This window comes from Urtica dioica, chromosome 3 (assembly GCF_054948205.1).
Source record: "Urtica dioica subsp. dioica isolate 48M chromosome 3, U.dioica_male_clone48M_v1_H2, whole genome shotgun sequence".
Taxonomy (NCBI): Eukaryota; Viridiplantae; Streptophyta; class Magnoliopsida; order Rosales; family Urticaceae; genus Urtica; species Urtica dioica.
This window is the reverse complement of record NC_142758.1, coordinates 45,022,111-45,094,199: the sequence shown is the minus strand read 5'-3', so window position 1 is coordinate 45,094,199 and position 72,089 is coordinate 45,022,111. Positions and strand designations below refer to the sequence as shown.

The 72,089-nt window shown below is 36.1% G+C and overlaps 4 protein-coding genes and 1 long non-coding RNA gene across 6 annotated transcripts; 3 read left to right on the top strand and 2 right to left on the bottom strand.

Annotated features, from left to right (window-relative positions):
- Nucleotides 1-17,461: 17,461 nt before the first annotated feature.
- LOC149403073 (putative serine/threonine-protein kinase PBL3) lies at nt 17,462-20,629 on the bottom strand. The gene is made up of 6 exons (XM_089608973.1): nt 20,303-20,629; nt 19,233-19,576; nt 18,969-19,104; nt 18,748-18,884; nt 18,508-18,631; nt 17,462-18,179 (listed from the first exon to the last, which is right to left on the bottom strand). Exons 1-6 carry the CDS (start codon nt 20,364-20,366, stop codon nt 17,719-17,721), a joined length of 1,266 nt encoding a protein of 421 aa, XP_089465099.1. The 5' UTR covers nt 20,367-20,629; the 3' UTR covers nt 17,462-17,718.
- A 9,798-nt stretch (nt 20,630-30,427) lies between these two features.
- LOC149403072 (uncharacterized) lies at nt 30,428-33,630 on the top strand. Its single transcript, XM_089608617.1, has 6 exons — nt 30,428-30,634; nt 31,038-31,375; nt 31,446-31,681; nt 32,015-32,124; nt 32,205-32,262; nt 33,385-33,630. Exons 1-6 carry the CDS (start codon nt 30,428-30,430, stop codon nt 33,540-33,542), a joined length of 1,107 nt encoding a protein of 368 aa, XP_089464743.1. The 3' UTR covers nt 33,543-33,630.
- An 18,661-nt stretch (nt 33,631-52,291) lies between these two features.
- LOC149403071 (UDP-galactose/UDP-glucose transporter 3) lies at nt 52,292-54,909 on the top strand. The gene is made up of 7 exons (XM_089610126.1): nt 52,292-52,478; nt 52,686-52,783; nt 52,888-53,021; nt 53,240-53,270; nt 53,673-53,776; nt 53,906-54,027; nt 54,257-54,909. The coding sequence occupies exons 1-7, from the start codon at nt 52,375-52,377 to the stop codon at nt 54,663-54,665; spliced, it is 1,002 nt and encodes a 333-aa protein (XP_089466252.1). The 5' UTR covers nt 52,292-52,374; the 3' UTR covers nt 54,666-54,909.
- Nucleotides 54,910-55,530: 621 nt separating this feature from the next.
- LOC149403070 (uncharacterized) lies at nt 55,531-56,214 on the top strand. The gene is made up of 2 exons (XR_016296078.1): nt 55,531-55,655; nt 55,755-56,214. It is a non-coding gene; the product is annotated as an uncharacterized LOC149403070 (long non-coding RNA).
- On the bottom strand, nt 55,951-60,114 carry FLP (Duplicated homeodomain-like superfamily protein). 2 transcript variants are annotated; one of them, XM_089609178.1, is made up of 13 exons: nt 59,929-60,114; nt 59,091-59,308; nt 58,919-58,965; nt 58,702-58,758; nt 58,483-58,555; nt 58,250-58,305; nt 57,990-58,154; nt 57,748-57,905; nt 57,502-57,647; nt 57,282-57,424; nt 57,035-57,204; nt 56,740-56,870; nt 55,951-56,603 (listed from the first exon to the last, which is right to left on the bottom strand). In XM_089609178.1, exons 2-13 carry the CDS (start codon nt 59,217-59,219, stop codon nt 56,493-56,495), a joined length of 1,386 nt encoding a protein of 461 aa, XP_089465304.1. In that variant the 5' UTR covers nt 59,220-59,308; nt 59,929-60,114; the 3' UTR covers nt 55,951-56,492. The 2 variants fall into 2 exon arrangements, with proteins under 2 accessions (XP_089465304.1, XP_089465303.1); XM_089609177.1 differs by lacking the exon at nt 59,929-60,114 and having other exon boundaries at nt 59,091-59,427.
- Between the last annotated feature and the right edge of the window lie 11,975 nt (nt 60,115-72,089).

The window sequence follows — 72,089 nt, the reverse complement described above, 5'->3', positions numbered from 1 at the left end:
TTTAAGTAGACACCGACGAGTTTCGTGATGAACGGTATCAAGTTGTTATATATGACATTTCTAAGAAGAAGAAGGAAGGATATGTGAAGCATAGTTAGAACTTATGAACTTGGTGAAGACGTTAGTCATAGTTGGAACTTTTTATTGATTTTTGGTGAGCTTGTGAATCTTAGTTAGAATTTTTTTTTTTCTAGCTTAGACACTTAGAATAAGTTATGGTATTATGAATGCTAGAACATAATGGTTTTTTTTTCTTTTTTTTTTTTTTGTTAATACTATATTTTACTGCTATGTATTAGTGCAGATTGGTACTGTATTTTTCCTCTATTTTGTGTGTAGGCAATCGTCTAGAAATTTTTGGGTGAACATATTTCAAATTAAAAAAAATAGCATTTAATGGCGTCCAATTAAAAATTGCCATGATTGTTTGAATAACGGGCGAATCTAAGAGCGCCATTAAAAGTTTGAATGTCCCACGTTTCCGATGTAGCAAGTTTTTTAATGGCGCTCAGAAAATGAAGGCCACTAAAGATCTTCACTGCACTCTGCCAACGTGTGACACACGTCTTCATATTTAATGGCGTTTTTTTCTTCTTTCTAAAACGCTATTATACACCATTAGTGGCGCATGTTTACATGGCGCTCAAGAGGCGACATTAAATCTCTATAACGGCGGATTTGAACGCCATTAAAAATCATTTTTTTACTAGTAATTTATATGAAGCTGCTAATTAACTTGCGGGCTAAGCGATATGACACAACAAAGAGTAACCTAATCTCCTATAATTCAAAATAAAACTAGAAAATTGAATAAAGATCTAATTAAAATCTCAGCATGGAATTCGAAACAAACTGAACGAATCATCATTCATACGGGTTTGCATTCGTTGTCCTATGTAGCACATGTAGTTTTTCTATTCTATTTTATTTGAGTTTTTGAGTTCTGCCATTCAATTGATTTTTGGATGCGACATTAGATGCGACTTGTCGGATCAAAGAATGCGACTAAAGTCGCATGCAAATAACTTTTGGATGCGACTTTTAGACATTTGGATGCGACAAAAGTCATATCCAAAGACCCATTTTTTCCTAGTGTTTTTGTCGCATCAAAAGGCCCTTTTTGTCCTAGTGTTTGACAATTGCTTAGTTCCTATTTGAAAGGAAACCCTTTGGGCACATTTGGTTGGGTGCATGGAATGAGCTATAAAGCGAAACAGACGTACAAAACAATAATTTTGGTTGACATATAATGATAAGGCTTAATTAAATAATAATTCTGACATGTTCAGCTTATTTAACAAGAAGATTAAACTCAGTTGGTAAATGTACTCACCTTTCAAATATCGTGAATATATATATATATATATATATATATATATATATATATATATATATATCTCCAAATTAAATTGGGGTGCAAAACGGCCTAGAGAACCACGGTTCGGCCGGCGTTCTCTGACGAAGGAGGAGACCTCGACGTCGACCAGGAACAATGGATCTTATTTTAGCACCAACAAAGGCACTAAATCATCTTCGTCAGAGAAGGGTAAAAGTGTCAGTTACACCGAGCCGTTCAAGTATCCACTGCATGTGGGTTATTGGGATCGGGAGGAGGAGAGGATGAGGCGACTTCAAAGTTAATGACAAGTTGCGGTTCATTTTATTGTTCTTCAAAGTTGAAAGAGAGTAAAAGAGTAACTTTCCGAAGCAGCATAGAATATTCAAATATTTAATGTCAATGATACACGAAGACTAGATCTGATAATTTCATGGTTGGTCTCTTATTGGAATAGATTAATATTTTCAAACTTTATTAATTTTTTTTGACACGGTTATAATGGGTTTCTACTTTAAATTTCGTTTATAAAAAAATTAATGTTGGACACGATGTGCTTGTATTTCATTCCCATTATATTGTGTTCTAATTGTACAAAGTTGGTATATGTAGTCTATGTGGGATTTTTATAGTTGATTTGGCTGTAAGTTGTAACTCATGACAAATGGGTTTTTTTTTTTTTTTTTTTTTTTTTTTTTTTTTTTTTTTAAAAGCAAAATGCACACACATTAATGAGTCAAGCTTGTACGAGTGAAAATAACTATACCCTGATTTCGTTTTTTTTTCCTTAAAATTATGTTTACATTGGTTTGTTTTAGAAAGATATATACATATATATGCATTTTTTTTTTGGAATATATATGTGTATGCACTTTAACCCTACTGTTAATACGCAATTCCATATCGCCATCATATTAGCAAATAAGAAAAAAACACGCACATAGAACAAACAGTGAAATTCTACATTCTCTTGTATGTCCGGTATTATCTCTCCCTTTTTTTCTCAAAATTATCTTTGTCAACTCAAAAAGAGTACTGGTGTTCATGCTATTATGGAACAAGGTAGATTTTATGTAATTAAATTTATTTTTGAATTTTTATTATGAAATACATAGTGGGATTAATTTTTTTTTTACTTGTTTGAAATATTTATGAATGTAAGATTTTGTTAATTACTGAAAGAATTCATCATAATTATATATATATTATCACACACACACACACACACACACATATATATATATATATATATATATATATATATATATATATATATATATATATATATATATATATATGAAAATGTGTGAATTATAATGTTCTTAGTTGTTTAATTTATTTGGTTGATTTCAAATTTATATGTTGAGAATTATGTCTATGGATGAAAACTCATTTAAATTTTTGACGTAGAGTTTTCGTATATAGACACAGTTCTCAACATATAAATTTGAAATCAACCAAATAAATAAACAACCAAGAACAATATAATTAACACATTTTCATAAATATATGTATATATATATATATATATATATATATATATATATATATATATATATATATATATCCCAATAGGCTGCTTTATTGCTGAATTTTTGTGGCTGATGGAAATTTTTGGCCTTTTCCAATCAATGAGCTTTATCTCATTGTTGTAGATGAGATCACGTTGCCTTATATCATTTCCATAGTCAGAAAAGTTTTTATTTTTTATTTATTTATATAAACTAATAAAAAAATTTAAAAATGGGCCACCCTTGGGAGGGGGCTTGGGCCGTTGCCCCATTCCCCCCCCCCCCCCCCCCCCCCCCCCCCCCCGGACAGGGCTTGTCATCAAGTCATTCCGACGATCTTCTACGCTATAAATCCGGCGTTCAAGGTTGTCCAAGATCTCATTCGTGGTTGAAGGTTCCATAGCTCAAAATGACGAAAAAGGTTAGATTTTTATCTTTATTTCATATAATACATTATTGGAGTGATTATTAGATGATTTGTATTGGATTTAGAAGCTTTTATAGGAGTTAGGGTTTTGAAAATTTGGGAAAAAAGTCAATGAATCTCATCGGATTTTTCTGATGGGTTCCGTCAAAATCTGATTGTATATGATGGTTTGAGTTTGTCTGATGGTCTCCAATATTGACTCCGATGGTTTCGGTCAAAATCCGATGACTTCAGTCAAAATCCGATGGTTTCGGTCAACCGATGACTTTAGATAAAATCTGATGGTTTCAGAAATAATTGATTTACTATTATTATTATTTTTTTAATATTTTAGGATAAATATACTAATAAATTGGTATTTTTTTATGATAAATTTACTAATAAATTGTTGGTTTTTTATATTATATTTTAGTAACAATATACAAATAAATTGTTATGTTTTTATATTTTAGGAAAAATATACTATTAAGTTGGTTTTTTGTATAATTATACTAATATTTTAGGATAATTATATGTTATTGGTGTATTTTTTTTTAGGACAAATTGACATTCATATGCGAGCATAACTTTGCAGGACAAATCACATATGGTGGTTCAGGTTACTTGAAGATGGTGAATGAAAAATTCACCGATCTTGGTGTAATTGATCGGCTCGCGGAGACTTTGTTCGAGCAATTTTTTGAAGGGACCACGCTCAACTTTTCCCTGGTACTCATACATGATTTTCTTCTCTGTAAGATTGACCCAACGAAAAAAGGAGAGATACATTTCGAGTTGGGAAATAAGCGCGTGAGATTTGAACGGCTCGAATATGAGTTGATAAGCGGCTTGACTATGGAAGATGGTCCGACGGCGGATGAGCAGGACGAGCGTAAAAGCGATAGGCTCGTAACTGATTACTTTAACGGCGTGTCAAATGCCAAGTTCGACGTCTTGATAGATGCGTTCAAGATTTGTCAAGATCGAACGATGCTTACAAGCTTGGTTTATGTGTGTTTGTCATGTGGTATCTCGTCAGACTAGAACACAACAAAACCATCAATGACAAATACCTCTATATGGTTGAAGACTTGTCGTTCTTCTATAGTCTTCCTTAGGGAACATCAATTGGGCCGAGACTCTATCATCGTTGTCGGTGAATTTATCGCGCTACTACGACAGATTTCGGGAGAAATGCGGGAAAGAGAATGTTGTCCAAAAGGATGTCAATTATTCGTTGTCGGAAAATTTGCGTACCGTGCAGTACTGGACGTACGAGGCTATCCCAGAGATTGGTCAACAGTTCGGTTAAAATGCCGGTGTTCAAGTACCGAGGATGCATTCCTAGTCCAGAACCCGTGTTGTCACCTACAAGGACGTCGAGAAGATTCTAGTTAAAAAATGGTAATTACTTTGAATATAAATTCCTTAACGTCTCTAACTTTATGTATTTATAACTGGTTGTTGTCTTGTAGGTTGGCGTTCTTCAGATGTTGAGACCACGGACCAGAGAGCGCCAATTTTTCGAGCCTCTAGAGATGCAACTCAGTAAATCTTTCTATCCAACATAAGGCGAGGACGTGATTGAGCCACGTAATATTGAGGATGATTTTAACTTAGTAGAGTCAACGGAGAAAGAAGCCGGCGTACCAAGACAAGCCGAAGAAGACGAAGATGAGGACTAGTGGGGTGAGGAAGACGATGATGAAGAACATGTTTTGGATACTCCGCGATTACCTCGTCAGGTAAATTTTATTAATTATTTATTACTTTATTTATTAATCAAAATATCGGTTTATTTACTAATGAATTAGTAGTTTATTTATTAATCAATTATTTCTTTTTTTACTAATCATTTCAGTCCGAATGTCCCGCTCGTCCTAAGCGTGCTCACGCTTGTCTTGAAGCTCCAGCTCATCCCACTCTGTGGGTTTTGACGGAGGATATGTAGAATCAAATGGTACATTCTCAGGCGATCGTCTTGAAAGCTCTAAGTACGAACGGCTGTAGACTAGAGAGAATTAGGTGGGACCAGGTATAAATACTTCGACTATAAATTAAGTTCTAAATCATTTGTTTCTATAATACATTAGTTTCTTATTAAAACATTTGGTGTCATCAACAGCTTGCCATGTTTAAAATGATTAACCTCATGTTCGAAGATGTGACGGGTTTACCTCCAGAGCCGTTACCAACTACACAAGCTGGCGTACGTCGATTGCGTAGTCCTCCTCATAGTCCTCATCCTCATAATCATTCTCATCCTTCACAGCTGTCATCTTCCTACTATTGTCCATATCAACACATTTTCCACATTTGTGGTGAATAACAACTTTTTTCGCCTTGAGAGGGGTATCGATTGACCATTCGCCTTCCTTATTTACTTTTCTTCGGACGACCGGCTTGTTTCTTTTCAACTGCTACAACAACCGTTATATTTTTTTATCTCATCCGGAGCGTTTCACTGGTTTTCATTCCCAACAGGATATATAGATTCCTTGTACATCTCAATCCATGTCTCCTTCAAATAGAAAGGACTGCACAAGGAATAAACACTACGATGTTATGCAGATACGATGACATGCTCGCACATGATTCCAAGTAGTTGTGGTAGTCCACAAGTGCATGTCTTTTCCAACAAATCTACATCAAAGTCACCTCTCGTGTATTTGACATGACATTCATACAGACAAAGTTCGTACGCTGTGACGTACTGTGCCTTTTCGTTTAGATGATCGAGATCCTCTTGAAACTTCTTGGCCAATTTTGTATCGCATTTTCTAGCCATTTTTTCTCGATCGAAAAACCTCGTTTAAAGTGTGAATCGAATGAACTCAAGCAACGTGGTAATTGGAAACGTTCTAGCATTCTTCTTCTTATTGTTGAAGCATTTTGCATTATTGCTTGTCATTATATCGTACCTAGTACAAAACAATAACATATTAACAACGTTATAAAATTATCAAAAAAAATTATGATGACAAAGGTAGAGTTTTAGTTTTATCGTTTCCCAGGAAAAAATGCTCTGGCCCACTGATCAAAACCGACTTCCACGAGATACTTTGCCATCTTGACATATTTTCGTCTCAATTACCGAAAATGGGCTTCGAAAGCTATCTTATTGAAGGCATAAGCGGCGACATTCAATTCAATTCCATAATGTTCAGTCTTGAATTTATGTAGGATATTAAGTTTTAGATGATGTAGCATGCTCCGTGAGGGATACCAGGGAACACCACTTTGACACCATGTATGATGCTAACATTTCGATCGGATATGAATGCCAAATCTTGTACGTCTTCACTGATAGCTTCTCTCAACTTTCTCACCAAATCCACGAAGCATGACACTCGCTGTCTACGACCCCGAATGCAAGTGGATATCACTGCAAATTCGAATCCATAGCAATTGTGTAAAGCAAATGTTCACCATATTTTGTCTTCAAGAATGATCCGTCTAATGATATGACCGGTCGACATGACTTGAACCCTCTACGACACGCCTCAATAAAAAAGAACGCGTACTTGAATTTATCACCATCTTTCACAAACTCAGTCATAGTCCCAGGACTTTTCTACTTCAACATGTATAACCAAGATGGTAACTTCTGATAAGAATCTTCTGGCGTACCCCTTACGTACGAAATAACTTTCTCCCTGGTTCTCGAAGCCTTCAAGTACGAAATGCCAACACCTTACCTTGTCTTGACTTCCTCTCTAATGTTATGCGCCAAATACTCGGTCATAGAACTAATAGTATACTTATCTTTAAAGACATGCCCAATAACCCAAGGTGCAGCTCCTCCATGGCCGTTTGTTCGAAGCACACGCGAGCAAGAGTGTCTACTCTCGTAAGATGTAATCTGCACATATCAGACCATTGCACAACACCCTTCATCTTTCAAGTTCACATATAATTTTTTGCATATGATATACCATATCTTTTTCGAAGAAGATTTCAGTCTAAATTCGAAATTATTTTTAAGAGCATAAATGTGGATCTCTCGCTTCAATTGTTTCTTAGACTCAAACTCCTTCCCATTATATATATCTTCTGTGCTACCTATTACATTCAATGATTATAATGAAGATAACGCAATATTTTTCATTTGCGAATTTAAGTACATCTTATTTATATTACCTTTGGAAGAAGTTGGATACAGACTTGGACCTTCACTAAGTTCTTCCTTGACAACATCATTGGCTGTGACTTGAGGGCTTTTCGCAAACGACACGCAATCCGTTGGTGATATTACTAGATGAGGTTCATGTAACGGTTGATAGTGTATCGAGGGTACTGTAAAATGTTCAACAAAATCTTCATATTTTCAGGGTTCGCGAATTCTTCAAATTCTTCACCTTTGTCACTGTTGTGTCCATCATCTCTGTCACCATTGCCTTCATCACCTCCGTCACTTTTTTAGTTCATCATCCTTGGCTTTGTTGTAGTAATCATCTTTGTCACGCTTGTATACTTCATCACCTTTATACGACTCATCTTCGATACCATTGTGTTGATGGATGATAAGAACATCTTCTCGATTGTTGAACATATGAATATCTTGTTGGTTGTTGATGATAGGAACATTGTGTCGGTCGTTGATAATCAAATTATTTTGTCTCTTGTTGAGTTGAACTCGAGGCAATTCTTCATTCATCACATTTTTCCCTTTATCAACTCCTCGATTTGCACTTAACGCTATGACTTCTTTCGATACGAAGCTTACACAAAGTGGAAATCTTTTACGAATTTTGTGCTTCGTATAATATATAACGTCAACATCATCCTTCAACAAATCAGGCTCCAACGGAATCGTACCCACTGCATATGGAACTTCAATTTTTAAGTCATACTTGAATCTGTCTATATCGATTCTCTTGTAGACCTTATCCACTAACTCAATGTATGTCATGTCTTTCAAAAATTCGATAGGAAATGTTCTCGTATTTTTGAACACCCATAAGTGTTCTTTATCTCCCACGTGCCGTTAAACAACACATAAACTTTAAAAATTTCCAAAAAAAATACATTAAAATAAGGGTCTTTTAGCTATATAGCCATCTAACTTTAGTGTTTTGTATAATAGCTAACCTTTTGTTAATTTTCTGTAAATAACCACCTCAACTTATTTAGGACACTCAAAAAGATTAAAAAAAAAACCCAAAATAGGCAGAAATTTTTTTTGGGTATTTTTATCTTTTTGAGTGATGTAAATGAGTTGAGGTGGCTATTTACAAAAAATTTACAAAAAGTTGGCTATCTAGCAATTCTTAGAATTTCAGTGGCTTATTTTTTGGCTAATTTTTTGTTAAAATAAGAAGATAATCTCATTCAAACCGAACCTATCGGAACTGGTCAGATTTCATCGGAACTGGTCGGAAATCATCGGAACTGGTCGGATTTCATCGGATTTGATCGGATTCCATCGGATCTGGTCGGATTTCATCAGAAATTGTCATTCCATTGGAATCCATCGGATCCTATCGGAAATTAGCTGCCTATTTTTTCTTGAATTTCATTGGAAAATGTTGTTGCATTTCATCCTAAATAATTGAATTTCATCGGAAATAATGTAAAATTCCATAAATTTTAACCTAAATGTACCTACTTTTTTTTTCCTCAAAATATATCAACAAGTCTATAAAAGATAAATAAAGAAGCAAACTTATCCATTTTTGACCGAATTCAATCAACAGGAGACACGAAATGATGAGAAAATGAGAGAGAATGAGAGATTTGATAATATAATGAGAGAGAATGAATGAAATAGGGGTTATATGGAATGCAAATGTATTTTTGTCCAAAATTTGCTCAAAAGTCTAATTACAGATATTTTCGAACTAGTAGGTTAAACCTTGATATTTTTACAACTATGAGGTCTACAAAATGAAATTTATCTTTGATAATTTCTTGGTTCCTAGTTGAACGGAAACTCTTTGAGCATTTTTTCTTGGTTCCAAAATTGTTTGAGTACATCGTTAGGTCAAAGATTATGGGTGGTGAATGTCGTAGAGAAGTTGGAGAATATCAATTTGATTTCAGGAAAGGAACAATGACATGATACTCAGCTACGGTAGAAGATTGAGCAATAGTTCGTTGTTTTCTAGAACTTCAAAAAAGTAGGTTTGCACCAAAGAACATAACATACGCACTAGCTGATGTGCAATTATCGGGATGTCCTGCCCAATCGGCATCAAAATACCCACGAAGCGAGAGAGGTAACGATGCAAGACATTTAATGCCAAGATATCGAGTGCCATTTAGATATCGAAAAAAGTGCCCCAACGATGTTTAAAGTGTGCATGCATAACATGTGTGAGATATATTAACGGCATACTAGATATTCGTGGGCCGATGACATGGCGATACGTGGTGGCATTGGTAAAGGGCTCTCCATCATGAATAATGAGAGATATACCAACTTCAAGAGATGTTGAGATTGGTTTGACATCAAGCATATTGTACTCGCTAAGTAGATTGACAATAGGTTTATGTTGAGTACTTGTGGGAGTGAAAGTTACCTCAACACCATAGAGCTAAGAGTGCAAGCCAAGGTCTTTGGTGAGAATGCAGCGTCGAGTCAACTAACAATCTAAGCAACCACACGTGTCACTCAAAATAGTCATAAGAACATTTTAATATACTTTCAAATAAATTAGGCTCTCGGAGCATCGATAATATGAAAGTGGACGATCAGTGCAAGAGGTAACACACTAGTACAATTGATAGCATCAGGTGCGACAAAAGTCGCACCTGAAAGCACCAATGTCGCACCTGAAAGTATCATCAGGTGCGACTTTAGATGCGACAAAGTCGCATCCGAAAGTCCGCACCTGATGATTTTAGGTGCGACTTGTCGCACTTGAAAGTCATCACTATCAGGTGCGACATTTTAGGTGCGACTTGTCGCACCAAACGTCGCACCTAAATATCCTACAAAATAAGATATTAAAGCGGGAATTATAATATCAGATGCGACTAGTCGCATCTGATACCTTCGCGGGAAAAGTATCAGATGCGACTAGTCGCATCTGATAGTAATTCCCCGCTTAATATTTTGACGGGTTACAGTACAATCAGATGCGACTAGTCGGATCTGATACTTTTCCCGCGAAGGTATCAGATGCGACAAGTCGCATCTGATTGTCTGTAGCTTTTTTTTTAAATGCTGATTCTAATAGAATCAACCTATTAATTATTTAAAAATTATAATTTAAAAAATTATTTAAAAATTAATTAAATAATTTTTTTGTTAAATTAAATAAATAATTTGAATAATATTAATTAGAATAATTATATAAATAATTTAATAGAAATACCGGTGCTGAGGGGCTCGAGGCCAAGAGTGACGCAGAGAGAGAGCTGGAGAGTGAGAGTGAGAGTGGTCGGAGGGGCTCAAGGCCAAGAGAGAGAGAGAGAGAGAGAGAGAGAGAGAGAGAGAGAGAGAGAGAGAGAGAGAGAGAAATACCGGTGCTGAGCCGGAGCTGTGGTCGGAGGGGCTCGTGGCTCAGTGAGGCAGAGAAAGAGAGCTTAGTTTTAAAAAAACTGTCGGCGAAGTGGGGAAGACGAAGTGCAGAAGATTCGGGTTTATACAAAAACCTAAATTACAGGTGCGACTTTGTCGCATCTGATGGATCTTTCCGGTGCGACTAGTCGCACCTGATACGTTATCGGGTGCGACTAGTCGCATCTGATTAATATTAAAAAAATTAATTAATTTCGGAAGCCACGTCATAACTGAATGAAAAAAGATGGGGGAGAATTGGCCCGCTTAAAATTTAAAACAATCAGGTGCGACTCTGCCGCACCTAAAAGTTTCTTTAACTATCAGGTGCGACTATGCGACTAGTCGCACCTGATACTCAAAATATCAGCGAAATTTTTTGGACTTCTGGGTGCTAATTGGGTGCGACTAGTCGCACCCGAAAGTCATTTAGATGCGACAATTAGGTGCGACTCATGCGCATCATAAAACTAAATTTGTAGTAGTGACAAGACCAAAAGTCCGCTTCATACCATGCTCTAGGAACTTGCTTCAGACCATATAGAGAGTCTTTTGGAAGCGACACACGTGACTGAGAAGTCGAGGGTCAACCTTGATCATGCATAGCAATACTGAGCACAACACGTTTCGTAACATGATCAATTATCAGAATAAAATTCTTGTAGAAGTCAAGACCAGGTCGTTGAAGAGATACATCAGGTAAATGTTTTACTCGATATACCCATCTGTTCTCAAGATTTTGGTGTGGTTCACGCGGAACAAGTGTCCATATGATGGCCTGCCTTTGGGGATTGTCAAAGAGCTTAAACCACATTTGTCAGTTTGGTGGCCTCAAAGACAACTACGCTAAGTCCATATCTGAGTCAACTTACCAGCCCCAAAATATTGAGATATCAATCATTGAAATGCCATTATAGCCTCAAGATAATAGATCAGGTTTCATGAAAATTGGTTGCTTATTAAAACAGAACCTTTTTTCATAATTAAGAATCCGTTTCACATAAATATGCATCAAAACTCCATACGTGCCCCCAAGAAAAAAGCAAGCTAAATCTAAAGAAAAGAAGAAGAAAAAAATGTACAGATTCGAAAATATCTCGAATAGTCGAATTCAACGCACCAGAGGAGATTGCCGGTAGGACTTATATGGGGAAGCGCATTGAGAGGGGTTCATCGGCGAACGGTAGTTCTGCTGCCTCATCGACGATCTCCTCGGAAGCATCTCCGTCTGAGGAACAGAGTGGTGGTGAGCGGCGGCGCTGCTTTTCGGGGCTTCGAGTTGTTCAAGCGCAGACAAGACGTCAATCATTTTGGGCCTCGACTTGGCTGAAAGCCTTTGGGCTTGTGCTTCTTAACTGCGAAAACCATTCCCTGAACGAAGTGATCAGCGACGAAGGAGCCGAAGAACGGCTTTTGCTCGATGATTTAGAAGCCGTAGATCCTGTAAAAAAAAGTAGATAATGTAGAATTAATTGATGAACATTCAAACCTCAAAAAAGCCTAGAACCAAATTTTTCTTGACTTTCTATGAGTTAAGAAACTAAAATCCTCAAAGTTGATCTTTTTGTTTTTTTTAATAAATATGATGAATAGCTCCAAGAGGGGGTTGAAATTTTAGTTGAGATTCACTGAAGGTGCAAAGTTGGACACACTACTACAAATATAGTTTTCTGATGCGCATGACTATCAGGTGCGACTAGTCGCACCTAAAAGTCGCATCTAAATGACTTTCTGGTGCGACTAGTCGCATCAGATTGTCAACCAGAAGTCCAAAAAATTTCGTTAATTTTTTTTTTTGAGTATCAGGTGCGACTTTGTCGCACCTGATTGTTTAAAATTTTAAGCGGGCCAATTATCCCCCTCATTTTTTCATTCAGTTTTAGAATGGGAAAGAATTTAAAAGAAAAGAAACTGCTCGGGAAAGAGAAAGAGAAGAAAGGAGAGAGAAAGGGAAAGAGAGAGAGGGAGCCGAGAAAGAACGCCGGAGCAAGAGCGACCACCGAGCAGCTCCACCGCGCGCGCGTCCCAGCCGAGCAGAGCGCCACCGCCGCGAGCTCGCCATGGCCGCCGCGACCCATCCTCCACCGCGTGCTTCAAGCCGAGGAAAAGAGACGTCGCCGGGAGTCGCGAGGACGCCGGAGCCTCATCATCACCACTCGACCTAGCCTCTCTTCTTCTTCCTTTCTTCTTGTCGCGCGCTGTCCCGCCCGAGTCTCCATCGCCGCGCGCTCCAGCTGAGGAAGAACAACGCCGCCGCGAGCCACGGTGACGCCGGAGCAAGAGAAACCACCGGGAAAGAAGTGAGAACCCTCCAAAGAAGCTTGAATTCGTGGATTGAGGTAAGAATTCCTCTCGTTGGATTGAAATTCGAAGCTAGGGTTCTTGGTTCCATATTTGGGGGTTTTTGGTTCCGGGTTGAAATTAGTAAAATTGGTTGGTTTTGTGTGTTGATTGGGATCAATTATTGATGTTGATGATTTGAAATTGAGGATTGAACTCGGAATTTCTTGGTTGTGGTTTGAATTTGGCCGAATTTTTGTAAAAGAAAAACTGTTTGAACAGCCTTTGTAAATCGACGTGGACAGACCTGTATGACCTGAGTTCTTATTTTTGGATATTTTTCATGGATAGTAGACTGTATGAGCTTTCTAAAATGACCAAGAACATGTAAATCCATTGAGTATTGAATGAGTTATGAATTTCCAAAGTTTGTGTTTCGCAGCAGTAAAACGGGATTTCCAGAATTGTAACAGCGAATTACGGGCTGTTTTTGAGATAGCTATTCTTGTCGTATATATGTTTGTAATATCTCGTTAGAAATCTACATGAGTCTACTTTCATTTGCCGCTAGAATCAATCGATTTCAAGTTTTGTAGCTCGAGTTATGATGGCTTAAGCGCTAGTGGGTCAGGCTGTCAGGAATTCTTTTGACTTGGCTGAAATGAGTTTGTGATTTTGCTGTGATTCATTGGCCATGACACTTGTTTTGGCTATGTGATTCATTTTGACTGTTTGTGATGTTGAAATTATAGGAGTGGCCTTGTTCGATTTGAATCGGTTTTGAGACGTGAATATGAGAATCGCTTGTCTAATTTCTAGAAATTTATTTGGATGAAGTGGGTTATGAGAAATTAACGTGTGTGTGTGAGTGTCTCTTGGTGTGCATGTTGTTTTGTTGAGGCCGAGGTGCCGAGGCTGCGATGGGATGGCTGAATGGCTGTCCACGCCGCAAGGGTTGGTAAGCTTTGGTTCGTCGAGGAGACGCTAGTATGCGCTGTACGGGGGCTACGAGGACGCTGCTGTTTCGGCAGCGGGACGGCACGAAGGTTTTGGCCTCGATTCGGACCTCGCCGTGCGCTCAGCCCCGGCCCTGCTGCCTCCGAGTCCCAGCCACCGAGCCGCTGTCCCCGAGTCCCCGGCCGGCTGTCCTAGGTTAGTGTATATATTAGTTTTTTTTTTATATAATCATATATTAGTTAGTTAGCTAGGTTAAAATTAAGTTTAGGTTATTTGTATGAATATTAATGTGATTAGTTTATGTTAAAATTAAGTTTAGGTTATTTGTATGATTAGTTTAAGTTTAAATTTCCCTGAAAAATGAATGAATATTTTTTTTCCTTTTTTTTGTAAGTAATTTATTGGATAATTTAATAGTTAAAATCTTTAAATCTAATAAATATGAACATTTGTATTATTCATATTTATGTAATATAACTTTTAAATTTTAGTTTTTAAATCATAGAATAACTCCCTATATGGAACCCGATATGGTTCTTCAAATTTTAGTTTTAATATGCTGATTATAGACTTTCAGGTGCGACTAGTCGCACCTGATAGTATAAGACTTTCAGGTGCGACTTGTCGCACCTGATAATCAAGAGGATTATCAGGTGCGGACTTTCGGGTGCGACTTTGTCGCATCTAAAGTCGCACCTGAAAGTACTTTCAGGTGCGACTTTTGCACTTTCAGGTACGAAAAAAGTCGCACCTGATGCTATATTTTGTACTAGTGACACTTGCTTCATCTCTTGGTTGAAACTGCTTCCTTCTGCTACATTCGCTTGAGTTTTTTTCTTTGGTTTGTATCTAATTGGATATCCGTGTAGCTTGTAGCACTTGTCAGTTGTATGACCTGTCATCTTGCAATGAGTGCAAACAAGATGATCTTTCTTGTTTGCTTTCTTCTGGTCGTTCAGTGCCATAGCCATCAGATTTGACTGTTCTTGGTTGATGAAGACATCTCCACTGACGGATCTTTGCTTCTCGTCTTGGCTAATCTTCAATCGTGCAATTCTTGGTTTCTCGGTATTCTTGTTATGAAAAGCGTCACATCTATTAAATTCGAGTCTGGATACAACTCTGATTATATATCACCATTGAGAAAACCTTGTTGATAGGCGGCAAATGCTCTATGAGAAGGATTTGACCTCTTACAGTGTTGAAGGAGTCATTCAGCCACATCAAGAACTTCATCACATACTTATTATGCATGAAATTGAGTAATTCTTTGGATCCTCCACAGGTACAAGCGCAAATTGGTCTCTAATTGCTAAGCTCTTCCCATAGAGTCTTGAGTTTGGTGTAGTAGACACTTACAGATTTCTGATCTTGAACTAGGCTCATGATCTCTCTTCTCAGCTCGAAGATCCTTGATCCATTGCCTTGTTCGTAACGCTCCTGTAAATCTTTCCAGATATCCATCGCGGAGTCTCCATAGGCCACGCTCGATGAAATTTCCTTTGTGCAAGAGTTCAGAATCCAAGCGATGACGATATTGTTCTTTCTCATCCATAAATTGAGGAGATTGAGATCCGAATCGTTTGGATTCTTATTGGATCCATCTATGAACCCTAGCTTATTCTTGATTTGGAGAGCCATCTTTATTGATCGGCTCCACGAGTGGTAGTTCTCTTCATTCATGTGCTGAGTCACCAAACCATTCTCGGCGAGTCAATATGATGCAGAAAGACATGATCGATCGGCTCATTGGACAGAGCTTTTCGAGATGCGACACCAGTCGCCGAGAAATCGCCGCTTAAAGCTTCTTCACCAGACATCGTGAAAGATTGAAGAAGGAAAAAGAAACGGAGAAGAGAAAGATTTTGAATGAATGAGATCACAAATAATTTTGCGGAATAAACCGCTCTGATACCATTTCACGTTTCAGCTTCGATGAGCTCGTAATCTCATATGAGAGCACAAACGAAGAAGACGAAGACAAAAAGAAAATTCTCATTAATTGAATTTGGGGAAAGTACAAATTCAAATATATACATGCTCACATCAACAATGTATATCGAAAGACATAAAAGCCCCTAAGCATTAAGTGATTTACCAAGGACATATTGGTAAACTACTAAAACCGGAAAAGAAACAAATAGAATACATAATACAAGGATTACGTAAACTACACGAAAAAACTAAACAACTAAACTCTCTACCAAATTTCTCTATGAATCTAATATTGGCTAAGGAACCAACTATCTATTAGGGAAAATACTTACCATTAATGAATAATACCAATACAAGTACATAAATGAAATAACATAGCAACAGTGAAATGTCAATTATAGTCTAATATGCCCACTCAAGATGGTGTGGTGGACAAGACACACCAATCTGGTCACAAATGTCTAAGCAACAAGGATGCGAGATGGCCTTCGTGAGAGCATCGGAAATTTTATTTGTAGAGATACAGCCGAAACCGGCCAAATCGAATGAGATAACCACACGAAAAATTGTTAATTAATGGCTAAGTGCTTTATTCGAGAGTGCAACACCAGATTGGTACGCGGCACCAAGGGCGAAGCCAGAAATCTAAATTAGTGACAACTAATATGCGGGAAAAAAAAGGTCAAGAGTGACTAATTTATACAAGAGTGAGCAACAATTCGTTGTTTTCTAGAACTTCAATAAATTAGGTTTGCACCAAAGAACATAACATACACACTAGCTGATGTGCGATTATCGGGATGTCCTGCCTAGTCGGCATCAAAATACCCACGAAGCGAGAGAGGTAACGATGCAAGAAATTGAACGCCAAGTTATCGAAAAAGTGCCCCAAAGATGTTTAAACAGTGCTTGCATACCATGTGTGAGATATTTAATGGCAAACTAGATATTCCTGGGCCGATGACATGGCGATACGTGGTGGCATTGGCAAGGGGCTCTCCCATGAACAATGAGAGATATACCAACTTCAAGCGATGTTGAGATTGGTTTGGCATCAAGCATGTTGTACTCGCTAAGTAGATTGACAATAAGTTTATGTTGAGTACTTGTGGTGGGAGTGAAAGTTACCTCAACACCATAGAGCTAAGAGTGCAAGCCAAGGTCTTTGGTGAGAATGCAGCGTCGAGTCAACTACAATCTAAGCAACCACGTGGTCATTGCCAATAATCATAAGATCATTTTCATATACCTAAAAATAAATTAGGCTCTCGGAGCGTCGATAATATGAAAAATGGAGGATCAGTGCAAGAGGTAATTTGGGTTTTAGTGAAAATCTACAGCGATAAAGTGGACGTAATTTTCGCATTGAAAATGAACCACTATAAATCTCAATGTGCTATTTTTGTTCTTTGTGAATTTTGTTTTCTGATTTTAGGTCGGATTTGTGTGTCGAATCGTAAGGGAGATTGTCAAAGAGCTTCAACCACATTCGTCGGTTTGTTGGCCTCAAAGACAACCACGCTAAGTCCATATTTGAGTTAACTTACCAGCCCCAAAATATTATGATATTAATCATTGAAATGACATTACAGCCTCAAGATAATAGACGGGTTTCATGAAAATTGGTTGCTTATTAAAAAAGAACCCTTTTTTCATAATTAAGAATCTGCTCCACATAAGTATGCATCAAAACCCCATACGTGCCCCAAAAAACAAAAAGCAAGCCAAATCTAAAGAAAAGAAGAAGAAAAAAAATGTACAGATTCGAAAATATCTCGAATAGTCGAACTCAATGATCCAGCGGAGATTTCCGGTGGGACTTATACGGGGAAGCGCATTGAGAGGGGTTCATCGGGGAACGGTGGTTCTGCTGCCTCATCGGCGATCTCCTCGGAAGCATCTCCGGCTGGGGAACAGAGTGGTGGTGAGCGGCGGCGCTGCTTTTCGGGGCTTCGAGTTGCTCGAGCGCAGCCAAGACGTCGGCCATTTTGGGCCTCGACTTGGCTTCGGAGCTAAGGCACTGAATCGCAAGGCCGGCCGCGGTGACCGCGGCTTTCTGAGGGTACTGACCCTCCAATTTCGTGTCCATTATCCGGAAAAGCTTTCGCTTGTCGCTCATGTACGGCTTCGCCCAGTCAACAAGGTTTTGCTCGATCCCCACTTTCGTCTTGTCCACGGCTCGCCGACCCGACAAGAGCTCGAGCAACACGACCCCGAAGCTGTATACGTCGCTTTTCGCCGTGAGACGACCTGTTTTACGGAAGAAAAAAAAAAAAAATTAAAAAGTGAGCGACAAAACGGGGAAAAAATTGATGAATCAAATAATTGTCTTGAAAGCTGTCGCATTCTTTCGGGGGATAGTTTTATCTTAAAATGAAATTTAAGAAGAAGAAAAAAAATAATAAAAATTCTATTTGGTGAGGGGTGTTTTTGAGAATCTCGAAAGAATTTGCAATTTTATTTGAATTTTTAAGTTAGAAAAATTTGTGTAAGGCTTATGCTATAAGCGAATATCAAATGAATTTTTTTGGTTGAATTAATATTTTAAAAAAATTGCTGATTTAGAGCCCGGACGTACCAGTGGCGACATATTCAGGAGCGGCGTAGCCTTGAGTTCCCATGACCTGTGTCGAGACGTGGGTTCTGTCACCGGTTGGGCCCGCCTTTGCCAAACCGAAGTCGGAGAGCTTCGAGTTAAAGTCCTGAAATATTCACCGACGTAAGAAACGACACACAATCGCGGAAAGTAACAAAATGTACTCTAACAAAATATTTATAAAAAAAAGTAACAAAATGTACGTGGATTCGATTGACATACCGCGTCCAAAAGGATGTTCGAAGCCTTGAAATCTCGGTATATGACTTGCGATTTTGCGTCGTGAAGGAAAGTAAGGCCTCTTGCGGCGCCAATCGCCACTTTCATCCTCACCGACCACGAAAGTGGCTGCGGACCTCCTGAAAAAAATATAAAAATAAAAATCAGGACATAAGTTCACTTCACGAGTTTAAAAAAAAATGTATATTCGGTTCACTACTTACTTCTAAATAGATGGTTTTCAAGGCTTCCCTTGGGCATGAACTCGTACACCAAAAGCCTATTCTCGCCCTCTAAGCAGTACCCGATCAGCTTGACCAAGTTCGGATGATGAAGCTGGCTGAGATAATTCACTTCCGTCTGAAATCGAACCATCCATATTAGATATTTTGAAATTAATGAATTGGCTATTTTGTAGAATTTTTCCTAATTAGATATCAAAGGGACACATTTAAATAACGAAGGAAAAAAAAAAGAGTGAAACTTACCAGCCACTCTTTGTGGCCCTGAAAGCCTTCGGGCTTGAGCTTCTTAACGGCGACAACCATTCCCGAGCCGGGCTTGGCGGCCGTGAGTGTGTGCTCGTCGATCCATCCCTTGAAGACGTACCCAAACCCTCCTTCCCCGAGAAGGCTGTCGGGCCGGAAGTTTCGGGTCGCGTTTTTGAGCTCGTTGAACGAGAAGGGCTTTAGGTTCGGGGACGACAGTATTTCTCCTTCGGTCCTCGGTGTTGGGAGGCTCGAAGAAGAATTGCTCACTTCGCTGAACGAAGTGATCAGCGACGAAGGAGCCGAAGAACGGCTTGTGCTCGATGATTTAGAAGCCGCAGATCCTGTGAAAAAAAATTAAAAATTAAAATTAGATAATGTAGAGTTAATTGATGAACATTCAAACCTCAAAAAAGCCTAGAACCAGATTTTTCTTAACTTTCTATGAGTTAAGAAACTAAAATCCTCAAAGTTGATCTTTTTGTTTTTTTAACCAATATGATGGATAGGTCCAAGAGGGGGTTGAAATTTTTGAACGTCTTAGGAATTAAAATTATTAAATTAAATTTTTGTCTATAACCAACCAAACCAGGGTGTATCTATAATCTATCGCCTATGTTAAAATTAGGAAACGAGGAAAATTAAATCTTTACGTGACAACCATAATTGCAAATAGTGATATTAGCTCAAGGTCCAAAAAAAATCATCACCTTCCCAATTCAAAACTAGGGGAAGGAAAAAAAAATCTTTATAAACATGTTCTATAAATAGAAAATTGAAGTACTCAGCATCTATCAGTAACTATAGAGCCAAAAGAATTCAACTTTTTCAATAATTTTTCTAAAACTCTTTTGAATTATTTAAACCAATCAGTCATAAGAAGAACCCAGAATTAACCATATGAAGAATTCATTTTAATAGCTCAAAGTCAAAATCTCATCTTCATATATAACAAACTTAAAGAACCCAAGATAATTAAAACAGACAATCTATAAATTTCCCAAGGAAAAAAAAAAAAAAAAAAAAAAAAAAAAGTAACCAGAAATTAAGAAGAAAAAGCAAAGAGTTACCTGAAGTAACATGAGAGTTCTGCGAGGTATTGACTTTTGCAGAAGAACCTAGACAATTGCCCATCGAACCCCAAAAGGCCAAGAAAAAAAAATCTTTATACAAGCTCTGCTTATAGAAAACTTTGCAGATATATTGTGTTTGAGCTCGCTGAAGAAATGAAATCCGATAAAAGAAAAAAAAAAGGTGATCTTGATCTGTGGGCCTTTGTGTTGGGAGAGAGAGAGAGAGAGAGAGAGAGAGAGAGAGAGAGAGAGAGATTGGTGAGGTTCGAAGAAGTGAACAAAAGAATTTTGGGTTAAATCGAACAACACAACGACCAAACAGTTGAGGGAAGCTGAGGAAACAGAGATGAAACACGCACGTCCTATCTTCAGAAAAGTCTCTCTCTCTCTCTCTCTCTCTCTCTCTCTCTCTCTCTCTCTCTCACTTTATGTCGTCGTTTTCTGGTGAAGTGAGAAGAAACGACAAAAAGTTAACCAAAACGCGTGGCAAATTCTATCACAAGCAATTGACCTGTCTAATTTGTGTTCACACTACCTAATAACCTTAGATTAGTACACCACTATTTTTCATTATTTCTGACTAAAATACCCCTGTAGTACTGTACTGAGTACTAAACAATTTTCGAATGATTGCATCAGGAAGATTTGTCGGATTATATTGTTTTATTTTTCTTCTTCTGCTTAATGTTTTTTTTCTTCTTCCATCAAATTGAACTGTAGAGTTGTCACACCTAAACATTCATCCAGTTTTTATAACTTCGTATTAGAACGATTGACAATTTCACATGGTAGATCATGATCATTTTTAATTACTAAAAAATAAAATTATAATATTTGCAAATATGTTCTCCATATTTGGGATCACGCATATTAAATTTGTCAATTTGCATGAGCTTTATTTTTAGGATGTATATAATAATGAATCAACTCATGTTCAAAACTTCAAATACATATCGGCACTTAAAAAAAAACAAAAAAAATACATATAGGTAAGCCTGATATTCAAGCAGACAATTGTGAACTTGGTTGGAATTAATTAAGCTATAATCATTACGTAGCCAAATTCCTTTCCATAGTCAAATTTAATTGACAAAAAAGAAACATAAAGAACTTTATTTGACAATAACTTTATTTAGCCAATTTCAAATTAAGACAGTTCATATTTCTCCTTAATTAAATTTTAATAAGGATTAAAAAAAGAAGCACGGGTCTAAGTCTAACAATAAAATTAAAAGGGATATAATAGGAAGGAAAATTCTAACGTCATGTTTGAGTCAGCAAAGAACGTCAAACATGTCTTAACTCTATTGCGAAGGAATTTTGGGTCGCAAAATATTTTATTAATTTTTAATACATATATTTAACAAACTTTCAGCACTTTGCCAAATTTTAATGCAAGTAAACGAATTTTATAATATGATGTAATTGACCCTCTTCCTTGGTTACGCAAACTGATATACATTGATATTTGAAAAGTCAAAAGAAATTGTTATACAGAAGAACAAGGTTCTCTCTTTTCTTTTTTCTCTCAAATTCAGAACAAGGTTCTCACATCCCATTCATATTCTATCCGGATATAGGTCCAATAGGCTGGTGAAAAATGTTTGGGTATGTTTGGTTATGAACTCAAAAACTGTTTTTGACTTTTCAAGAAGTGAAAATAAGAAGCAAAACTGAAAAATGTGTTTGGTAAGGTGTTTTCGGAAAAAAAAATTTAAAAAATTTTGAAGTTGTTTTGTAAAAAAGTAAAGAAAACTGAAAACAAATAAAATGTGTTTTTGGAAATTTTTTTCTTCTCTCCTCCTTCTCCTCATCTTCTCTTTTCATTCTTTCAAAAACAAAAATGAAAACTATACCAAACACTTTTTTCAGTTTTTTCACTTTCTCAAAAACAAAAATGAAAACTGTACCAAACAGCTTTTTGAAAACAACTGAAAAATAATTTCTCAGTACAACTAAAAAAATTAGAAAATAGAAAACAAAAACTTTTTGAGTTAACTACCACTATATTTATTGTAACAGGTGCTAGTGTAAATTTACTTATTTAATACACACTATATTTACTGTAACAGCCTCTGGATTTTGTAGATTGTCACAATTTGTTTATTAAATTAATATAATTACATTATATTTTTAGCGTTTTCCTATTTTCTTGTAGGGAATAATACCCCACTATTTTTACAGGAAAAAGTACATGAATAATATTATGAAGGTTAATATTTTTAAATAATAGATTTTTAAATCTCTTAGAAAATAGTATATTTTAAAACTATAAACAATTTTTTGGGGTTAGTCATATAAATAAAACTTAAAACAATAAACAAAGTTATAAAAAGCTAAAAATAATAATAAGCTCAAAATATAATATATTTTATAAAAAAAAATTTGTAAACATCAAGATCAAGAAAATTAATTATTCTAATTTGAAAAATATTTCTTTTGTAATAAAAACTTTAGACAATTTGTTCAAAAAAGCATTGTCACATAAAATTTCTCCACTTTTATAATTATGTAAAATAACCTTCGCTTTTTATTGTTTAAAAAATATCCCAATATTATAATACTTAAATATTTATTATCAAGTAGTTCCTAGCATAGCGTAGCTAGTAATTCCACATTACCTCCAAAATAGAGGTCGTGAGTTCAATCTCATTTGCGGCTAACCTGCCTTAATATATATATATGGACAAAACTAACAATCTTCGACATATGACTCTCCTGAGAGAGGATGAGATTCGACTTAGTGTAGGAGACGACCCATCTCAAGATCCCGGGACTCAACGATTTTTAGGGTGCTTTTTTATCAATGATGCTCAACCATAGTGGGTGTGTAGGAGGTGACTTCGGTTCGGTAAGTGTTCATCAAATATTGGTCGATTAGCTCATGCAATTTTAGTTGGAGATAGCCCCCATTGGTCATCGTTCTTCTTCAAGAGTGTCTACCAAGGATTATTTGTCCATTCCAACTTTGTTCTTAGTGTCCGTTTGGAACTCGGGAAATAGGAGGAGAAGTGAAAACACAAGAGAAAATTAAATTTCTAGGTTGTATTTAAAAGTCATGGTAAATAGAAGAGAAAATTGAGAGGAAATTGAGAAAGATACAAACAAACGTGGTCCTCGCATGGACAAATTTGGAGAGATTATCATTTTTCATCCGATTTTTCTGTGAAAATGGAATCATCGCTATAGTTATACACGCTCCCTCATATTTTCCCTCATATTTTACTTTTCCTCCAATTTTCCCTTCATCAAAACAATAAAAGGAAAATATGATGGATTTCATTTTCCTTTAACTCCAATTTTTCAGGTTCCGAACGGACCTTTAGACTTTTGAATAGTAGAGAATGGTTGTTTGGCCTATGATTTATTACATACCTTGGAGAAGAAACGAGAAAATGGAGGATTTATGGGTATCGATATTTGACATGAACAAGGCGTATGATTGCCTCAAGTGGGATTTTATTTTGAAGACTTTGACCGTCTTCGGATTCGGTGAGTCCTTCATCGACCTAATACAACATTGTATCTCCACCACGGAGTTCTCCGTTCTCATTTTCTTTAATTCAAACAGGAAAAAGGAATTTCTTCAAGGAACCATATGTCCGTTATTTATGAATATTGCATTCAGACTCAATGATAGACTAAGTGGCATGGACTACAAGCCATATCATTGCGTTTAGGATTCATACAGCCGTTATATTTCAGTGGATTTTTATTATTAAGTGTTATTATGCCCTGTATATAAAGGTGGATTGTAACAAAAAAAAAAAATTGAGATTGAGGATTTAGAACACATTAGGGTAGGAAAACACGAATGAATTGGTGATGAATTAATTGAGAACAAGATTGATTGATCATTGATAGATTCTCTGTTTTTTTTAGAGCGATGCAGTGTATTCAAACACCGTGATGCATTGTAAAAAATAGTGATTCGTGAAGAAGATATAATTAGGTCATTTTTAGTTGAACCTAGGTAATCTCGTGTTTGTCTTCTATCAGATTAATTTGTCGTTTTAGTCAAGATTCATCTTTATAAGTCTTTCCGCAACATATCGAAGGCGTTTTACGTATAATCCTTTATTCATAATAGAAAACTATGCTCATGGTGATATAACTAAATAGCCAATTTAAAGTTGGGCAGTATAGCAAAATAGCCAAAATGAAACTATGAAATTTATTTTTAACCTACGTTTCACAACTTTTAGGGAAATAGCCAACAGGTTTATGTGGCAATAATTAAGGTCTGATTTGACATTATTTATTAACAAATTCGTCATTTTCTCTCTCCTACTTTTTTCCTACACTTTTTTTTACATAAAAACTTCAAAAAATCATATCTATCTCATATGAACTCGAAATTGAGTGATTCCAAATCCTACGGATTCGTGACGCCGAGATCTTCAAAAATAGATCTATTATGTTTGATGAAAAATCATGTTTAATACCATAAATGTAGAAAAATCACGTTACTACCTTAAATATGTAAATAATTGATTTTTTTTAAATTATCGACATAAATATAATTTTTCATCAAACACAATGGATCTATTTTTGAAGATCTCAACGACATGAATTTGTAGGATCTGAAATCACTCAATTTCGAGTTCGTATGAGAAATATACAAATTTTTGAAGTTTTGATGCAAAAAAAAATATTTGAAAAAAAAAGAGAGATAGTGACGAATTTGTTAATAAATAAGGGCAAATCAGACTTAAATTATTGCCACATAAGCCATTTGGATATATCCCTAAAACTTGTCAAATATAGGCTAGATCCAAAATTACATGTTTAAAATGGACTAGTTACTTACAAATCTCTTTAAAGTTATTAATTTGCAAAATAGCCGAGGTTTGTCTGAATTGAGTGAAATAACCAAAATGTGCAACAAGTTGGTTTCAAAAAAATTTTGAACCCAAGATTAATTTTTTTGGAAGTGATAAATGGCGCTTATAATAATCGTCAAAAAATTTAATCCTGCCTGTCAAAAAAATTTTGAAAACGTAAATTTGGCTATTTTGCTGAAAAGTTGAAACCTTGACTATTTTGCTAATCAATAAGTTTCAAATGGCTATTTTGTACAATTTTCAAATAAAGAAGAATTTGTGGTAACTAACCAATCTTTTAATTTCTTTTAAGATTTTAACCAAAATTTCATTTGATTAAGAAAATAACTATTATGTCGAATTAAATTAAATTAACTAAAATAGTTAATTTAATTTACTTCGACAAGGTGAGATATTTTTTTTTTAAGGGAAAAAAAAAAATATCTCACCTTGTCGACATAATAGTTAAATTTTAGTTATTTTTTAAAATAATTGAGTTATTGACCTAATCGTCCATAAAATAAAATATATAAAAAGAAATTGATCACATTCACACCGCAAGAAGCAATTAGCAAATGACTTTATGCCTACTTATGAATTCGTTGCCCCGAGAGTATGACGGTAATTGTTTTTTTTTATTTTTAACTTTTGTCTAAAATCTAGACTTTGGTATACCAATACTATGATCTTTTATAGATTAAATACGTTTATTATATATTAGGTTAAAAAAAATTAAACTATTAAAAAATTCGTCATCAGCTAATTAAATAGCACAGTTATAAAATGCATATGTATACTCTATTGTTGGCGATTGTTGCACCGTGTAAACGTGTAAATTTGATTTCTCGTATCACGGTACATTATTAATTTTGTTATTGGAAAATCGTAGAATATAAATACTACCTTGAACTTTGCTCTTTAGATTATTTTTTTGGAAAATATCAAAAGTATCCCTCGTGTTTAATCGAAATGCGAGATTTATCAATTCGATTTCTAGAAATATCATACATATCCTTTCAATTTAATATAAATGACATATACATCCCCTAAAAAATGTTATATTACAAATATCACCCGTTTTGATTATTTTTTACAAAAAAAAATAATTTGAACTCCCCAAAATACCCCTAATAGAATAAATATTTATTTATTATTTTATTAAAAAAAAATCAAAATCTCTCTTTATAAAAAAAATCCTTAACTTTTTATAAAGAAATTTTTTAATCTAATTTTTTTTGTATATAGAATATAAAATAAAAAATTATTTCATTAAGTTTATTTTGGGGAGTTCATTTTTTTTTTTTGTAAAAAATAAACGAAAATGGTGATATTTGTAATATAACATTTTTTATGGGAAGTATATGTCATTTATATTAAACTGAAGCGATATGTCTGATATTTTTATAAATCGAAGAGATAAATCTCGCATTTCCATTAAACACAGTGGATACTGTTGATATTTTCCTATTTTTTTTTCGGAAAATTGAACCATATAAAATATAAATTATTAGACTACGGACGGTGGCCGTGGCAAAGCTAAAATTTATAGTAAGGGGGCAAATTTCATTTTTTTTTAAATTTTTTTAAGGAGCGTGTAAGAGAAAAAAAAATTATTCAAGAGTGATAAATAGGAAAAATTATATAATTTTTTACTAAAAATCTACGGTTGTGTAATTGTGGACCGTGATCATGATTGATGTTCTTTGGGATCTCAAAGAATGCACGAACGACGCCCTACTCTTATACAGCTTTAGTTGTCTTAAATAGCTTTTGGTCCCAACCCATCGACGATCTTGACATATTCTCATCTTCGTATATCCACAAATTAATTGTATCTCTGGGAATTTGTTTGTGACTTGGGGTTTGTATTTTGGCTACGGCCTTCCAAATTGATTTTTTAAGTTTCGAACTGAGTTATTCAGCTCTGAATAGATTATAAACCATATCCGAATCCATTTGGATGAAAACTCGATTGGAAAATCAAAAGAAAAACTCGGTGAGGTATGTTTGTTGTTTCGATTTAAAAATCAATTATATATAACTTTATAAAACGAAACTATAACAACGTTTAATTTTAGAGGTTTACAGAGTTTGCAAACAATATTTTCAGCAGCTATTTTGTGCTTGATTTTTATGTGAACCAAATGTGCTAGGGCTTCTAAGGTAACAATTCTTTGTAAAACATTGAATGAGTTTTTGTTAGTGAGACTCTTTAAGTAAATTCTAAGTACATATTAAAAAAAAAAATCCCAACCCATTGATTTATACTGCTGAACTTGGTAATATTTGCATGCTGTTAGTTTAAATAAATGTAGTAAACAAACATTTTAAATAAATATGATGCTTCGAGTCGTTATGAAAAAGTTATAATCTTTAAATTTTTATTTGAGTTTGATTTTTTGTATTTTAAACTTTTTTACTTCTATCCATATATTTTTATGAAAAAGTTAATAATTTGGAAAAAAAAAATGTTATCGTTATTTTATTATCCGTACTTTACCATTCTTCAATTCAAAATTTTAGTTATATATGCTTCGATAAGATATTAAAATAAATTATTTTTCTATCTGGTATTTGGAAAGCTTAATTCTTTTTATTTATAAGTTCTAACCCTCTTGTCCCGTTTGTATGACTTAATTTGGAAAAATATATCTTACTAAAGTGTAGATCGGTTTGGAATATGATGATGACAAATTAATTCAATTAATTATGAATGTAATATGTATATGTATATAGTGGACTGATTCCTGCCATAGACTTTGTCACTTTAAAATATCTCAATATCAATGAAGGGCATTGAAAAGTGGCCCATGATAAAGTGGTTGTATTTAATGATCACGTTAAATTATATCCACATGGAAAACGCTCAATCCTTGTTTGACTTGTTACAAAGATACCATGTCATTTAGTCCATCTTCTTCTCAATCTTAAGAGATTTGGAGTTTCGTGCCATGTGTAGATAATTGAATTTCAAGGAACGCTTTAGCTTTAGGGTTTTAGCGAGTGAACGGAATTATAAATAATTATAAAAAAATAGATAAGGACGAAAAGTTATACGCTGAATAATATTGTTAGCTGATAGTTTGAGTTTGAATTGTTATTTATTTGATGCAAGTTAGGTTTGAAATATTTGTTGCTGATTAAAATGTCAACTTGACATTTTATAATTAAAATAGTTACTGATAAAATAATTTAGAATAATTGAAGTTGACGATAGCTAAATATTTACAAAATTTCTTAATTACGGATTAAATTAACATTGTATTGAAAATAAATTACCGAATTTTAGTTTTGATATTATTGACAATCATACACAAAATAAAAACATATATATATATATATATATATAGTAATAACGATTTTTATACATCATTTCCTCGTTCCCCTTTCTTTACGCAAATTTTATAAATCCGTGAACAAGGGAATGTGTGATATAAATAGGGACTTGAGAACCCCACGAGAATTTTCAATCAACAAAACATGTTGCGTAGAGAAACTTGCCTTTGTTTTTTCTCTCTATAGAAATTTGGTTTCTAGTTTTTATTTAGGGCAATTAGGATAATTAGACTAGTAGTTTAGTAACCCACCTTTTAAAAAAAATAGTCAAAATTTCATTTTATTAAAAAAAAATAACTCACCAAGTCGAAATTAATTTAATTAACTTCGACCTGATGAATTATTTTCTTAATAAAATAAAATTTCTGCTAAAATTTTAAAAGAAATTAATGAATTGACTAGTTGCAACAAATTCTTTTTTATACCTAAGACCACCTTCACCACGTGTTCCACCAAAAGTCAATGTGTCAGCTCATCAATCAGCCGACAGTAAAATTAAAATTAAAATTGGTAAAAAAAAAACAACATTAATATTTTTCCGTTATTTATTAAAAATACAGGTAAATATTTTGGTAAATCAAAATCAGTCTACAAAAACTTTTAATAAAAATGGTATACAAAAACTGTTTCTTAGCCAAGTTTTGCAAAAAAAAAAAAAAAAAAAAAAAAGGTTATCGTATGCTAATAAAAAAATTCTACAGTCAAACGAATTCAATCAACGATCACATTGGCTCGACTAACGACCAACTTGTGCGGTTAAAATTTGTTAGGCCATAAGTGATTAGGTAAATAACTCTCTTTATTAAGCTGATAGTGATTAATCACATTTTCTGTAATGATGCTATAGTTTGTACTACTGTATCTATCTCTACATCTGTCTTTTTTTTTCTTTTTTTTAATGAAAAACAAAATTAGCTCAAATGTTGACGTGCGTGCGTGTTCAGAATATAGAGGAATATATCTGCTAAAAAAAGATTAATCAAACTACATATTTTGGTTCGCCAAAACCAACGTTATATTTACTAGTGTCCTAAACTCAAAATATATTTTTTTTAATAATAAAAGTTGAATTATACTTTTCTACCTGAGGAAAATATGTTAGTTCGCTTTCCAATATTATCTAACTAATTAATCGATTAGATCCACCAAATTCAAACCCACAGTGGACTAATTATTGGCGATATATACCAGTGAGATTGCGTAAGACTTAAGTGGTAACAATAAATAATTATATGGGATTTAGTGGAGTTAGCTTAGTCAAACAAACAACTAATATATCCTCCTTTTTTTTTCGCCGCCGGATATAAAACGTGAACGTGGCTTTGATTCTTGAGCAAGTAACAGCCTAGAAGCTAATTAAAAAGTCCATCCGATAAAAATAAAAAAAAAAAAAAAAAAAAAAAAAAAAAAAAAAAAGAAAAAGAAAAAAAAAGGTCCATCGATGAAGTTTTCAAGTGTACAAAAGTCAGCTAATGAATTAGTGTTATGTGGTGTTAAAATTGACATTAAAAGAGTAGATTTGGGATGCATATATATATATATATATTATATAAGTATGTATATGAATAATATACATAGCTCAATAATCTTGTAAACAACGAGCTTTCTCGTCTATGCAAATGACATTGATATTAAATTTTATAATGTTGCTAGAATTTTAATCCCGGTCAAGAGGACTTGCTAAATTAGATGTTGCAAGATACACTGACCGTACACATCTTTTTTTTGGTTATATAGGTATATAATCACACTGTTATAATGATTTTAGTTTTAGCTAACCTTCTGCTAATTTCCTGTTAATAACCACAACAATCTATTTACAGCATGTTAAAAGACGTGAATGACCTCAAATAACTCTAGCCAAATTCCCGCTCATTATTTACAGCCCATTAATTCAAATAGAAATCAAAATATTCGGCCATAACTACTCGTACAAATTGAGAGAGCATTTAAAACTCCATTAATGCAGATTTCTATACTCTTTCTTTATCTCTACACAACCGATAAAAACAAAATCAACGCTCTGCAACATCGGCCGACGCTCCACCCTCTGCAACATCGGCTCCGACACTCGCCCGCCCTCTGCAACATCGGCCGGCGCTCGTCGATGGTGACGGAAAACGGGCTGTGCCTATCGGATTGGATTGGTGGAGGGATTATAGGATTTCTTGTATTATGATGATCCTTCATTTTTTTTCTCTCTTCTTCTTCTTCTTTTTCATTGGAATTGCTGGTGGTTTTGACACTACTACAAATACAGTTTTCCGGTGCGGATCACTTTTGGGTGCGACTATTCGCACCTAAAAGTCGCACCAAAAAGACTTTTAGGTGCGACTAGTCGGACCCAAAACTCAATTAAGCGCTTGAAAATTTTCGCGAATTTTTTTGAATTTGGGTGCGACTAGTCGCACCCAAAAGTGTGTTAAGACTATTGGGTGCGACTAGTCGCACCCAATACTTTCTCCAGAGTAATAGGTGCGACAAAGTCGCACCCAAAAGTCCAAAACATTTGTCTAAAAAATTAGCGGGATTTTGTTCCCTCCTATGTCACTTCTAAAATTTCTGCGTGAAAGGAAAAAAAAAGAAGAAAAGAAAAGAAAGAAGAGAGAAGGGAAAAAAAAGAAAGAAAGAGAGAGAGAGAGAGCCGAGAGAAGGAGAGAGAGGAAGAGAGAGCGAGAGAGCGAGATAGAGGAAGAGAGCGAGAGAGTGAGACGGATTCGAGCTCGCGGAGGAAGAGGATTGCCTCGGACACTCAGTTCGAAACTCTCGAAACAGTCCGAACGAACGTGCCATCTCCTCCGCCTCCGCGCGACCCAAACGAGCCTCTCCTCCGCGCCATCTCCTCCGAGCACCGCACTCCGCAGCACAGAGCGTCCGAGTCCGACCGGCGACCGAGCCCTACTAAATCAAGGTGAGGAAAGTTAGGGATTTGAAATATTCAGTGGATTTGAAAATTAGGGATTTCAAGATTTGAAAATTAGCTCCTTGTGCGTGCGCTCCGACCGAGATGAGCCACGACGGCCACGAGTCACCGGAGCACGCCAACCACGAGTCACCCCCGGGAAAAGGACGAGAGAGCACCGGGAGGCGGCGGCTCCGAAGCCAGCGGTGACGGTCGATGTCTCTGCATCAAGAGTCGAAACAGCACCGCTCGCTGATACTACCAAGTACGAGAGTCAAGAGAAGAAAGAGGTGAAGAGAGAGGCCAATCAATTTTGTAAGCGCTGCCATTCGTTTGTGTTCTAACTTACCTACTGATTAAGAGTTTTTTGATGCGTAGGGAATGGAAGTTACTAGCTTGAATCTATGGTGTTTGTGAGCTTTGTCTTCGGTTGTTAGGTTTATATTTTTGTTATTTTATTTCTGTTAGGCCTGAAATCGCTAATCTGTGCACTGGGGCTTCTATACGTTTTTTTTAGCAACTTTCGTTGTTTTAGAAGAAATACAAATTTTATCAATGATATTGATATATTGTTTTGGAGAAACTACTATCAATTTTCCTTTTAAGTATACTCTTCCCCTTTAAATTTTCAACTTTTTTTTATTGCAGCTTTTGTCGATGTTTCGCCAGAAGAAACGAAAGAAGAGAGTCCTTTCGCGAGCAGTGTAAATGATGCCGAGGAGACTAGTTCATCCTCAAGTGGCCAACCTTCAGAAGGAGTAAGAAATTGCGACGTGGATATTTATTTCATTTTTGGTTTTTTAGATTACTTCAACCAAATTGTATGTGCATTTACTAGGCCTCTCAGAATGGAGCTACCCAGGGTGTTAATTCTTTTACTGGATCACAAACTACTAGTAAGTACAGCTTTGTTTTCTTCTTATGGCTCATACTTATCTTCTTTCAATTAAGTTCTGTGTGTTGGGAAAAATAATAATAATAAAAAATCTGACAATTGGGTTTAGGGTAAATCTAGCTATCCCTGGAAATTTTAATCTTTCGAATAGCGGGTTCTTACATGTATATTGATTATTGTGAGTGCTATGTCATATTTTAGGGTAGATGCTTATTTTTCAGTTCTAATTTTATTTATTTATCATTAATGATCAAATAAAACCAAGAAATCGCAGGTGTTCAATGTACAACTAAATATCGGGAAAATTATAGATCTTTAGAGAATCTGTTAAACGAATAAATCTTTAGAGAACTTATTTCTAGTTTAGAGCCATAAGGTATAGGGTACATTCTTATATATTTTTTGTTCTCTTTTGGTTCTGTGGGCTTTCGTCCCTTAGTAGTCGGGCCGGTTGTTGGTTTAGCGTTCTGTCTCCTTTTCTTAGGGTTTTTTTTGCTCCACTGGTGATGTAAAAAGCACTTGTAACATGGCTTATGCCATTTTTATTTTGATATAAAATACATATTTAGTTATCTTTAATTTATTTTATTTTATTTATCACCTTGGTGTCCGGGTAAAACCCGGCTAAATCCGACGGGAGACTACCCCGGTGGCGCAAATTGTTGCGTCTAAGGGGTATCAAACTAGGTACTGATAAGGTACCAAGAATTGCCCTTAATACTTAATCAACCCCTTGGAATTGAGGGTACATTCATACTTTAAAGCCAAAGGTGTCTTTTTCATACATTATCATTACTCCAGTATTGACATCATTGATTATTGGTCAGTTTGATATTGATGATGGATTCCTGCTTTTAGATTCCGCTCTGATCCTTTGCAGGCTTGATGTTGGCTAGATTAAGCTTATAATCCACTTTGCTTGTAGTTTTAAGTTATGGAGCTGAAATGCAATGCAATCCAGAGTCCAGATCACATGAAGTTTTTTTTTTTTTTTTTTTTTGTTAAGCATTGCTATTTTCCAGAATAAGAAATTGTCACTTGTATTCTTTTTTGGCCCCTTTTGATTTTCCTTTCATAGTATCAAACTGTGATTCTAAAGATAACCATCTTTATTTCTGTGTAGGTAAAGGAAGTGGCATGTCAGTAGAAGCTTTGGAGAAGATGATGGAAGATCCAACTGTACAAAAGATCCAACTGTACAAAAGATGGTTTACCCGTAATATTTCTTTGGATTTGTTTCTGTGTGTTTTAATAGAATCACTTCATTCGTCTGTAGTATAAAAATTATATTTGTAGACGCTTTTGCTTCTTCAATCAGAGTAATTATATGTATAGACTTGTTGCTTGGACTTTTACTTATTTATTTTCTGATGAGGCTTTCATTTTAATAAATATATCTCGAATTATATGCTTTGTGTGTTTAATTACTCAAAGTTTGAGGCTGAATGTATTAAATTGCTTTTATAAATAAATTAAGAATTGAAGTCACTTTTAAATCAGGTGACAACTAAAGTATGTTTTTCCAAAGATTTAAAGTCACTTTATAAAAGAGTGACGTCTAAAGCACTATTTTTTTGTCATGGAGGGAAAGTATTGGGTGCGACAAAGTCGCACCGAATGCTATTTTACCCGCCTTTTCCACGGATTTTGGTGACATTTTAGGTGCGACTTTAGGTGCGGAAAGTCGCACCTAAATGTCGCACCCGAAAATCATGACTTTTGGGTGCGACTTTTCGCACCCAAGACTTTTAGGTACGGACTATCGGGTGCGGAAAAGTCGCACCCAAAGTCGCACCTAATGATATCTTTGGGTGCGAAAATTGACTTTTGGGTGCGAAAAAAGTCGCACCCAAAGGTCTTTTTTGTACTAGTGTGAGTGTATGAGATTTGTTTCAGTGATTGTGAATTTGCTGAGATTTTGGTTTTGGTGAATTCTTATCCAGTATTGTAAATACGACGTTGATTTACAGTTAATACCAATTATTTCATCGTAATGCATTGTAAATACAAAGATGATTTACAGTATATTCGTGTAAATAAACTGAAAAAAATTCTAGAAATATTTTGGACGTTCTAAAATTATGAAAACAAATAATATCAATAAATGAAGAATATATTAACAGATTTTATCCATAATGAATTGCCACGAAAATAAAAACTAATTAGCTGAAGTCAACGCTGAAAATTTCCAAATACACGTTAACAATCGTTCCAAATCGGTTAGATTTAAAATTAAAAAAAAACTGCCTAGTTATTAGCGGGCGTAATAAATAAGGGCAAAAGTGTAAAACTAATTCTATTAATAAGATGCCATGTAAGCAAGATGGCTATTTAACGGAAATTAACGAAAGGTTGGCTAAAATCAAATTGCTAGTGTTTAAGATGGCTACGTAGCCAATTATTATTTTTTTTTTATATAATTTAATATCCATAGACTTATATACTATAGTAGCTTTTTTTAAGGGAAAACTTTGTTAGCAATATTATGAAAATATTGACGAGATACAAAGATAATTTGTCAAAAATTAAATGAAATTATTTTTGAAAATTAATAAAATTAAATTAAAGAATACAACTAGATAAAACGCAAATAACCGGATAAATCTTAACCAGTATGAACACAAAAAAAAATTGATTTAAAAAAAGCGTCGAGTCCCGTTGGATGATTTCCTTGAAACTTTTTATTGTCCCCCCATAGGTGTCGGATTATTTGAGCGAAAGCCTCCCGGGATACAACGACGAAACAAGACAAGTTCTGCACCACAAGGCTTGATTTCGGCGAACTAGAACCAAGATCTAGAAGCTACCACCAGACTACAAAAAAATAGCTTAATTTCTGGAGGGAGAGAAGAAAGCAAGAACACTTGATTGCGGATTCTGTTGGTGTATTATGAATGAGAGGTATGGTATGCCTTATATAAGCAATGCATGGAGCTGTTAAAAACGTCCATCATTAACATCCGACCAAGCAATAAATGCGTGTTGAAGGTTACAGGCCGTTAAACGTTTCAAACGTTCAACCTTTACACGAGCCATTAAGACTCGGTTACAAATAATAAACAGATGTACTGAGTGCACAGTTACAACACTAATTAATTATAATTATTTTATTTTATTCATAAATAAATAAAATAAAATCGGGAAGGAAAAAATTAGTGGGAAGGCCCTAGCCCAGCCAACCCGACCCGCTCGACGGCGGCACACGTGTAGTGGACATGGGCTTCCCTAAGCCCTTGCCCATCTACGAAACGGGTCACCCTTGGGAACCCAAACCCTTTTAACCAAAATTGGTATATAAGGTCTTATAAAATCCATATATCTCTTCCATGTGAGACTCTTATAAGAGCACTCTCAACCACAACACTTTCATGATTCTTTTACAATTATTTGTGTTTTTCAACACACTTTGAGGATCAATTTCTCATTCAATATAACATTGGTTTTCGCAAATAAATATTCAATCTCATACCCGTAGCAGCGAGGAATAAGAATATGTTGAAATTAATCAATTCCGATGAGTGGACCTCACTCAAAATCCTAGCCACAAATCAGCCACTTACAAGGTATTAAATGCTTTTTAATACTTTTCTTCCAACAATCCCTCACATGAATGAAATTGAGCGATGAAAACAAAGAGATACGACACGACTCAATGTGGTGATAGATCCTACGGTCAATACCAGTATAGGATAGATAGGCAGAGCCTTTGAACTTTCTCTCGGAAGGATACGCCATCTTTACTGACTACTTAGTAGAACGATGTCCTTGAACTATTAGTCATTTTGTATAAACGATAAACATATCCCCCACTGATATCTTCCTGAGGTTCAGTTCTCATGGTTATGTTCATTTTGGCCATGAACATTCGCTTGGTTCTGTAAGAGTTTCTAGAGAATTAAGCCAAATTTATTCTTTCGAAACAGCCATATTTCTCTCTCACATAAGTGATTCTTTTACCAAGGAGTAGTCCTGCATTACTCATCGGAATCTCAGAAATCTGATTTCATAGAGTCATTAAAAGCTCAAGGCTTATCCTCGTACAAATGTCACTGTTTTAACACAGGAATAGGACCGGGGTCTTCCCCTACAGTGGCACACTTCGCCTTTGACAATTAGGTTGTCCCTTTGAACCAAGATCTTGGGATTTCTAGTCATCATGGTTGGGTTTCCTTTGCCTTGAATCTATTTGCCATGAACTTTAGCCCCATTCTTTTAGATGTCTTCTCTACTTGGTCTTTATTTAACCACTTGGTTCGCGGATCCGCAATATCTCTTTGGACCTAACATAGTCAATACTCATGACTCCAGATGAAAGAAGTTATCTAATGGTATTTTGTCGTTGATGAATATGTCTAGACTTACCATTGTACATCACATTATGTGCTCTACTAATAGCAGATTGGTTATCACAATATACACATATTGCAGACACAAGTTTTGTCCATCAGGAATTTCCACCATGAAGTTCCTTAGTCGCTCGGTTTCTTATCCACATTTATCCAATGCAACAAACTCATATTCCATTGTGGATATTGTTATCACAGTTTATTTGGAGGATTTCGATTACACAACCGCACCTCCCAGAGTGAATACATATCCACTAGTGACCTTCGAATCTTGAATATCGGATATCTAACTTGCATCAGTGAAACCTTCAGTGACTTCAAGATATCTCATGTAGTTTACTCACAAGGATCAAGTCTGTACAACGCATCAAGTACATGAGACTGCATATCACTCTTGCATATTCAATTTGAGGGATGCTTTCACCTTTATTCTTAGACAAGTGTTGACTATTGTCTATAGGAGTTCTATAAACTCCAGAATCGTCATTTCCAAACTTGTCTGTGTAATCTTGATCCCCAAAATTACATCAGCAAGTCTCAGATCTTTCATATCAAACATTTTCAATATATCTTTTGTGGAGTGCACTATACAATCATTTCTTCCCACAATAAGCATGTCATCTACGTATAAACACAGAATCACATACCCATGTTCAGTGTTTTTAATGAACACATATTTGTCACACTCGTTGATCTTAATCCATTTGACATCATAACAGTGTCATATTTTTCATGCCATTGCTTTGGGACTTATTTAAGGTCATAAAGTGATTTGACTAACTTACACATTTTTCCGTTTCTTGCCTAGGCGCAATACAACCCTTGGATTAATCCATATAGATCTCTTTTTGATATCTCCATCAAGGAAAACAGTTTTTACATCCATTCGATGAATTTCAAGATTGCGTAATGCAACAATTGCAACTATCAATCTAATAGATGTTATTCTCGTCACGGGAGAATAAGATCAAAGTAGTCTAGACCCTCTTGTCGTCTATATGATTTGATTACAAGTCTAGTTTTGTACTTATCAATAGTGTCATCGACTTTAATCTTAATCGTGAAGATCCACTTTAAATCAAGTATTTTACTTCCAAGAGGAAGATTAACCAACTCCCAATTGTGATTTTGCATGATAGAGTCTATTTCACTCCTTATGACTTCTTTCCATAAGTGACCATCAACGGAGTTCTAAGCCTCTTTGTATGTTAGAGGTGGAGCATCTAGCATATAGGTTAGAAAATCAGACCCAAATGACTTTTCTACCATTGCTCGTTTGCTTCGTCTTAATCTTTCAGACTCTATCTCTTCTTCGTACTCTTCATCATTTTCTTGAGTTATTTCCTCAATATCCTCAAGAAATTGATTTGAGGAACTCGGTTCATCTTCCTTAGACTTATAAGGAAAAATATATTCAAAGAACGAATAATTTTTAGATTCCATAATTGAATCATTGTGTATATCGGGGTTGTCCTCTTCGACACGGAGACGAAGAACCAAGTCTTTCAAAACTCATCTATTTTCGCTTGTTCCTAAGATAGTTCTTGAAGTTCTTCCACCCTGCGAGTAGTTTCTAGATGACCGAAGAACTTGGAACGACTCGCTAATGATCATCCCTTCGGCATGAACTTCATGGATGATAAGTTGCAGCTCCTGCACTTGACTCACCACGGTCTTCAAATCCACCATTTACAACTCAAGGAAGCGGCCCACAATATACTTCTTTGAGTCCGCGTCTTCGGCCTTGTATATCTGATCTATGAATCCCAAAGCTCATTGGAGGAGCATTGAAGCTATCCATGTTGTATAGCGAGTCATTAAGATAATTCATCATGGAATTCAAACATAAGTAGTCGGAATCTTTCCACGCGCTAATCACCATTAGCACTTGTAGAACGGTTTCCTCCTCGTGAGGAGTCGGTAGATCTTCGGTCAAGAACTGCGCAAGACCGATTGTTGTCAAGTAGAACAACATCTTTTGTTACCAACGTTTGAAGTTCAACCTTGTAAACTTCTCGAGTTTCTCGGCCGGAATCACGGTGGGCACGCGTGCCACAAAACCGCTTGGAGCGAGACCCATGGGTCCGTTCACGCACATAGCCGCCATCGAATGAACAAGACCCGCGGGTCCATTCCTGGCCATAGCCGTCACAACAATCGGGGTGTTCACCATGTCGGGAGTCACATTGACGTTCACGTTCGTCACGTTGTTGTTCATATTAGTAATGTTTTCCATTTCTACAAAAGAAATCAACAAAATTAGTATTCTTCAACAAATTAAATCCGAAAAATAATGAAACTAAATTCAATATTTTTTTCTTTCTCGCACACTGTCTAAACAATAAAAAGGCTTCAAGATTTTAGCAATATTATGGAAATATTGACGGGATGAAAAGACAATTTGCCAGAAATTAAATAAAATGATTTATTCAAATTAATAAAATTAATTTGAAGAATACAACTACATATGAACGAACATAAGAAGAGTTGATCGCAAAGAACGCGTCGAGGCCTGTTGGACGGTTTCCTTGAAACTTTTTATCTCCCTCCCACGAATGCCGAATTACTTGAGCGCCTCCCGGGATACAATGATGAAACAAGACAAGTTTTACACCACAAGGTTTGACTTCGGCGAACTAGAACCAAGAGCTAAGAGCTACCACCGGACTACAAAAAAAAGTACAATTTTTGGAGGGAGAGAAGAAAGCAAGAACACTTGATTTCATATTCTGTTGGTGTATTTTGAATGAGAGCTATGGTTAGTCTTATATAGGCTATGTATAGAGCTGTTAAAAACACCCATAATAAACATCCGACCAAGCAATAAATATGTGTTGAAAGTTACAGGCCGTTAAACTTTTTCAAACGTTGAGCCTTTACACTTTACACGAGCCATTGAGACTCCATTACGAACAATAAACTGTTGCACTAAGTGCACAGTTACAACACCAATTAATCTTAGGGAGACCGTGAGCTCTCATATGAGATCTAAAACTTATTCTCTCCGAACATGAGAAAAAAAGGTGGGGCTCCGGTGTCGAGGGGCACGTTCAATATTATTACACTACTACAAATTCACATTTCTGGTGCGGAAGGGTATTAGGTGCGACATGTCGCACTTAAACACATATTAGGTGCTACATGTCGCACCGGATACTCATCCAGATGACTAAAAATTTCGCTAATGTTTAATGGTATTCGGTGCGACAGTGTCGCACCTAATATTAAATCGTTGCAGCAAAAACCTTCCGGTGCGACTTTGTCGCACCTAATACCTTTAGGTGCGACGGATGTCTCACCTAAAAGTTTTAAAATTCAAAGTTTTCAGGGAAATCCCTCCGAAATTTTTTGGATCTGTGATTTCATATTCGGTGCGACATTAGGTGCGACATTTCGCACCGAATATGATTATTGGGTGCGACATTGTCGCACCCAATAGTTTTAGGGGTTATAAAACCCGAGCCTTCTTCATCTTCCTCGCCCGAGCCTTTACTATCTTTACCTCTTTGCCCAGCCCTGCCCGGTCTCTCTTTGCAACTCCGGCGAGCTCGACCTCAGCCCAGCCCCTCACGCCGCCGTCCTCCTCCTCATCTCTCTCTCTCTCTCTCTCTCTCTCTCTCTCTCTTTCTCTCTCTTTCTCTCTCTGGCGACCAGCCCCCCTCCGGTACGTCCCCCTCTATCTCTCTCTCTGTCTAACCCTCTATCTCAATTAATCTCACTCCCTCTCTCTGCTCCGACCAGCGCTCCGATCAGCGAGGCCGTCCCCCTCGCCCGCGTACCGTCCTCTCCTCCGCGTCGCCGCCAAGAACCGCGTCGGCGCCTCCTTCCCGACCGCCCAGATTTCCGGCCGCCGCCGCCCAACCCGCCCTACCTGTTCAACCTGCCCGGCCCACTAACCCGCCTCGGCCCGCCCAACCGCCATATGCCTCCTGCCCTCGCCCCCCGCACGTCAACCCGCCCGGCCCGACCCGCTCAACCCGTCATACGCCTCCTGCCCTCGCCCCCTGCCGCCGTCCCACCTGCCCCGGCCCGACATCGGCCCAGCCCCGACGTGATCAGCCTTAACCCCGACATCGTTATCTCGCCGTTGAAGGTTAGTGAAATTTTTTATATAATTGTTATTTAGTAGTTTAGTTGAATTGAAATGTTTAAATTAGTTTAGTTTTAGATTATTGTAATTATTTAAATTGAAATTAAAATTGAATTTGAAATTGGAATGTTTATTTGATTTAATTAGTTAAGTTAATTTACTACTTTTCGTCTGCTAATTAGTTTTATGGATATATGTTTAGTTAAATTGTTCATTAAATTTGATTGCAATTTGTTGAAAATTTCGTTAATTAGTTAATTAGTAACATATTTAGTTAGATTAATTAGTAACATATATGAATATATTTTAAAATGAATTAGTAACATGTTAAATTTAATGTAAACATATTGAAAATTTATTGAGACCGAGCCACGGAGGCTCAGTTTAGTATTTAGTATGTTAATAGGATAGTCCTGGTTGGTTATATATGTGTTTTTTTAATTGCATATTTTGGTTAGTCAGTATTTTAGGGGAAACTCTGCCAAATTTTCGGTAGAATAAAACATATATGTCAAAAAAATTAACTCTTTCAATAATATATTTTAACGAATTAACTAATTTGTCTAACTCTTTCAAATATTAACGATTCTCTCTCAATTTCCTAACAATTCATCACTCTCAATTTCCTAACAATTCACTCTAAATTTCAAATATTAACGATTCACTCTCAATTTCCTAACCATTCATTTTTACCTCTCAATTTCCTAACAATTCACTTTTACAAAATGAATTCTAACGATTCATTTTTATCTCTCAATTTCCCCTCTCATTCAGCCGAATGTCAAAACCAAGTAGAGATTGGATTATCGAGAACAATCGGTTGAGTTTGCAATATAAAACAAGGGTCAACGAGTTTATCCGCCTTGCGAGCAGACTCCCGAACGAAAACGGTCAATATCGTTGACCTTGTAAGTCTTGCAATAACGTGAGATGGCAGGACATCGGGGTCGTAAAGAATCACCTTTTGAACAAGGGGTTTACCCCGGGATACACCGAATGGTATCATAGCGGTGAACGTCATGTGCTTACCCAAGTAGAAGATTCCAGCGAGACTAACCAGAGAGGAGTCGGTGGATTGCACGATGCTCTTCATGATGTAATGGATCACGAGGACTTCAACGACTTTACGAATCCGACTCCGAGTGAAGTGCGTGCAGAAGAGCAAAAAGAAGACTTATTCATCGAGTTGGAAGCAGAATTGTACCCTGGATGCAAAGAGTTTTCATCTTTGTCGTTCCTGGTTTCGTTGATGCACATCAAAGTCACGAACCATTGGAAGAACAAGTCGTTTACAGAATTGTTGCAGCTCTTGAGGAAGTCTCATCCAATTGATAACCGAATTCCGGAAAAACACTACGAGGCCAAGGCGAAGCTGAAGCGTTTCGGCATGGGATACGATATGATCGACGCGTGCATCAACGATTGTGTGTTATTTCGAAAAGATCTCAAGAAAGCTGAAGTGTGCCCAATTTGCAATGAGAGCAGATGGAAATCAACAGGGAAGAATGTATCACAAAAGATATTACGATACTAACATTACATCAAGTGACGACGATGAATGACTAACACCATGTAATAACCACAGTCGTCGAATACTAATTAAATAATAAAAACTAACTATAATTCATTTTGCAGGATGTCGACTTCAGGTCATGACCCATCAGGAGGAGATCGTGATCCCCTGCAGATGCTGAGGAAGAAGCGGGGATCAACGACTGACCTCGTTTCCGCGAGAGCTGGTGTTGGGACTCCTGGAGCGAACATAGTTCGTTACGATCAGACACATCAGGCGTTCTACCAAGACGTCAGGGAGCAAAATCCATTGATCGGGACGTTCCAAAACCGAATAGGAAACCTGATCATGAGTACCATTCCAGTCGACCTCCCTGACTTGAATCACGTGCCTGCTCAGAGTGTGGCTGCTCTTATGAGCTCGATTCATAACGAGTACCGCTTCATTTATGCGCATCCTGAAACTGACGAGCTTGTGTCAGAAGATCCTATTCGCAACGAGATATATATGGCTATCATTTGCGATGCAAAGAGGATTCGCCATGGCTAGAACTCGAGATTGTCACAGCTCTTCTTGAAGACGTTTTGCGGGAGTAAGGATCTCGATAAAAAAGAAACTCCCGAAAGCTATAACCAGGAAGCCTAGTTGAAGGTAATAGAGACGTTCTCCTCGCCGGAGCATAAGGTATGAGTTGAACTTCAGAGGGTTATTTGAATTTCTTAATATTGAACTTAACGAATTTATGTCTCGCAGACGAAGTCTGTCCGCAACCGGGAAAATTCGAAGAAGAAGAAAACGAAGGCGAGACAAGGGTCGCTTAGTTTTTTTGGTCATCGCTCGAGGAACGTAAATCGCTTAACATTAAGATGCAATATATATGTGATTCATATTTTAACGTTGAAAAATTACAACGAAAGGAAGATGAGAGTATGAGCTCGGCTTTAGCGATATGGTCAGAAAAACACCATGACGCTAAGGGATCGTGGACGACGGACTTCGCGAAGTCGCAATTTGTAAGTTATTTGTTTTATTTACTATATTTGATTACTTAAATTATTCTTATCTGATAAGTTTTTGTGGTTTTTTTGTGAAGGATCAAATCACCGTCCAGACGATAGATATTTTGCGATAAGCGGAGGAGCAAAACACTGTGATCTCCCAGGAAGATGCAGAGATGTACGCGATGCGCGACGTTTTGGGAGTACGCAGAGACTGGGAAGTCGGGATAAGGCCTTCGATCTCAAGGTCATCGCTGGGTGTGGCCAAAGCGCTAGATAGAGGCTCGTCAAGTTTGTCATCTCAGACCGATCCATTGGTTACCGAGATGCGAGCTCATATAGATGCCCAACAAGCCGAGCTGCAGGAGATGCGGCAACAGATCGCCTTTATCACCCAGATGCACAACCAGCCTCCGCCTGCACCGCAACCAGGTGGCACAAATAAGCAAACGCCATGTTCTACGCCTAGTTCTATGGATTTCTTGCGAGACCGTCCTTACGGAAACGGCGGAACGAGCCGAAGTGCATCAGGCAGTGGCGAACGAGGACGAGGAAGCGGTTCCTGAAGTTCTGCCAACTTATTCGGTAGAGGGAATTCTACCATCGATAAGTTGTATAGGAAAAAAAAATTAGGAATTAACTTTTTCATTTTTTTTAGACTGTATTTGTATTTTTAATTAAGAATTCTATTTTTATAATATTATTTCTAATTTAAAATTTTGTTAATTAATTTTTATTTAATTATAGATGAATTTTGATTTAGTTTTTTTAATTTATAATTTTGTAAATTTTTTTTTTATTAAAATAACATATTCGGTGCGACTTTGTCGTACTGAATATAATGGCGGGAAGATTATTAGGTGCGACAAAGTCGCACCCGATATGAAATCATCCGCCAATTTCAAGATTTTTGGCAGCAAAATAGATTGTGCATTAGGTGCGACATGTCGCACCCGAAAGTGTCGCACCTAATATGGATACCTTTAGGTGCGACATGTCGCATCTAATACCTTTAGCGATGGACTTTTAGGTGCGACTTCGTCGCACCTAATAAACTATTAGGTGTGAATTTTGAGGCATTTGGTGCGACAATCGTCGCACCAGATGCCTTTATTTGTTCTAGTGTTAAGAGATGGGACTCCATTGGCATTGACTTAGGAGCCACATGGAGCTCTTTCACATGGTGGAATTGTCAACCATACGAGAATGTAATTTTTGAGAGGCTTGATTGAGTTATCGCCAACAGAAAAATGGTTGAGAAGATTTGGAAAAGCGGGTGTGAAACATTTTTCGATTGTGGAATCGTACCATGCACCCATACTCTTAGATTGTTTCATGTTCGATAAAAAAAAGGCTCTAAACCCTTTCAGTTTTATGAGGCGATAAACCCCTCTAGTTTTGTTAGTCTTTGTAATGTGAACTTCAAGGTGATCACAAAGATCTTTACGGTAAGGCTTCGGGGTTAGTTGTAGAAGATGATCTTGCATTTCCAATCAGCCTTTGTCCCGGGAAGATGGATCGCGGAGAATACGATATTGGCTAGGGAAGTTCTAACTAATAGGAAGAGGAATAAAGGGAAAGAAAGCTTCGTGGGGATCAAGATAGATATGAGAAAAGCCTATGATAGGCTTGAATGCAGTCTCATACTCCAAGTGTCAAAAGTATTTTGGGGCCTCGAAGAAGACTCTTAACATATTCCGGCAATGCATCACCACGGTGTCCGGGCTATCTCCCTCAACGGGAGCCCCTTAAGAGCTTCAAACCGTATCGGGGTATTCGACAAGGTGATCCATTATCTCCTTATCTCTTCATAATAGCGTATGAATTCTTGAGTATGATGCTTGTGCGGGAGGAAGCCTTGGTTTTTTCAAGGGCATCGACGTCGGCCGCAACATTTAGATTGTTTTCCATTTAATTTTTGTGGATGGCACTATGTTTTTTTGCAAAGTAGAGATACCGAAATTTTGAGCTATTATGAGATGTCATTAGACTTACCAAAAATGGTCGGGGCAAAAGGTTAATGTGAACAAGTAATCTCATTATTAGAGAGTTGGGCATGAGAAGACACGAGGAAGACATTATCCTCTCTTCATTGGGAGGAACCGGTCGTCGTGTTTCAAGTCTTTAAAATAAAGGACACATGATAGGCTTGAAGGCTAGATAGCCAAATCAATCTGGAAGGCCGCCCGAGCAACTCTCATCGAATCGGTGATCCAAAGTATACTCTCATATGCCATGCCCACTTTCCAACTTTGAAATCTTTTTGGCTTGCTATAGAGAAACTCACGAGACAATTTTGGTGGACCGAGAGAGTCACCGATGATCGGTATATGGCATTAATGAGTTGTGAATCGATTTCTAAACCTAAAAATAGGGGGGGTCTTGGTTTTCGGAAGATGGGTGATTTTAACAATGCGTTTATGGAAAACTAACTTGGTTTATGGTGGCCATAAGGTTTACTGGGTAAAACTTTTGTAGTAAAAAATATTGTAGAGAGGTAAGTTTCTTCCAGGTTCAAGAGAAGTCAACATGGTCAACAGGATGGAAAGAAATCATACAGAACAAAGATTTGATACAGGCCAACTCGATAATCTTCATCAGCGATGGTGAATTGGAGATTTTTTAAGAAAACTGGATGGATGTGGCTCCCATCCAGAGGCACAGCCAAACAAACGTTCTAAAGAGAGCCAAAGTGAAAGACTTGATTCTCTCAGACGAGGCAATAGGAAAGGGATCAAGTTCTCGACTGGGTAAGGGGTGGAAAGGTATGGGGCTATTCTCAGATAAAAAAAAAACTCTTCTAATGCCTCACAAGGAATGCCGGATCTGGACAAAAGCTGGAGATGACGACTTTAGCATTAAATCAACTTATGAGACGCTGACAAGAACTCCCTTCATTCCTAATCCTCATTGGCGTGAGATCTGAAAGCTTCAAATCCACAAACGGCATGGTCTATTCTTGTGGCGAATCGATCGAGTCAGTATTCCGATAGCTACGAGACTGGCGGCGTGCATTCCAAGCTTCGAGAGTAGTTGTCAGGTGTATGGTAATTTGGTTGAATCTCTTTGTCATTTGTTCTTCAACTGTAATTTTGTGATTACTGTCTGATTCTCTGGTGCATTTGGTCGGAGATGGGATATTCTCGAGGGCGACTCCGGGGTGACTTTGATCCAAAAGGTTCTTGATGTCAACTTCGAGGTCAAAGAAAGCCTAAAGAGCGATATATTCTTGTATCATGCGGTGGCCATTCTGGAAGCGATCTGGTCTCATCGAAACATTATAATATTGTGAAACGCTAAGAAGTTGACAGATTCGATGATTGATTAGGTTTTGAGGAAAACTGAAGACATCCGATAAGGAGCTTCGGTGAGGACAGTCCACAACTGTGGTCCGAGCACACGTTGGCCTAAGAGATGGGAGAGACCCAAAGAAGCTTGGATCAAGGTCAATATTGATGCAAGTTTCATGGAGGGCGTTGCAACATTTGGGATAATGACGCGCAACTCTAAGGCGGTGGTCAAATGGATTTGGTGCAGGCAGAGCAGAGGCCACTCCGATATTTGAAGATGAGCTTATTGGGGTTCTGATGGCGCTTAATCTGTGCAGATTTAGGAATGCCCGATAAGTCATTATCGAGGGGGATAATAAGGTAATTATAGAGGGTATATAGGTACGGAGAAACTGTCTGAATTGGCCTAGTATTCCCACTTTTGACATGATTTTATCTTTAGTTGGGGATTTCAGTAAGTAATTGTATGTTTGTTTGGGTTCCAAGATAAGGTAGCAAGGTGACACATTTACATTGTCAATGGGTAAGACTATCCAGGGTTAATGAGTTTTCCAATCTAAGGGATGTCCCACCCCTTGTGTGAGACCAATTTGAGGCGGAAGCCACATTCAATGAGAGAACCAGATATTCCTTAAAAAAAATATTTCCAAGTGAAAAGTACAAACACTATAGGGAACATTAACACCAAGATTCAAAGTCAAAGGGGTCAAGCGACGAGTAGCTAGGTCCCTGGGACACTCACACCAAGCTTCAACATCCGAGGTTTCAATTACACGCACTTGTGATGGCGTGTTTGTATGTAAGGTTGACATAAAGATGGTAGGAACCAACATGATATACAAAAATAACTATTATTATTATTATCGATCCAATAGTACCTAGACTCGATCTTAAAACAGAACTATAAAATAAAATAAAACTACAAGCAAACATCCCATATACAATCACTGTTTATAGTTGACCTTGTTTGGGCTAAAGTATCAATACCCCAAAAAATACATGAAAATGACCTATGACTATGACTGGAGATGCAAGACGATGACACACAAAACCCACTCAACTTGCCACCACGCAAAGAGCCACAAGGACTCAGGCTGAACTCGACTCAATCTACACGTAAGCCACACCATACGAGCATACCTTGTTGCGCCACCACCCTCATTGTGTGCACTACATCAACAAGGCGTGGGCCTTGGACGGGGACAAATCCCCATGCTTATGCATACACCACACCGACACCAACGAGCTATTGGGCTCCAAAGGAGACAAGCACCACCTATCTATCTTTATATGCCTTACACCGAGGAGGTGAGAGCCTCTGATAGTAACAAATATTCTCTCCCCCCAACGGAAGACAAGACAAATGAAACACAAAGCTCGCTATAACACTCGGCCTTATGGAGAAACTAATCTATCCCTGATAGTATATCCTTATCCGGGGCCGGTGGGATACCCCCTCAATTTTTCAAAATTGTTATTGCTACTCCAATTTTCATATTTTATTAGTTATCAATTTAAATTTTCATTCCATGATATATACCCCCTTTCCCCCTTCAATTTTTTTTTTTTTTTTTTTTTTTGTAAGTACTAGTCCAAATTTTTATATTTTTAACCTCAAATTATATATCTTTTCGTAAATTTGTCCAGCCATATATATTACTTTGTAAATATATAACTATGAATATCTTTATTTTTTTTTCTTTCTTTCTATTTCTATTCATGAAATTTAGGTGATGTGAATGTTTTTAATCACTATCACTTGTAAACGATATGCTATTTGTATGTTTTTGGTATGGTTATAATTGTCTAAGTAATTTTTTCAATGTTCATGTGCATAAGAGGATTATATTATGAAAAATGAAAAAAAAAGAAACCAAGGATAATCTAAAGACATTAAAATTATACTTTGTAGTATGGGCGTCGTAGCTATCTAACCAATTTTAAACTTGATTTTAAGGAATTAGCCACAGTTTCGTTTATTTTAGTAACTAAACATTTACAAAAAAAATATATCACAATTAACGTATAGAAATACTATGGACAAACATGTAAAATGCTATTTGATTACCGAGGGCACGTCACCAAATGTGACTAGATTTTAATTATGTTTAAGGCATTGGTTAGATTGAATCCCAACGTTTCAAGTGTCCTAGTCCGTAATATTTTTCTTGTAGTTTTTTATTACATTTTTTGAAATGTGAGTATTATGCCGTAATTTTTACAATGGCACCGCGAGAGCAAAAAATGATACATCAAGCACGCACGCAAAGGCCGAGCCCAAAAATTAAACGCTCAAGTCAAATCTCGAGTCAAACTCTAGAAATAAGATCCACGAAACAAACTCGAGTCATAGAAATCGTTTAGAGAGTTGACAAAGCGACTGAAGACGAGGACGAGACGATCTCTCGAGTCCACGAGAAGACTCTTTAGTCTTCATAACATCTCAAGACCATATCAACGAGTCACGACTCGAGACCACGTCGACGAGCCATTTTTCAAGTGTACTAGAAAACTGAAGATCACATCTAAAAAGATATCTCTCAAGACCAACAGTCGAGTTCACAAGTCCTTAAAGCGACTCAAAATCAAGTTCACAAGCTCACGTGTCAAGCTCTGAATTAAAACTCACAAAAAATCTCTCGAACAAGCTCTTAAAATGAAGTTCTCAAGATTATTTCCTTGAAAACATTGTCATGACAAAGTCAAAAGGAAAATAGTTTGAACAAGCTCAATAATGACCCTACAAAGAGTCACAAAACCTCATATTTTTCTTCACTAGTATAGGACTTATTTAGAAGACGACATGCCGCCACTCGGACTCGAACCGAGATGCTTTAGTTGGCCGCCAACCCATATCCTGCCAAGCCCCACCTTGCCGCCAACCATCGTGCCGCCAACTACCTGGCCGCCAACCCCAACTCACCATGCCGCCATCTCTTTGCCGCCAACTCCCTCTGGTGGCCGTAAACTCCTCCACACCTCCAGCCATCAAGTTGCCACCAACTAGGCACCCTCCAAGAGAGCTTGTGCGCCAACCTTCTGCCTACCACAAGGAAAATATCGCCTCCGACCTTCCTTGCCTCCAACCGATAAACAAACCAAGTCTCTAACCCCTATAAATACCCATCCCATTCTCATCCAACAGTAAGTTCACTTGACTTATCAAAACTCTAGCAAATTCACACCACAACTCCCCCTCTTTATCTCTCTAGAAAATATAGAGACGAAGACAAATTCATTTACGAAAACACATCACAACACGACTAATATTGAGTGTCGTAGCACGCGACGAGGGAAAACCCTTTCCGTCCCTCTAGATTCACGTTTCTTATGCATTAGGTGGAAATACGAAGATTCGAAGGCTCGGCGATTAATACGAAGAACTAAAATATCTAAGAACAACTTGAAGATACAAAGAATCGAATAAGAACACAAAGAACTCGAATATCAAGGAAGTAAAGACTCAAGAACTCGACGAAGAATGCAAAGAGCGTGAAGAACGCGGAAAACCCAAAGAAATGTAGACTCGAAGATCTGAAAGACATGAGGAACGTAACGAGAACGACGAGCACGACGAACGCGAAAAGCACAAAGGAGATTCATTGGCGTGACAAAGACGACGAGAAGAATAGAACTTCACCACACCCAACCTATGTGCGATCATAGGGTCTGACCCTAGATCGAACCAAGGACGGTTCGAAGTGTCAACCAAAAAACGCGTTTAATAGTGAACATGATAAGTAAAATTAGTCTTTAAATGCTAAATTCATATATAACGGAAAAAAATTATTAACAACAATAAATTTTGAGTAAAAAAATCATCATTAACATTAAATGTTGAGTAAAACAATTCATCTCTACATAATCATCCTTGCTTACATCTTAGAATTATTTTTCAAGAATTTGTTACAATTAGCCATTCCACTAGCTCTTTTTAATATTTTAGCCCAAGTTTCATTTTATTACAAAATATTCCACCAGCCCGCAATAAATTAAATTAACTAACTAGTTAATTATACTTCACTCTTAAGTTAATATAATTTACTGTGGGCTGGTGGACTATTTTTTTTTTAATAAAATGAAATTTTGATTATTTTTTACAAAGATGATGTAAATTAACTAAAGAGTTAATTATACTTCACTCTTTAGTTAATTTAATTTACAGCGGACTGGTGGACTATTTTTTTAATAAGATAAATTTTGGTTACTTTTTACAAAGACGATGAGTTATTGAGCTATTGATTTAATTGACATATTATTATTATTATAGTTATTTTAAAAATAGGTGAAAGGTATTGAAAGTGTTCTGAAAAAAAGAAAAGAAAAAAAAGAAGAAGAAGCTATTGAAAGTGTTGACTAATTAGGTACCCCGGTCTTCTTGTGATACCTTCAATAACACAATTCCACCTTATAGCATTTTGGAGAAATGATTCGAATTGCATTATTACAAAAAATTCTTATAATACTCTGATTTTCATTCTTATTCTGAGAATACTCGATTCCTTATATACATCACAATGTGTTTATGTAAAGACTTTTTTTTCGTCTAAACACATGAGTTCATTTTCAGACTCGTCTAGAGGGAAGATATTATTCATTTTAGTGAAGCGGAGTTTAGTATTATGTATTAAGCATTAAGTGTAATATCGTTTTTGTCCGGATATTTAGCTCTCCAGTCAGTTAAAAAATGATTTCAAATGTAAGAGTTTTTTGGGTATTCTGTATCTTATTTGAGTTAGATACATAATTCAGTATTATTTTCAAATTTTAATAAATTGGGCTTAATGACTATGAACAGAGAAGCCCACAACTCTGGTTCAGTACGGAAGGAATCATTGTAATAAGAGGGGAAAAAAATTCAACTTTTGGACAACCAATCAGAACCTAAGTTTTTGTCATCGTACCAATTATAAAACGCCACGTAGATAATCCCACGTCGCTTCACTCTCTATTCACACTTGTTGACCCAAAAAAGAAGAAGGAAAATATTCAAAATCCACCCTGAACTAGGGAATTTTATAATTATGACCCCGAATTTTAAATTGTATGTCAAGTACCTTTCTATATATTCCATACGCTATATCTGTTAAATTCTTATACCTCAAATTTAGTGAAATTTTATGTATTAGCATCTATATATCTGTTGATGTTTTTTTATTTTTATTTTTTATCTATAATAATAAAGCATTGACTTGTATTTAAGAGAATTATTTTTGAACCGTTATTTGATGCAACAGAAATTATATCAAAATAAACTTCAAAAAATTCTATTAAATGTCATTTGCAAGTTTGCCTCATTTTCTTTCACTTTTGAATAAAGTAACGCCGAAGCATATTAAAAATACATTATCATTTACTACAAAAAATAATAGTTTAGCCTGACAAGATTATGGGCAGTAAATTGGCGACCACATTTTTTTTTTTTGCGTGAATAGCTATCCTGAAAAATAATTGATTTTTTAATGATCATTAAATTTAGTAATAGTTGCAGTAGAAATAATAACAATAATAAATTACTCCATTTTTTCATTTGTTTTACTACATATATTAAGATTTTTTTACTTTAATAAAACAATATTTTAACTTAGATATCTATACATATCAAGTGCTTATTAGAGCTCCTCAAATTACAGGGTATGGATGCATAAATAATTAGATAAGAGTTCAAAATATAATTTATATATAAAATTGGGTTAATAAATAGTCAAGCTAGGGGCATATAAAATAATGTCGATAGTTTGGCGAAAATTTCTAAGAAAACAAAAATTCAAAGAAAACTATAATAACGATTTTTCTTTCTTCCCCTTTTCTGAACTCTCTCTCTCTCTCTGAATTTTTTTATTTTTTTTTGGGCGAAGCTTCGAGTTTGTCCGAAAATGGAAGCTCACGCCTCTGGTCTCCGCCGAATTTTGGTGTTGGCGTTTTGCGTTGCCGGAATTTGGTCGGCCTATATCTACCAAGGCGTTCTTCAAGAAACATTGTAACACACACTCTATCAATACATTATGATAGATATACATATACACACATATATATATATACATATATATATATATATACATATATATGTATATACATATATATATATATATATATGTATATTCCGTTTCTGATCTGTTATTCGCGGATCAGAAATGACAATTTTTCTGTTCAAAAATTGTAATTTTACAACGATTGGATGTTTCAGGTCAACCAAGCGTTTCGGCGCAGACGAGAAGAGATTCGAACACCTTTCATTTCTGAATCTGGCTCAGAACGTGGTGTGTTTGATCTGGTCTTACATAAGTGAGTTACAAAATCGCCGCTTTATATCTTCATTGATGTGATTTTTTTTCTGTGAGTTTGAAATTGTAGCTTATGTAAACCATTTTTTTATTTTTTTTAAACAGTGATTAAGATTTGGTCCAATGGAAGCAGTACTGGTGGAGCTCCGTGGTGGAGTTTTTGGAGCGCTGGTATCACAAACACCATCGGACCGGCCATGGGGATCGAAGCTCTCAAGTATATTAGTTACCCTGCACAGGTATTACATTTTGCTTCCTTTGTTTGATGAAGAAATTTTGGTATTTTAGAAGCATTTAAAAGTGTGTATAAAATCAGCACAAAATTTACCTGCAAGAATAACCTTCAGCGATTTCACTTGTCCTAGTATATAGTCGGATTAATGTGCAACTATTTTATATAGCTTAAAAGATTTTTTTTTTTTTTTTTTTTTTTTTTTTTTTTTTTTTTGCATTGCAGGTCTTGGCAAAATCTTCAAAAATGATACCAGGTGAGGCTTTTTATGGACTATGGTTTTGTTTTTTAAATAAAATGTTTACTTATGAAACTAAGGTGTTTGGAACTGAATAATCTCTAAATTTGAACAATCAAATTTACGAAGAACAAATAACACGATTTATGGTGGTCCAATTTGCCGCTCCAGATTTCATTATAACAAAAAATTGGGGGTTTGAGTACAAACTTCTCCCACACTCTACAAAGAAAATCGGCGCCTTAGAATATAAAGAAAATTATGGCAAACACTAAGGCTGAAATTCCCAAAATGACATTTACTAAACGTGAATTCTTTTAGTAAGTTCTTCATATTGTTGGCGATGAATTAGGCTCCACAATTCAAAAAAGCGTTATTATTGATTTTGACCAACCATGTGTTATAATGTTTTGCCTATAGTCATGTTCATGGGGACTTTGGTCTATGGTATACGATACACTTTGCCGGAGTATGTTTGCACTTTCCTAGTTGCCGGAGGAGTGTCTGCATTTGCGCTTATGAAGGTCAGAGAAAAAAAACATTACTACTACTACTACTACTACAAAAATTCTTATTCAGATTATTTTTTTTTTTTTTTTTATTATTTCTGTCGATCCTTGATGGTAACATTTTAGACTTGATTTGGACATCAGACTAGCTCGAAGACTATTAACAAGCTCGCTCATCCAAACGCCCCGCTCGGGTACGGACTGTGTTTTTTGAACCTAGCGTTCGACGGATTCACCAATGCGACTCAGGATTCAATCAATTCGAGGTGCGTCTGGATTACCGTCTTTTCAAATTATCTTCTATTATTTTATAATTTTCCTACGGAGGGGCATATATTGTCTCGGTGAACTAAATGAGCATATCAATAGCCTAATAGGAACGTCTGAAATTCATTGACAAACCCATACAAAATACAAAGATATTATCACTTTTTATTAACTCGAATCCGAAGATTGAATCGGAGAATCTTACGCTACGACACATATCATGCTCAGATACCCGAAGACCAGTGCTTGGGACATAATGCTGGGAATGAACTTATGGGGCACGATATACAATCTGATATACATGTTTGGGTTTCCCAACGCGATTGGGTTCGAAGCCATCCGGTTTTGCAAAGATCATCCGGAAGCTTCCTGGGACATCCTTCTGTACTGCCTCTGCGGGGCGGTCGGCCAAAACTTCATCTTCCTGACGATCAGCCGGTTCGGCTCGCTGGCCAACACCACGATCACGACCACGCGGAAATTTGTCAGCATCGTCGTGTCTTCGGTGCTCAGCGGAAATCCCTTGTCGCCCAAGCAATGGGGTTGCGTGTCCATGGTCTTCTCGGGGCTGTCGTACCAGATTTTTCTCAAGTGGAAGAAGTTGCGGAGATCGCAGAAGAAGAGAAAGCCCATGTAGAGAGAGGCACTCTTCTCGATCACAAATTTTTGTAAGAGTTGCTTATTCAAATTTATCCTTTTCCTATATGTAGTAGAATACTTGAAAGCAATATTGGCAAGTGTAAAACAGGTCTTACTTATTTAGGTGAAGTTTGAGATATAAGAGTTGATTTATGTAGAGCTTGTCAATGTGTAATGGTGACGAAGTTATTGGATGTTCCCTTAGTTAAGGGAATATATAATATAAGCTTCTGTTAAGAAAATGCATTAGTAGTACTTCATAATCTTCGAGGTTTTTTTTTTAGTATGATATTAATGGCTGCAAAAAGCTCGAGTACCTAAACAAACTATTTCTTGCGTTCGGAGTCATGATCTTCAAGATCAACTTTTGGGCAATTGGCTTCTCTCGGCTATGACTAAGAATGTGCTCATCTTCTCGAGTCTGGAAAACTCTTGAGCTCTATTCCTTTCTCTTCATAAATCAAAATTGAACTGCAATTGTCGCAGAACAAAGAAAAAACGATCTTTCTATGAACAACTAAGACTAATTGATTGCTCAGGAAATTCGAGGAATAGCTATTCGAAAATTCAAAGAAGAAAAAAAAATAATCCTCATTACTTATGAGCCACTTGTATATGGTGGAGTCAACTTACGTCGTTGACTTTGTGGTGGCAAGTGGCAACGAACAAGAAAGTCAAAGAGATTCAAACTCTACTCCAACTTCCCTATCTTTGTGGATTGCTTTAATTTGTAATCAATTTCCCTCTCTTTCTTCTTACTAACTGCCTTTTGCTTTGCTCATCCTAATGATTATTATTATGGTACTTTTGTGCCACCACAAGGCATTTGGCCTCTTAATCTCTCTCTCTGTCCCTCTCTCTCTCACAGTTTCCTCATTTCATCTCTCTTTCTCTTCTCTTCCACAACTCTTTCTTCACCAAAACAAGACTGAGGTTCAAGTAAGAAAGTCCAGTTCCTCAGCCAAGACACAGTCCAGCAAGCTTTTCTGTAAGTACATTTCTCTTCATTTTTGTTACTTCACTGTTGGCTCTATTTAGTTGGCTTGAAAAACCGAGTTCTGATTTTTCTTTTTCTTTTTCTTCTCAGTTCCAAGATAGGCCTGAATATTTTGTTCCAAGAGTGTAAAGGGAGAGATAAGGAGGAGAAAGACTTGTACACACCAAAACCAAAATCATATGATTACTCCGAATCATTATGTGCCAGTACATCAGAAATCAGCCAAGAAACAAAAAAACAAAAAACAAAAAAACTTCTATACCCTTTTACACACCCAAAAACAAAATAAATAGTAATCAGTTTCTTTCAACTAGCTATCCCTTTTTCTCCACTCTCTTTCTTTCACTATATATATAATATTTATATATATTCTAGCTGGAATCTAGGCGATGTGCCGATGTATACTTACAGTCCTGCTGGCTATAGGCTAATGTAGCTGGCTCTGTACAACCGAGGCCGAAAAAATGGAAGCCAAAAAGAAAAAGAAAAGAAAAAACAAAAGAATGACACACTGAAACACAGGCTGGTCTTGATATGTGAGTAGTACTAAGTGGCGTCGCTTTTGTAGCGAAGCCGGTCGAAAAAAAAACTCTCTGTAGGGGCTGAAGAAAAAGAAGAACACATAAACACCTTTGTTAGATGCGTTCTTGACGTTCTAGAAGAGTAACCGTTACGCGTCCAGAACTTTTTTTCTCTTCTAAGGCAGATCAAAAAAAGCACGCCGCTTTTTTAAAATTCGGGCTGAATTTTTTTGCTGCGATGATCAAACTATGAGCGAGGAAAAAAAAATAAGAAAAATAAGGTTGAGACATTGATTTGGTTGGTCGGTTATAGACTGTGGAGAAGAGCTCGTTTGCATTGCGGCGGTTGTGAAGAATCGATGACCTGGCACGGCGATGATGATTCCATTCCGAGCGTTTTAAGCAAAAAGTGTCTCTCCTAACGAAATAGAACAAAAGACTGGTAATTTGAGTTTTCGAGCCGTGATCATTGAATAAGCATACATGGGATTTTTTTTTTTTTTTTTTTTTTTTTTTTTGTAAGTTACTCTTCCAAAAAAAAAAAAAAAACTCACACTCTCGGAGAACTTTGGGCTTGGAATACCGGCTGCCAAAGACCTGAACAACGGGGTTACGTGAATAGGCGAGCTGAACTCCGAACTCGATAACGCAGATACCACTTGCTCGTTGTTCTCTGGAAGTATCTCTGCAGAAAAAAAAAAGCAAATGGGATCAAATCATACATTTGTCGACAAATATACGATACCGCATTGAAAGATAAAAGCAGGCTCAGAGTCAATTAGTTCCAACGAGCAACCATGGGATCGAGAGCCAAAAGAGCTGTAACCTATGATACTTAATGCTATGTACCTTGTTCTTCTATGACTTGGATCGACTGTGAACACTGTCCGACCTCGTGGTCCGAAGCACCCACTTCAGATATGATTTGGTCGGGTTTATTACACGCTGTTTGGGACATGATAGTCGACCCAGTACTGTATTCCGAGCTTTCTGGTGACTCGTCGTAAAGATCGGGCTGCCTGAAACCGATTCGCATTGTTTTAGTATCAAACATATATTTTTTTTTTTTGGTATGTTGAAATAATTGTGGTGTTACCTCCACGATGTTCGACTTTCCTCATTGCCGCTCCTAAGGTCGTCCAACAAGTCCTTGAAATCTTCGAGCTGAAAGTCAAAGTCGCTGATCTTGTAGCCGAGGATGTCGCTTTCTTTGCTTTGGTTCAGGAAATCTTGAAGCATCTGGTTTATCGTGTACGAACGAAACAAGTTTATATCTGCCGTGAATTCAACGTGTCTAATATGTTTTTAGCTCTCACCTTCCAAGCACTTTCAAGGCTTTGTTCGGTGTTCTCGGCGTTGACTTTAAGAGCAAGTGAGCTAAGCAACTCCGCTTGTTGCATAAGAGCATTGATCTTCGGGTCGTCCTTACTAAGAAACGAACCTTCGTACTTGTTACTTTCTGCTGCAAATAATAATATTAAAAAAAATGTTGAATATACATTTTTCTTGCACTTTTGCTCCCCGATCTCATATTCAGTTTTTTTTTTAGTCAATTTTGTTACCATCGTTGACGGTCTCTTTGGAAACATCATCGTGATGTTGGGACGATAATCTGTTGATGTTGTGAGAGTTCTGAGCTAAAACAGTCAACGGAGGTCTGAGCTTGTGAGATCGGTCTACGAAGTTTCCGCTTTCCGACACATCAGCTATGTGTGTTCGTCTGTATTCAATTTCGCGCACATAATCAACCAATCAAAAAGGTGATCAATCGATAAAAGAAATATATCGTATTTCAAAGGCTAACCTCATTTTCTTGGCTGACCCTTCATTTGTACTAAACCCGCTTCTGAGCATAACTCTCTTGCTGTTCGAGTTCATGTATGAGGCGGAGTTTTCTTTAGCTAAAGCCTCGTATTTAGCTCTCTTCTTGCACAGCGTAGAGAATCGATTCTTCACCGCATTGTCCGTTCTACGTTTTTCAAGTACAATGAATCATATTACGTCAAAGATTCTCCGAGAATTGACAGAAAAAGAAAAGGATGTGATAAAATCTTTAGTATATACCTGCCTGAGACAACCTTTGCAATCTCTGTCCATCTATTACCGAATATTTTCTGAGCCTGCAAAAACCATTTTAGAGATTAGTTTTGAAATCATTTGAACCCAAAAATGATGGGCTAATCATACTACTAATAATCTTGATTTAACTTTTCAAGGACAGATTAGATAGCCATAACAGTAAAAAAAAAAAGTCTTTTTAACCCCTAATCTATTAATTCCTTATCATTATTACCTACCTCGCATAAGAGCAAATCCTCTTCTGGGGACCAACCACCTTTCTTGAAATCGGAATTTAAATACGTGTACCATCTGCAACAAATTTTTTTTTTTTTTTTATTTTATTTTTACACAGTAAAGTCAGTGATGAACTCAAATAAGCAAACTTAGATAATGAATATAGTTTTTTTTTTTTCTTTCTATTATCATATATCAGTATTTAGTAAATTTACCATTACCTTCTTCTGCACTGCCTGGTAGTCTTGTCCTTAAACTTTGATGCAATGATTGCCCAACTACAACAAAACAAACACATTTAAAAAAAAAAAAAAAAAAAAAAAACTAATCACACAAAAATTGAACTTTCCCAAGAAAAACCAATACACCCACCCCTGAAAAGAATCCAATCCAAAACTATCATAAAATCAAAAATAAAAATCAAATAAAGACTCATACTTTTCTGTTCCGTGAAGATTGATTTGCTGGCGAAGAATATCATCTTCCTGAAAACAAAACCCCACACAAAATAAGATTTTGATGAGCAAACCCAAACCGGAAGTGAAACAGAGGATTGATAATACTACCACTACTAATAATAATAATAATATTAATAATAATAATAAGAGACCTGTTGAGACCATGTGACAATGTGACGCTCTTTCTTCTTTGAGTCTTCATTTCCAGAGGAAGAACAAGTCTTCTTCTTTGTAGTACCACTCGTTGTGTTTGTGTTGGTGTAATCGTTGTTGTTTTGCATTATTTTTTTATTCGCTTCAATAATTCACACACGCTCTTCTTCCTCTTTCTCGGACGCTCCTCCTTTCTTTTATCCAATCCAAAAGCATACTATAAAAAAATAAAATAAAAAATTAATAATAGTAATAAGATGACTCAAAGCCTAATAAGTCTTTCTTTTCTCTCTTTGTTTTTTTTTTCATTTTTAACGCCTCCATTGTAACCACGAGTAACACTTATAACCTTCAAAAGGTACATTTTTTGTTTCTCTCTTTCCTTTTTCCTTTTTTTTTTAACCTCTTAACTTTATCAGACACTGTTGTGTTTAAAAGCAAAAAAAAAGAAGAAAATATATGAAAAAATAACCTGATTATATTACACAAACTAATGAGACTCACAAACAATACACTCGAGTCTGAAACTGCATCGGATTCTAAGATTTTGAAAACAACAAACGAAGATCTAATACAGAAGAAAACGCTGTAATTGGAATAAAGGGTGATATACTTGGCAATCGCGGATGAGAGCTAAAAATGGAATACTAAGTAAGTGACGCTGTAAAAAAATTAATTTTGTTAAAAAAAAAAAAACTTTATTCTTTTTGCTCTTCTTTTCACAAAAGTGTGAGAAGATTCGGTGGCTTGACAATGGCAAATAATATAAAAAAAAAAAAAAAAAAAATTAAAATACATTCATAATACAATACAGAACAAGTCACAAAATATACATACACTGTAGAGATCTGAGAAGCTAATCTTAGAGAGAAAGATAGTTTGGATTTTTAGAGCAGAACTGATCTTGTGAATAATGAACCAAGTGTGTTCTTGTGTTTCTCTCTCTTTCCAAAAGCATAGTAGATATTTATTTATTTAAATGTATTGTTTTTCTTACATAGGAAGTGTATAGTATAATGTTTTAAAAATAAAAATAATTATTATAATAATATCTATCAACGGATTCTCGCTTTAGTGCGCGGGTATGAAGCGAAGTTTGAAAACAACGCTGAATTCCATGACACTTGCATTAATTAGATCCATTGGTAGAGTAGACTAAAGACCACATTTGCACTCAATATTATTTTAATTTTTTAAAATTATTATTATTATCATCCCCTTTGGACATATATACACACACATGTCATATCATATATTTTATTTGGGGTGATTTGGCTAAATAATCGATTTAAAATTAAGTATTTATAAAATAGTCAAAGTTTGCATAAAATTAAAATAATAAGTAAAATGTGCAATAATCAAGTTTCAAAAAAAAAAATTTAATATTAATATTTTTGAAATGGATAAGTTACTTATAATAACTGTCAAAAAGTTTAATTTTTGTGTCAAAAAATATTTGACAACGTAAGTTTAGTTAATTTATTAAAAATTTAAAATTTTGGCTATTTTGTAAATCAATTAGTTTCAAATGACGGTTTTGTACATTTTTCTTTTATTTATTTGTAATTGTGTGTGTGAATAGTTATTTTTATATGATATGTATGTGTGGAATGGAATGCATGATAGGTTTGGCATGTGGGGTTTCAAATTTTTGAATAATGAAGGCATGGTTATCTTCGTGACCTAACAAACTACACTCTCACTCATATTTACAGCCTAATTGTTATTTTTTTTTTCTTCTTGTTGAAAATTTCGCAATATTTATTTGACCTGAATTTGGTTATTTTATTTCTTGCTTAATAATTTTATACTTTTGTTATTGATTTGCGAAAATGCCAAGTAGCCCCACTATATCTTTAAAAGCACTATGTAGTAAAAGAAAGTCATAATTGTGTGCAGGTGATAATTATACATTAAAATAAGAAACAAATTATACGAAATAGAAGTAATTAATTGAGAAAATAGTGAAACTTAAGCCTTTTTTAATAAAATTATTTTAAAAATTACAAAATAATCAAAGTCTTATATTAATATAAAATTATTGACATGCAAATAAAAGTATTCACACTTGTACATAGATTATGTATCTCTTGTATGAAAATTCATAGACATGGGTTAAAAACAAGAAAACTATATCAACTACTCAAATAGTTACCTTTTATTAAAATTAGAGTCAAACCATTTAAATAATTAAATAAATAGTCTAATGTATGTTTATATTTCTATTATATGATGCATGCATCATGTCTTGATTTGACTATTTTATTAATATTTTAAATAATCTGGTTATAATTTGAATGTGTTATATGTCTAACTCTCCCATTAAAAAATCTACTTACAATTAGTATTAGAAATATTACGTAAATAATTTATTATCCAAATCCTTTTTAATATTCCAACAATTAGAATCGGCGATTTTTTTTTAAGTTGTTTAGCTATATAGTTAATATCAGATAAGTTGTGGTTATTTTATAGATTTATTAATTTAGAATATAGCTACAACACAAATTAATATGTTTGTTACAAAAATAAAATATATTTATTAATATGTATTTAGATGTATTAATATGAACTAATACAAATTTAGGTTTATTAATATGTTTATTAAAATTTTGTATGTGAATTATTTATATATAGAAAAATAGAAGGGAAAATATCAAAATTATCCCTCGTGTTTAATCGAAATGCGAGATTTATCCCCTCTATTTCTAGAAATATCAGACATATCCCTTTAGTTTAATATAAATGACATATACCTCCCCTAAAAAAATTTTATATTACAAATATCACCCTTTTCGTTTATTTTTTACAAAAAAATAATTTGAACTCCCCAAAATACCCTTAATAGAATAAATATTTATTTACTATTTTATTACAAAAAATCAAAATATCTCTCTATAAAATAAATCCTTAACTTTTTATAAATAAATTTTTTAATTTAAACTTTTTTTTATATAGAATAGAAAATAAAAAATTATTTCATTAAGGGTATTTTGGGGAGTTCAAATTATTTTTTTGTAAAAAATAAATGAAAATGAGTGATATTTGTAATATAACATGTTTTTAGGGGATGTATATGTCATTTATATTAAACTGAAGGGATATGTCTGATATTTCTAGAAATGGAAGGGATAAATCTCGCATTTCGATTAAACACGAGGATACTGTTGATATTTTCCCAAAATAGAATTGATATATATTTCATTTGTGCCGTACGAGTACATGGGCGCGTAAAGCCCACGATCTGTTGCTATTGGAAGAAAGGTGCTGTAGTCTCTTTAAGCACCGACCAATTAGTACTAAGTCGTGTTCTATTGGATGTGACAGTGTTATTTAAATGTCATATGGAGAGATATAATATATATATATATATATATATATATATATATATATATATATATAATTTACACCTACATGTATGAATGAGCATGTATATGTATGTGTATATGAACAAGAAATCAATTGGTTTTCAAAATTGAAAATCAAATCTCGTTTGTTATCATGCGGATTGTGCTACTTCCTAACTCGTGGTCATGTGAATCTTCGGTATTGATGGCCTATCATTAATTTTATTTAATTTTTATTTTGTGTCTTCATTTACTTTGTGTATACAGCTTTTTGCTACATGTTTCTTAAATCTCAACATGCGTGTGTTTATAAAATTAATAACATCATTGCAATTTGATCATAACCTATTTTGTATGCTATCAGCTTAATGATATTAATACATTTTCCAAAGGGTCAATACCAATTCATTAATCCGTTGTCATTTGTCAAAGTTTCTAATAGATTTTATATAGGTGTGTATACCATTATATATAAACCCTAAATTTAATTATTATTAATTAAACAGATATAGATTAAATAATTGTTTCTGGAGCATCATCAAGAAAATGTATGCTGTTTATTAAAATACGATTCTGTATAAAGTTTCATTGCAAACAAAAAATCATATATATTTATTTTTTTCCAATGCTAATAGGAGAAAAATCTTCAAAGAGAAATATACAAAGAAATAAGGAGGGGCTATATTTTTAGAAAAGATAGAGATCACTAATTTTTGGGAAACAAGACTTGCATATTCTAGAAATAAAGAAGCAAACCTTTTATATATTAGACCATACATATATATATATATATATATATATATATATATGAATATGCCTTTCATCATATATCGGAACTGAAATGCCCTCTTATATATGTACTATATTCATAAACTATAGAACAAAACTATTGGGGTCTTCTGCTTTGAAAAAAAAAATGTTAAAAAACCCCACACGCCAATTTCCTTGAATTGACATAAACCTACCTATAATACAAAATACAGAAGCCTGATATCAAGGCCTTTAAATAATGAATTTCAAACTTGAAAATTTAATTTGCGTGGGCCTAACTAAATACTAAATATCTAAATAATTCTAAAGCGAATTACAGACGTAGTCAATTACTCAAAAAAATTGAAGATTAAAATTACACTCCCATTATTTTCAAGATCCATTTCTATTACTTCTTTGAAGTTTGAATTACCTTTCCAATAAATCATGATCATCCGGTAGTACTCTTTCAGTAACAGTTTCAAATGATCATCAATGTCCAATGAATTATATACATAACATATGTGTATATATATATATATATATATATATAACTAATCAACTTTCATCCGTGTCCAATTAACTAAACGGATTTTACCGAACAACAGTTAGTTAGCTAGGCTTATGAGGCTGACGTGGTATATGCTGTTGAATGCCACGTGGAACTACAACGAGCAAATCTGCCTAGCTTTTCAAATATTTAATTAATGGAGCCCTCCAAATAGGCATATTATAAGTGGGGTCTCTTTCGTTTGACAGCGATATCTCCCGCCAAAAAGGAGGCATCAATTCAAGTAACAAAGTTGAATGACTATATATAAGTACAACGACCACATACGTATTAATAAAATTCGGTTGAGGATTTGTGGTGCCATGATTGTTTTGTATGGTTGGTATTTACCAGAAAATGTAAACATTAGATATATATATATATATATATATATATATATATATATAATATATATATTTATAATATATATATATATATATATTATATGTATACATAAAATTTTAAAAATTGTCGACCAACGGTTTTGGTACACAAAATTAAAGCTTTGAGAACATAATCGATATAAATTTGCCACCAACTTGAAGTACTAAAGCATTGTTCCACTTGACGAAATTCATTTTTTGTATTATTACAGAAGTATAAATTATTGTTTAAATTTTTATATATTTTTTTATATTATGAAGTACGTTCTTTTAGTCTCATTCTCCCATTATGTAAGTAAGCGATGTATTCGTAAAACTGAACCACAACTCGTTAACAATATTTTGATTATTGATATTATTACATGTGTTTGTTGGAATATTTTTTTTTATTGAAAAATGTATATTGGCAAGATGTCTTTGCAGCATGCTTTGTAATATGTTTAGACATCTTGGTCGATGTTTGCACATCTTATGATATTGGTATTTTTGGAAGTTTCCATACTATAACAAATAGAGGCATCCGGTGCGGCAATTGTCGCACCTAATGCGCCAAAAGTTGCACCTAATAGTTTATTAGGTGTGACTTTAGGTGCGACAGTGTCGCACCTAAAAGTTCGTCGCTAAAGGTATTAGGTGCGACATGTCGCACCTAAAGATATCCATATTAGGTGCGACACTATCCGATGCGACATGTCGCAGCTAATGCTCAATCTATTCTGCTACCAAAATTCTTGAAATTGGCGGGTGATTTCATATCCGGTGCGACATGTCGCACCAAATAATCTTCCCGCCATTATAATTTAAAAAAATTACAAATTTATATATTAGAAAATTAAATCAAAATTAATCTATAATTAAATAAAAATTAATTAACAAAATTATAAATTAGAAATAATATTCTAAAAATAGAATTCTGAATTAAACATACAAATTCAGTCTAATAAAAACGAAAAAGTCAATTCCTAATTTTTTCTCCTCTACAACTTATCGATAATAGAATTCTGTCTACCAAATAAGCTGGCAGAACTTCGGGAACCGTTTCCTAGTCCTCGTCCGCCGCTGCCTGACGCGCTTCCGCTCGTTTCGCCGCTTCCGTAAGGACGGTCTCGCAAGAAATCCATAGAACCAGGCGTAGAACCTGAGGTCTGTTGATCTGTGCCACCTGGTTGTGGTGCAGACGGAGGTTGGGGAGTCGTCTGAGGCTGGTTGTGCATCTGGGTGAGGAAGGCGATCTGTTGCCGCATCTCCTGCAGATCGGCTTGTTGGGTATCCATCTGAGCTCGCATCTCTCTAACCAATGGTGTTTTTCTGACCATATCGCTAAAGCCAAGCCCATACTCCAATCTTCCTTTCGCTGTAATTTTTCATCGTTAAAAAAGAATCACACACACACACACATAGATATATATATATATATTTATATATATATATATATATATAATTAATGACATTTTTAGTCCCTCAACTATGTAGCTTTTAACGGCTTGCACCCTGAACAAAAAAAACGGCGAAATCAATCCTCCGTGTGAGTCATTACTATGACTTTGGTCCTTCTGTTAATGTGGGCGTCAAAAATGCCGGAATTGGACCACATGTTTTTCACGTGTTGGGCATGAAATGGGTAATTTGGTAATTTGGTAATCTTGAATGAAATGCTCTGATTAAAATTCTAAACTAATAGAAAGGAAAACAAAGTTTAAATTCCTGGAAAAACAAATCGACCGGGCCATGGAGGGAAAAAAACCCTAATTTCATAATGACGAAAACGAAGAGAAAATCTCCGGCGAAGAAGGCGCCGTGTAGATCAGTTCAGTCCCTGGGAGCGACGAAATCGGTGGCGAAATAGAAATCTGCTTCCAAAAGTAATCGAACACCGATGCAAACTGGGGGATATGGTGAGTTTTCAATATTTTGTTTTTGTCGAACAAAAGAAAGAATAAAAGAGCGAATGGGTTGGACTTGGGACCACTGCGTTTTGTTTTTGTCGATCAAAAGAAAGAATAAAAGCGTGAATGGGTTGGACTTGGGACCACTGCATTTTGTTTTTGTCGAACAAAAGAAAGAATAAAAGAGTGAATGGGTTGAACTTGGGACCACTGAGTTTTGTTTTTGTCGAGGGTGGTGTTTGTTAATGGGTTTTGTGGTCTCGTCTTTTTTTTTTGTCTCGATGTTTATTAATGTGTGGGGTCTCGATGTTTATTACTATGTTTAGGTCGGTGGTTGTGACTGTATTTAATATATTTTTATGGTGTATATTCTTTTTTATTTTACATAGGAGTTGCTTAACTCTTTCAAAATCAATATGAACCACGGTGGATGTTTGGATTTTGATGGTGACAGAGTCGAATACGTTGGCGGTACTGTTAGCCATTTTCAGTTTGTGGACGTCGACAAGATGTCTATTATGGTGTTAAACAAGTTGTTGACCAAGCAGCTGGGTTATTCAAGTGGTGCTAGCTACTTCTTGAAATCGGGTACTGGCCCGATGAAGCTGTCATTTGTTGAAAGTGACAAGGATTTGATTGAAGACATTGCTGAGATTCTGAAGACAAAGTGGGAGGTAGATGTCTTCTGTAATCATCCGCTTGGTTATCCGAGAAGTAGAGAATATTATAGCAATGAGCGCATCGATCTTGTTGATGGTGCACAAGATGAGTATCTAGTTGGCAGTGAGCAACAGCAGCATGAAGAGCCTAGTGATGAGCCTAGTGAGCAACAACGACATGGAGAGCCGAGTGAGCTACAACAGTGTGAAGAGCCTGGTGATGAGCAGCAGCATGGGAAACCTAGTGAGCAAGAACAACATGAAGAGCCGAGTGAGCAAGAACAATATGAAGACCTGAGTGAGCAAGAACAACATGAAGAGCCGACTGAGCAACAACAACTTAGAAAGCCTAGTGAGCAAGAACAACCTATTGAGCTCGATCAACATGATGATGAGCATAACATGTCAGACATGGATTATGATACATGGGCAGCGTACCAAAGTCAACCAACTGAGGAAGATTTTGGGTTCGAGTTGAGTGACGAGGAAATCGACGTGGACATGGCAGGTGTTGAAGATGCGCTTGCAGGGCTTCGTGATAAGGGCAAGCGTATTCTCAATGACGATGATTCTGAAGATGACAGTGATGGTGACTACGACATCGACCAAGACGTTGGAGGTTTTGAAATTGAAACAGACGATGAAATTGAAGCTGAAGATGAAAAGTATAGGAACAAGAGAAACCCAAAGAAAAAGCTTCCCCGGTTTCAAGAGTTTAGACTAGACACGGATATGAGACTTATGAGCTTTAAATTAGGGTTATCTTTCCCTAGTTCTAAAGCTTTTAAAGACGCAATAAGAGAATACGCTATTCGAGAAGGCAAAGACATCTACTTTACGAAAAATGACAAGACACGTGTAAGGGCTGAGTGTAAGGATAAAGCATGCTCGTGGGTTTGTTACGCGTCTACTTTGGGAACCAGTGGTGTATTCATTATCAAGACGTGCAATCCTGTCCACTCTTGTCCCAGAGTGACTCGCAACAGATTTGCTACATCGACATGGCTGGCCAAGACTTATATGCAGTCATTCAAAGACCAAGAATCTTGGTCACCACCGGATTTCATGAATCGTGTACTAAGGGACTATATCCTAGAGTGTAATGTCGTGAAAGCATACAGGGCAAAAAGGATTACTACTAAGGCTATTGAAGGGTCTCACAAAGAGCAGTACGCAGCTCTATCGGACTACATAGCGGAACTGAAGCGGTCAAACCCGGGTTCAACAGTTGAAATAGAAACAGAAGCAGGCCCCGAAGGTAAACCGGTTTTTAAGAGGATATACATCTGTTTTGAGGCTTGTAAACAAGGGTTTGCATACTGCCGACCAGTGATTGGTGTTGATGGTTGCCATTTCAAAGGTCACCATACCGGGCAGTTACTTTCGGCAATAGGGATATATGCTAACAATTCTATGTTCCCTATTGCCTATGTTGTGGTCGAATCAGAAGGAAAGTCATCCTGGAATTGGTTTTTCAAGTTCTTGAAGGAAGATCTAAAAATCAACAACGGACACCATTGGACCTTCATCTCCGATAAACAAAAGGGTTTGCAAGAGGCTTTGAATGATATCTGGGATGAGGGTTCAGTTCAAGGTGAACACCGACATTGCGCACGCCATCTTCAAGGAAATTTCACCAAGGTAAGTAAACTCATGTATTCTAAAATGTCAGTGGAATGATTATGTAATGTCACTGAAATGTAACAGGTTTTTAAAAGGCCAATTTTTGAAGACTAAAATGATGGCCGCGGTTATGGCGTTCTCAAGACCTCGGTGTGAGGCAGAACTAGAGGTTATCAAGGCTGAAGACGAAGACGCTTATAAATGGCTAATTGAAAAACGTCCTCAACATTGGGCGAGGTGTAATTTTAGGACGGGACCAAAGTGTGAGATTCTTCTTTATAATCTCTGCGAAAGCTTCAATGGTATTAGGGCAATGCTAATGGCATGACAGAAACCGATCTTGTCCATGTTGGAGCGCATACGGATGTATCTCCTTCAAAGATTCACCAAACAAAGACTGGCTGGAGATAAATGGAAAGCTGATATAGGACCGCGCATTTACAAGATCCTGGAAGTGAACAAAGTGCTAAGTGCACAAAATATACCTACGTGGGCCGGTGACGCTGATTTTCAAGTCTCTAACATGTATGGATCGCAGTACGCGGTCAATTTGACAAGGCAAACATGCTCTTGCAATAGATGGGATCTTTCAGGTAATCTGTTTTGCTTTGATAAAGTCTGTTTGTACAATACATTATATAGCTTTGAATTAATCTGTTTAAGTTTCAATTATGTATAGGCATACCATGTTCTCATGCAATTAGTTGCATTTGGTTCAATAAGGCCGACCCGATGAGTTATGTGTCTGATTGGTACAAGAAGCCAGCTTATCAGAACACGTATGCTCACAAGATTATGCCAATTAACCCGTTAGAACAATGGCCACGAACTGGTTTGGCACCTATGTCCATGCCACCAGACAGAGTCAAACCTGGACGTCCAAAGAAGCTCAGACGACTCCAACATGATGAAATTGTTCCTAGGCGAGCAACAAAAATGACAAGAAAATATGTCATCTCAAAGTGCTCTAAAAGTGGTCAAGACGGGCACAATATCAAAACATGTTTCGAACGGGAGCAAGAAAACCAGGTAAGGTTCATTTAAGTTTAGAATGTATAACACATTCACGTATAATGTATTCTGAATGGTATACGTTTGTTGAGTCAAACAGAGGCATGGAAGGCCATCTCGAGCTTCACAAAACACACAACCACCTGGAGCTGCACAGTCTACACAACCACCTCGAGCATCACAGTCTACACAACCACCTCGAGCATCACAGCCTACACAACCATCGCAGCCTATGCAACCATTAAGGGTATAAATTAGTACACTTAATTTACTGACAAGTTAGAGGATAGAATTGTAGAAGGTAACATACTTATTTTGTTTTGTACAGAGAAGCCCTAGGTTTAGGACTCAAAGCACAAGGAAGGAAGTGATGCAACCCCGGGTTTTATTCAGAAACACTTAGACACGATCGAATGGACTAAGATCAAGCCTGTCTGACGTCTTTGGTTTGTAACTCTTTTGGTTTAATGCTTTGCTTATGGACAAGGTTCTTTTGTAAAAAAAAAGGCTAATACATTGTAACTATTAGATATTCTATACTTTGCACGGTAATATGTAGAATATTTTGCTCAGTTAACCCGTAGCCATGGTTTTGCACAGTTTATTTTGTATGTCTGCATTGGACCATATTGCAATCTGAATATTGGATCATATTATCATTTTTGGTGTGTCAAGTGTCAAGGTCCAATTTTGTAATGTCATTGTCATTGTCATTTTCACAAATTCACAACAAAAACAAAGTTCATACAAGTCCAATAAACTACACTACAATTTGTTCATTTAGTTCACAATCAAGGTTCACAAAAGCGTTTACAACAATTTGTAAATCAACACCATTTTCTACCTGACCAAAAGTACAAAAACAAAACCTAATACAATAACACACAACAAAAACTACAATCAAGGTTCTAAAACTACTATCAAGGTTCTACAGTCAATCACCAAACCATGATTGTGCATTCTTTGTAAATCACACCATCTACCTGACCAACAGTACAAAAACAATAACTAATACAACAAATAGCATCAATTTTATATGTTTCAGATCGGTTGACTCATTTATTGCCCTGCGTTCGGTGTCACGAATTTCTTCAGTGATCGACTCCGACATCGTTCCATCAAACGCATTAATCCTCTTCAACAGTCCATGTATTATCGCCTTAGATCTTGAGCACATTGGGGGGTCCAGCCACTCATGAAATCCACATCCTGGCATGTCCTTGTTCTGGTAAAACCAGGATTATCTTAACCGATTACTTTAAAAAAATTTAACTTCTGATTTGAAAAATTAGACGTACCTTAAACTCAGGGCATCCAAAAAATCTTCGACCCGGATTATCTATCATCCATGACGTGCGTTCCACCCCACTAAGCCCGCAGCGACACTCCGGAGCTCGTCGCCACACACTTGTCGACTCGCCGACGTAGCTCACTTGTGTGCGCGATTTTCTTCGTGATATGTTACTAGACTCCATCTATCTTCTACTTGGCTATCTTCGTCTTCAGCCCTAAACGAACAAAAGAAACTTCAAATCGCCATCTTCGTTTCAGCCCTAACTTACTTGATAACTACGAAGGGCAAAACAATAATTACCCATTTCATGATCTACACGTGAAATACACGTGGTCCAATTCCGGAATTTTTGACGCCCACATTAACAGAAGGACCAAAGTCATAGTAATGACTCACACGGAGGATTGATTTCGCCGTTTTTTTGTTCAGGGTGCAAGCCGTTAAAAGCTACATAGTTGAGGGACTAAAAATGTCATTAATTCATATATATATATATATATATATATATATATATATATATATATATATATATTGCATCTTAATATTAAGCGACTTATGGTCTTCGAGCGATGACCAAAAAAACTAAGCGACATTTGTCTCGCCTTCGTCGTCTTCTTCTTCTTCGAATTTTCCTGGTTGCGGAGAGACTTCGCATGCGAGACATAAATTCATTAAATTCAGTATTAAGAAATTCAAATAACCCTCGTAAGTTCAACTCATACCTTATGCTCCTGCGAGTCGAACGTCTCTATTGCCTTCAACCAGGCTTCCTTGTTATAGCTTTCGAGAGTTTCGTTTTTAGCGAGATCCTTACTCCCGCAAAACGTCTTGAAGAAGAGCTGTGACAATCTCGACTTCTGGCCACATCGCATCCTCTTCGCATCGCGAATGATAGCCATATCAATCTCGTTGCGAATAGGATCTGCTGACACAAGCTCGCCAGTGTCAGGATGATCGTACACAAAGCAGTACTCGTTATGAATCGAGCTCATAAGAGCCGCCACACTCTGAGCAGGCACGCGATTCCAGTTAGGGAGGTCGACGGGAATGGTACTCTTGATCAGGTTTTTGATGCGGTTTTGGAACGCCCCGATCAATGGGTTTTCCTCCCTGACTTCTTGGTAGAACGTCTACTGTGTCTGATCGAACGAACTAAGTTCGCTCCAGGAGTCCCTACACCAGCTCTCGCAGAAACGAGGCCAGTCGTTGGTCTCCGCTTCTTCCTCAACATCTGCGGGGGATCATGATCTCCTCCTGATGGGTCCTGACCTGAAGTCGACATCCTACAAAATGAATTAAAGTTAGTATTTATTATTTAATTAGTATTCAACGAACGTAGTTATTACATGGTGTTAGTCATTCATCGTCGTCACTTGATGTAATGTTAGTATCAATATCAACATCATCTCCCTAAAAAATGGTGCATGCCTCATCTTCTTCATCCATTTGTTCATCATCATCAACAACAGTAACAAGCTCGGTTGTAGCGGTTTCG

Coding starts and splice junctions, on each gene's coding strand:
- LOC149403072 (XM_089608617.1), top strand. CDS start 30,428: ATGCAGATTTCTATACTCTTTCTTTATCTCTACACAACCGATAAAAAC. Junction 32,125..32,204: donor GTGGCCAACCTTCAGAAGGA/GTAAGAAATTGC, acceptor TGCATTTACTAG/GCCTCTCAGAATGGAGCTAC. Junction 32,263..33,384: donor TACTGGATCACAAACTACTA/GTAAGTACAGCT, acceptor ATTTCTGTGTAG/GTAAAGGAAGTGGCATGTCA.
- FLP (XM_089609178.1), bottom strand. CDS start 59,219: ATGCAAAACAACAACGATTACACCAACACAAACACAACGAGTGGTACT. Junction 58,306..58,482: donor AGGATTTGCTCTTATGCGAG/GTAGGTAATAAT, acceptor TGGTTTTTGCAG/GCTCAGAAAATATTCGGTAA. Junction 57,906..57,989: donor GGGTCAGCCAAGAAAATGAG/GTTAGCCTTTGA, acceptor AATTGAATACAG/ACGAACACACATAGCTGATG.
- LOC149403073 (XM_089608973.1), bottom strand. CDS start 20,366: ATGGGCAATTGTCTAGGTTCTTCTGCAAAAGTCAATACCTCGCAGAAC. Junction 19,577..20,302: donor GAACTCTCATGTTACTTCAG/GTAACTCTTTGC, acceptor TTTTTTTCACAG/GATCTGCGGCTTCTAAATCA. Junction 19,105..19,232: donor AGGGCCACAAAGAGTGGCTG/GTAAGTTTCACT, acceptor GTTCGATTTCAG/ACGGAAGTGAATTATCTCAG.
- LOC149403071 (XM_089610126.1), top strand. CDS start 52,375: ATGGAAGCTCACGCCTCTGGTCTCCGCCGAATTTTGGTGTTGGCGTTT. Junction 52,479..52,685: donor GGCGTTCTTCAAGAAACATT/GTAACACACACT, acceptor TGGATGTTTCAG/GTCAACCAAGCGTTTCGGCG. Junction 54,028..54,256: donor CAGGATTCAATCAATTCGAG/GTGCGTCTGGAT, acceptor TATCATGCTCAG/ATACCCGAAGACCAGTGCTT.